The 72,089-nt window shown below is 37.0% G+C and overlaps 1 pseudogene; it reads right to left on the reverse strand.

Moving 5' to 3' along the window:
- Positions 1-25,033: 25,033 nt before the first annotated feature.
- Positions 25,034-50,777, reverse strand: LOC137228364 (elongation factor 2-like; annotated as a pseudogene).
- Between the last annotated feature and the right edge of the window lie 21,312 nt (positions 50,778-72,089).

A 72,089-nucleotide genomic window follows, 5' to 3' on the forward strand; every position in this document is an offset into this window, starting at 1 on the left:
GCTCAGCTCTGCACCTTCAGCTCCAAAGTGCTCTGAGCTCAATTCCCCCACTCTCTTCTTGCCGCCCCAGTTAACTCAGAGGAAGAATACAACTTCAATAGACTGTAAAAGAGGCTGTTCAGAGATCTCTCCTTTCCTCTTTTGGGGGGAGAATTTTATTTGACAAATTTGGCACGCATGTCATCGGTCAATTAATAGTTAATAGAATGTGGACCAGAATAAAATTAATCTTCAGAATACTGGCAGATCAGTTGCACTTCTGCTAATAAGGATTCAGTGGGCATGAGAATCTTATTGGAGACTGAATACATCTGTTCCTTGTGTAGTTAACCTGATTGTTAACTACAGCCTACCCTGCTCACTGGCATCAGTTTAACCTACAGAGCCAAGTCTGGGTAATGGGTTGGTCTTATCTTCCATAGATGCTAAAAGAAGATCACAATAACTATAGATGAGGTGATGTTGGAGATAAATTCCATCCTCCTCAGCCTCTCAAATGTCCAGAAGAGTCCTTAGCCCTCTTAGAGGTTGCCAAATTTTAATGTTAGGACAATAATGTGCAGGTGCTACTTGTTAAATATCAATTTTATTGCCTTAAGTGTAGAAGTACCTGAGAGACATTATGGAATGGCAAAAAAAAGAGGAAAAATGAAATTACTGTTACACTGCTGTTCTAACACATCTGGTATTGTTTTGATGTGAACTCTTCTAAATTATTTTTTACATGTATTTTTAATCAGTTGCATTCATAATTTCATGTACTGATTTTTCTTTGATACTATTTCATAAATACTTCTGCAATTTAGAGTTTTCAAAGTATCAATATTATATTATCTAGCTAATAGGTATGGAATAATTTCCCTAAACATGTCCTGTTGTTGGGCATTTGGGCTGCTTGCAACTCCTCGACATTTTAAATAACATTGTAATGAATAGTTTTGTGCATAGATGTTTTGATTTATTTTTCTTAAAAGAGATCCACAAAGTGATATTATTACTGCTTGACTTTTGGAAAGTTGAGCTTAATAACATTATTATTCTTCTTGAATTGCCATAGAGTCTCAATAGGAGAGAACTGTGCATTTACATAATAATTCTGTAAGAGCTTTATTCAGTTGGATAGTTTCAAATGCCCTTTCAATGGTCTTTCTTAGTTTCCCTTTCTTGGAATAAGGTGAATCAACTTCATTTGTAGAAATACCAACAACAGCAGCAACTCCATACTGAGTACGTATGCCAAGGTGCCAAGCCATTCATTTACGTTATGCTGATTGACAATCACAGCAATCCCAGGAAGTAGATATTATTATTGCACCAACTTTTTAGGTGAAGAAAGGTTCAAGATTGTTAGGTACCTTGCCTAAGGTCACACAAGGTAAATGGTAGAAACTGGGATTTGAGCTCTACTCTGGTGACATACTTCATGGCTTCATTATATGGATGCTTCAAACCATGGACACAGTTTTTCAAAGTGTCCCAAAGAAGAAGCAAAGCTTCATGCTATGCACATTTTAATGCCACTCCCACTGTTTGTTCAAGTTAATAAATACTATTTTATCAGGTGAATAAGAACTCTGCAGAAGTGGTAGTCACTTAAGGAGAAACATTGGATGCAATTAAGCAATAAGTCATATAGTTCTGGGTATCTGAATGGATAGATTGAAAACTTCATAACCAAAAATCCACGTCTCAGTGTTCACTGCTACATTTCTAATCTTAAGCCCAGTATTCAGAATGCACACTCACTATATGTTGAATGATAAGTACTAAACTCCAAAGGCTAACCAATTCTTTCAAAGCCATTTACTACCCACTGCATCTGAGCCGGTCACTGGGCCTTGACCAAGTGTATCTGTAAGTTGCTCAGAGTCCTTTTTTATACATTAAATCCCTCTCCTCATATAAAACTAAAATACATCTTTGGGGATTGCAAAAGTCTGCCACTTAGAAAAGCAAAACAAATAAAAAAAACAAACAGCATCACCAGGCCTAGGGCATACACTGGTACTTGCAATGAGGGGAAAAATACACAGCTGAAAATAATTGTAAACCTACAGAATCAAAATTAATGAATATTTAAATAGATACATAAAATGTCGCAGTGCTATGTAGTCAAATGCAATTCCACTCATTTCTTAAAGTGTTATAAATTTTATTTTTGGTGATATATGCGTGTGTTTTATCATGTTTAAAATGATGTGGGGTAGAGCCTCCAATATTAAGAGTTCCCAGAGCTGCTAAAGTTACAACACTGTATACCACTGCTACTTGGTTTGAATAAAAAACAGCTGGTTAGTCCCATACTCATTCTGCAGGCTGCTGATGGCCAGATTCCCGAAGAGCAGGTGTAAGTCTTTCTTGCTGCTAGTGGTTGGGGGTCAGGAGTTGGTGAGCCTCATTGAATAACAGACCTTCCCTCTTCAGTCAAAACCTAATATAGCCTAGTATACTCTTTTCCTTTTTTATTTTATTTGGTCAAATATATGCATGCATTTATATTTCATGAAGTTGTTTTCTGCTTAGGGATTATCTTTTAGATACTATATCAGATACTTCATGAACTTCGTGGAGACTATCCTGTTGCATTTTGATCCTTACCCTTGCCTTTGGGAAAAATTTACCTTAGTGTGGAAACTGTTAGACTTTCTGGATCCAGAAGCCATAGATTCAGCCTTGAGTCAATTCTGCTTCAGTGTTTGGTCCCGGATCTCTTAGCTGGGCTTTGCTACTCATCTTCGGTTGCTGTGGTTGGGTTTCCACCCTGAGTGGCTAGATTCCCCAGATGCTGTCTATCTGATTGATTGAATCTCTGCTTATTACCGACCATCAGTCCGTTAATGATAAACTCTTTTCACCTGCAGCTGTTGTTTACTTCTCGACCTCTTTAATGCTTAACAGCTGCCTACCTGAACTTCCTTTCCTGTCCTGGCAGTCTTCCTGTTAGTTTGCTTCTAGGCTTTTCCCAACAACTTTTCCATTTGTCGGGTTTGGCCCTGGTGGGACAGCCTAGCGTCTTTGTCCAGCCTCCTCCAGACTGGCCATTTGCGCCGCTGACAAAGTCCCTGGTCCTGAAGCAAGAAAGAATGATATACAGTTGAAATACGTAAGAAGCAGAAAACAGTGAGTAATAATATTTAAGTAAAAGCCTTTTTCTTTTTTATGTTATTTAAAGCCATCTGAAACAGAGAAGTTTTTTTCAAGACAATCCTCACCTCAACTTTTTCATTTATGTTCTATATAGAAATTTTTGGTTTTAGGCAAATGGAGTCATAATGAAAGTGAATTCTTTTTCCTTTTTTGGACTGTGGGCGGGAATGTACTGCCTTATTATTACCAAAATATATAACTTACGATTGGAAGAGAATCATACAGATTTCAACATGGGAACTTTTTTTTCAGAAATATTTTCTATCTTAGCTTGAACGTTAACAAAGTTCCTTCAGTGCTTTTTTCCCTCTGTATTGCTACTCTTGACCACAATGCCTGTCTTGCTTCCTCTCTCTTGTAAGAGAAGTTGCTTCCTCCTTTGCTCAATATCTAGTTAGCCAGTTACTAACGTTGGTTATGGCAGTTTGCTTTCTTTTCTGGAACTGAGAACTTCTGTCTTGACCCTGGCCAGTCATCCTATAAATATGTGTAGTGTATTTCAACGGGAACAGGCTAGAGAGTAGGGCTGGATTTGAACGAAATACACACGTGAATAGTGCTTCTGATGGAAGGTCAGTAATATCACCTTGGTATCAAGGAATGCTTTATTAATGAATGAAACCACTTTCATGGCTTTTTTTCCTCCTTTATTTATTTTTTGACATCCACTCATGGTAGATTTATCAGCTGGTTGATACGTTTGTGGGAGTGGAATTTTCTTTGCTCCTGTTCTTATTTGGTTGTTTGGCTTCATCTGAAAAGAGATAATGATTTTTCTCTTGGATTCATACGTGCATCTTCCTCATTTCCAGTGCTCATATGAAGGAAGAAAGCACAACCATGGTACTGTACAATATATGGTGAGCTAGTTAGCTACTTGTGGAGCCTTTTCTGCTATCTAATAACCTTCAGTATATTGTTGAGAATAGAGCCGACGTTGTGGGTCTAACTAGCTACCTCTTTTTTTTTTTTTTTTTTTTTTTTGCGGTACGCGGGCCCCTCACTGCTGTGGCCTCGCCCGCTGCGGAGCACAGGCTCCGGACGCGCAGGCTCAGCGGCCATGGCTCACGGGCCTAGCCGCTCCACGGCACGCGGGATCCTCCCGGCCCGGGGCATGGACGCGCGCCCCCTGCATCGGCAGGCCGACTCTCAACCACTGCGCCACCAGGGAAGCCCTAGCTACCTCTTTAAAGAAAAAGATTGGGAATGGAATGAGGCCAAGTAAGCTGAAGCAGAAAAATTATGCCTTTTAATCATAATCGCCTAAAACTATGGTTGCCCTTACCTTCTGGTGTCCAGGTGGTTACCTGGCGTTCTGTTATCCAAACATCAATTACGCAGCCCGAAGTGATTTAGATTTAAAGCCGAAGTCGTACCCTTCTGTAATTATGGCTATTTGATCAATGATCTTGACATTTTTACATTTTCAGTATTGTGAGGGAGAAAATCCAGTTTTAAGATGTCCCTTTAAGAAATTAGAAAATTAAAAATTAATCAGATTGAATGTTGCATGTCTGCAAAAAGAATTCCAGATGTCATTCCAGCCATTAAAGGACAGGTGTTTCCTTTTTAAGACCTGACATATGCAGTGAGTACCAGCTTTAATATTTTGATAACACCTTGGATTGAAAAGTTAAATTTTTTGTCAAGTATTTCCAAATAATCTCACATAGCTAATGGGGTTGAAAAACAAAACAACCTTTGATGAATGGGTATTGCCAATTAAAAAGCTTTCCCCAAAGTGCTCTATGCTTCATGAAACTTTCATTGGAAAATTATATATTAGACAGTGAATCCTAATTTTCTAATACTGTATTTGAATTATAATTTTTACATATGGAATGGTATGTAATTTATAGTCTTTTTTTTTTTTTTTTTTGCGGTACGCGGGCCTCTCACTGTTGTGGCCTCTCCCGTTGCGGAGCACAGGCTCCGGATGCGCAGGCTCAGCGGCCATGGCTCACGGGCCCAGCCGCTCCGCCGCTTGTGGGATCTTCCCGGACTGGGGCACGAACCCGTGTCTCCTGCATGGGCAGGCGGACTCTCAACCGCTGCGCCACCAGGGAAGCCCTATAGTCTATTTTATAAATGGCATTCAAGCTCAGATTTAGAACAAAACAATCTTCTAATTAAATGGTAATTTAGGACTCATTTGTGGACTCCTGTGATCTCATTTTCCTATTCATTATTTTGGTTCCCATCCCCCCCTCCAAAGACATTACAGTCATTCCTCTACATTGAGAGGTGAAACATAGAATGTTAGAAAATGGACAGACTTTGGAATTATAAAGATATGAGATTGAATTTTATCTTTGATTCTTACTAGGAACGTGACTGTGGGCAATTTAACAACTCTTTCAGAATAAAATTTTTCTCACAATAGTACTCTAATTTAATAGCAATAGATAATATTGCAATTAGCAGTAGCTAGATAGTATATGCTAATTCCTTTAAGGCAAGTTATAAACATTATCTAGTTTAATTTTCAAAGTACCACCACAGGATAGCTATTATTATCTACATATTACATATGAGAAAATCAAGTCTTAGGCTAAGTAAATTCTTCTAATTTCATACAGTAAGTGCCAAAGTCAGTATTCAAACTCAGACCTCTATTTCCCTTTGTGAGAAATGGTATTATATTCTCTTGCAAGGTTGTTGTGAGAATTTAATGAGATAATGTAGTACATTTCCAGGCACTATGCAAATGCTCTGTAAATTTTGGAATCATATTTGGCCTTCTTCTTTATTTTCTAGTCATTTTCTAATTCTTGCTTTTTATATCTCTTTTAGCTTTCTTTTCCTCAGTGTTACTGTCCCTAATTTATGATATGATTTTTTCTTTGCATTGTTTTCCCTGGCCCTGCTTTTTAGCATTTCATCTCCTTTCCCTTAACAACATATCCTAAGAAATATCCTAGGATAGAGTTTTGGTCATATGACAACCTCTATACCCTTCTTCTTGTAAACATTTTCAGAAACCTAGATTAACTCCTCATGACTTACAAAGCAGGTTTAATTTCTTGGCATGACTTTTAGGGCCCTCCCCAAAGTGGGCATGTGCTACTTCTCCAAGCTTTCTTACACTTCACGGTTGCAAACTTAACTAGTCTCACTTTCCCTGAGTAGGGCGTGTGTGTGTGTATGTCTACTTTTTTGCCTCTCTAGTATTGCACACAGTATGATTTCCATCTGAAAAGTCTTCCCTTCCTTCCCCTCCCTGCTCCCACTGCTGCCTGCCATTTCTACCCACAAGTCTTACACAGCCAGTTGAAAAACCACCTCTTGCATAATGCCTTTCCTGCCCTTAACCAGAATCTTCTTTCATTCCTAGAACCTCAAAATTCTGTATTACTTATAATATTTCCCTTTTACTAAAATTGTATCCACATCTTCCTCCAGTGTTAACTTTATCCTCTTTGAAAAGAGACCCCATGCGTAGTTCGTCTTTTTATGTTCTAAGTAGCACCACATACTACTTAGATCCAGTAGAACTTGGATAAATTGCATTGAATTAAACAGAAGCTCGAAAGGGAGACACTATGGAGTAGGGCAAAGAGCAAAAAGCTCTGGAAACAGGCAGAACCAATTTAAATAATACATCTGCCAATTGAGAGCTTAATTAGGCCTCAGCTTATATCTGTAAAGTGGGCTAATAGTACCTATCTCAGATGATTGTTGGAAAGATTGAAGTAGCATGTACTAATAACTAACACTTCAGCATGTGCTATGTGTCAGGCCTGGTTCTTAGCAGTTTACGTATATTGATTCATTTAATCCTTATAATAGCCCTATGAAGTGAGTGCTATTATTATCTTATTTTTAGAATGAGCAAACTGAGGCACAGAGGTATTAAGTATCTTGCCCACGGTTCCCCAGCTAGTAAGTGGAGGAGGTGGGATTTGAATCCAGGCAGTCAGGCTATAGAAAGCACGTGTTGCACTCTACCTTAGTTTATTTTCCTTCTCTATGAGTTGAAAGAGGGATTATCATATTCAGTGTTCCAGCAAGTGCTTGTACTAGATGTCAGTGTTCCCAGGCAGGATGTGGTCTCTGCTCTTAAGGCACTCCCAGTGTCACAGGGGAGGTGGACAGCAGGTAAACAGTTTGACAAGTCCTGTGGTAGCAGTATTCACAGCATGCTGTGGGAGAACAAACACATTTCCTCTTCGCTCAGGATTTTCTTTTATAAGAGTGTTCTTTTCAAGGGAAATTTCTCTTTTCTATTTATGATGTCATAATAATTAAGTGGCTTAGAGAAACCCTAATACGAGGTTTAGAGTTCTAGGCCCCAAATAGCCGATGATTCCCCAAGCCTCATATTTATACCCTTTTCTCTGTTACTTAGCTCTTTGGCTTTTGAAAATCAGATGGACTGCTTCATGGGCTGTGGTCTGTAAATCAAACAAAACCTTAGGAAAGATGGTTTTGATACTCTTCCATTCAGACCCTAGTAAATAAGTTTATGCTTGAAGCAAAATGTGGGTGAGTAAAACTTACTCTTTGTTCTTGTGTTCTAAGTTGAATATTCTCAAACAAGGTGAGAGAAATAGCTATATAGCTATGAGACTCTGTGCCACAGAACTTAATGTCTTCAATGGTTCATATTAAGATTTTTTCACCACTCTATCCCCAATACCTATCCCCAAAGTAACAAGAAGTGAATACCCACAAAAAGAAATATATTCTAATAGCACTTATCCAGTCTAATTTAAAGTAAAATCTTCCATACACATACATATACACACATGCACAATATTTCCTGGCAACTAGCCAGCTACCAAGTACCTGTTTGGCAGTATAGCTCATTTCCTTTCAGAATATGATATGTACAGAAATAAACTTTGAAGGAGGAGGTGAGAGATGGGAAAAAGACTAAAGAAAACAGGTCTCATTTAGTGTAGCTACATCCCTCAGTGCTTGTCATATGTGCTTTTCCTTTTTATACCATTAGCTTGCATACTTATCATGGCTATAGGTATATTGATTTACAATTTTCACACTCGGTCTTTTACTTTTTTCCTGTCCATAGATATTCTTGTCAGAGAGAGGGGAATTCTACCTGTTGTTTAATAGGTTTCTGAGAAATGGCAACAGACTGAGCACTTGGTGATATCCTAGGAGTAGAATTTAGACTACCCAGAATTACTGAGAAGTCAGAATTACTCCAAAAGCTACCCCAGGAAGGATGGAAATCCTTCCCGAGCAAGTAGGACCTATGTTTAAAAATGTGGTCATCATATCTAAGGCATAAAAAGAATATCAAGTAACAAAAAGGAAAAGAAAAATACATCTTTTTTTCCCTCTTAGTATGATGGCTTTTGCTCCTCATTTCCCTAACTCCAAGTTCAAGTGTTAGATATGATTAGATGAGGTGAGATGAAGGGCAGCATCACGTGTCTCAGTAGAATGGTGGTATCTAAACTAAGATGAATATTAGAACTATTTTAGGTGCTTCTGAAAAAACATTTCCAGGGACCCACCCCAAATACACTGATTTTGTTGGTCAGTGTGGAATATGTAGTTTTGAAGGACTTACCTGGTGACTTTAATGATCAGCCATTTTTAAAAACGATTATAATCATGAATTTGGTATTTTTGAAGTTTCACATGATTCTACTGTGCAGTCAGGAAGGAGAACTACTGTTACATCAATTGGGAAGTTAGATATAGGCGTAAAGTTTAGATGAGTATAGAGTATTGAAAAAAACTAGAGATACTTAAAGACAGTAGAAAGAAGGTAATATATTTGGAATCAGCGATGTCTAAAGCCCTTTCCGTCTTTAAAATTCTAAGGCACTAAGCACTGAGATCAGTAACCCTACAATACTTTATTTATCACCTGTCTCCAATCTATGATGTACATTTGCATTCTGGTATAACTAGTGTGGTTATCAGAGATGAGAAATGTGCCAGGCACTGTGCAGCTGGAAGAGAAGGCCAAGGGGTGACCATATTTGTCTAAAAATGAGGGAGAGAGGTGATGAGAAAGAAGGATGGAACTCCCTTTTACTGAGTAACTACTATGTGACAAATATTTTGCTGCCTTATATAGTGCTACTATTAGTAAAAATCATAGTAGTAACTAACACTTTTATGGTCTTTTTTATGTGCCAGGCACTGTTCTTAAGTATTTTACATGTATTAACCCTTTGAGTCCTTAAAAAAAACTTAAAAGTTGAGACTATTATGTTCCCCATTTATAGATGAAGGAACTGAGGCCCAGATAAGCTGTGCAACTTGCTCCACCTTCACAGAATTAGATAGTGGCCAAGTTTAGATTCAGCCTAGAAATGTACTTTTCCTGAGTCCCTGCTTTCAGCAGCTTTCCCTCGTAAGTTGACTGAAGTAAAGGCTCTAGAATTTGTGTATAGATGGATGAAAGAAAGATTGAACTGCTTTCTGAGGAAAACATGGAGTTCTGGACATTGATGATCACGTGACTCCTTAGTGTGCCTCTCAACTAAGTATTTTAAAGCAAGGGCGTGGGCAAAGACAATATTTGTAGTGGATAGAATTGCAAGAATCTTATTTAATTGTGATGTCAGTGCTTTAAATTTATTAGCTGCTGAATTTATTTTCCTGTAGCCTTCATTCTTACTCTATATACAAATCTCCTTTTAGACATTTGACTTTCTTGTTGAACTTCCCCCCTCCACGGGTTATTTTTCTACATATCACCTCCGGCAAAAAATACAAAAAGGTCAAACAAACAAAAATTAAACAAGCACTCTGTGACATCCAGTCAGAAAAATGTAACAGATGAGATCCATCTTTATTTATTCGTTTGTGGCACATAATATATTCACTTTTAGTATCTCTAATTTGCTTATCAGTCTTATGTCATTGTGAGCTTGCTGTGATCATCAGAGTAAGGGATAAACCTGTTTTATGTGCATTACCCAAGTATCTGCTGGCTAGATATCCTATGCCCTTTAATATTATAAACAAGCAAGCAAACCAAACCAACAAACAGAAATCCTACCACCACCATCACACACTGACTGACGTGCCATTTTTGGTGGAAATCCCATCCTTCACTCTACCCCTGAGAATTCCTGGATAGGTTAAGTTTTTCCTAGTCACCTTTGCCTTGATTTCTTATTTTCCTCTGAATTTTAAAATCTCTCCTGTGTATCTCATTTCCTGCAACTTTTCTTTTTATCTGGATCAAGCCTATCTTTGCACTTTTGCCAAAATAACATCGGCAAAGGCATTTCTATACTTTAAGATTCTGTCGAGGGTTTGGGGGCATCAGAAGTTTGTTGTGTTGCTCCCAGCACTGCCAACAAACTACATTTGCATTTTAGATGTCCCTGTTTTTAAAATCCCCAGGCATTACTGCCACAGGTATTTCTCAATGATTAACTTTATCTCAGGGTCTTCAACCTTGTGCTTGACGGACAGGCAATGTCCATTCTTAGATTACGCCACAGCTACCTAAATTCTCAGTTCTTCCTCCAATTTTTTCCATGTCCTATTTGTGGATTTTGAAAAACAGACTGTGAGTTTACAATATGGCAACGTTTCTTTCATTTACAAACAGATAGACTTGATCTACTATCATTAATGCTCCTAGAATTAGGATGGTTCCATTTCCAAAAGATAAGCTTGAATAAGTTCCAACTGAGGAGAGAGTGAAAGCACGAAGTGTCCTGGAAAATGTTTACATCTTCCTCTAGGTTATGAGAAATTATGTAGGCTTGCTGTTTTGGATTACTTTTTTAGGAAATAGAGGACGCAAGTCTCCAAGTGGCCCACATGAGAAATGAAAAGCTATAATTCAAAGATACTCCAAATAATTATCCTGGTTATAAAACAAAGTATTGAATCACTTCACCACCAGGGAAGGTTATTGTTCATGGACCTTGACTATGGAGGACCTCTGTTTGCTCATCTTAATTCAGAAGGCAGGGGTTGTCTCTATTCGAACTTTTGTAAACAAAAGGAAGAAATATTCCTAGTGTATTACTGGGACAGCTGTATAGGTAATACATGATTATTCTTTTTTTTTTTTTTTTTTTTTCTGTACGCGGGCCTCTCACTGCTGTGGCTTCTCCTGCCGCGGAGCACAGGCTCCGGACGCGCAGGCCCAGCGGCCATGGCCCACGGGCCCAGTCGCTCCGCGGCATGTGGGATCCTCCCGGACCGGGGCACGAAACTGCGTCCCCTGCATCGGCAGGCGGACTCCCAACCACTGTGCCACCAGGGAAGCCCCATGATTATTCTTTAATATTCCTCTGAGTAGAAGATTAAAAATATTTTAATGAAAAATGTTTTTGACTGGTTATCTGTGTCTTAGAATTCTAAATCTCTTAATGTCTTACAAGAGGAACCAACTAATTATATAGGGTATTGGCAAGGAGAAATATCTGATATTTGGCTAAGAATCCCTGAAACTTCCCCTTAAGCCTCAAACTCCAAGTCCAGCTTATTTTTATCTGCAAAGTAATTCAGATCTCCCTCATTTCTTCTTTACGTCCCAGTCCTTTCCCTGGGCTAATTTTTCCACATCAAAACCACCCATCAATATGTTTTGTGAAACTATAATAAATTCTCACCATTTGATTCATTATGTGGCTTTCTGTAAATAACAGTTTTACCCCTCAATGCTACAAGATCATGCTACACTGCAATGCATGCTTACATTGGAAATGGCAGTCTGCTGTGGCCCACTTTTTGTTACATTGGTTGTATACCTCCTCTTCCTTCTCCTCCTCATTCTCCTTTTGATTATTCACTTTTTAGCACTTTCCTACCCTGTTTAAGTATTCTCATCTGTAAGGTCTGAAGTCCTCATTAAAAAACATTTGCTGAACCACCCTCCCTCCCCACAAAATGCAAACATAGGAAATGTAGCTTCAATACTTGGGCTTCCGAAATGGAGTTGAGGAGAATAGCAATGCTGCCTATTCAGTGTTTCTTGGCCAACATAGTTCATTTTGTGAAATGCATTAAGTGACTTGATCTCATAACATTGTTGGGAGGAGGAGTCTTAAATAATGAAACATTCGCATTATAAATTTTGTTGAGGTGCATGAGGCTTATGATTTTGAAAAGCACTTTATTTTAATCATAGTAGGTGAAAAGCATACTCTTGATATAACCATTGAGTGAACATTTCTCTTAGAATTTGGTTAATAGGAAGTATTCCTTCAAATGAAAGGAGAAGTTTTATTATTTCTTTATTTTACCATAAAAAAGACAAACAGAATGCTCTGAAACCTCTGTTATCCTCCTGGCTCTTTGTCATAAAAGTATTAAACTTGTTTATATTTATCAGAATCATAACTGCAATACATTTTTCTCCACACTGCCTTGTTGATTACACACAGTACGTACATACCCAAAACCCATACTCAAAGCCATCCAACTTGTTGCTGGACTGTTGGCATTGGCCTGGTTAAAAAAATTTTTTTTTTCCATTTAGGGGTTTATATCTTTTTTTTTTTCCCACTCTTTTTTTCTACCAGCCGGTTCTAAGTGGGAAAAAAATACAAAGAAGTGTATAAGTAGAAAATAGTGGGGGAAGATTCCTTAAGGCCAATACACCAATCTTAATCCTAAATCTGTCCTAAAGAAATGCTAAAGATTTTACTGAATCTCCAAAATAAAGTGACAGTAGAGGAAAAGAGAGGTTTAAAATAACAGAAGGATTTGTGAAAGACACGGAAACCTGGAGAAAGGAAAGGAAATTGTGGTTAGTGAGAAGAAATAATAGCTCTATTAAGTAGGGATAAATAACTTTAGCAATTACTCATTACACATATAGGAGATAGATATATATATACACACACACACACACACACACACACACACAGACACACATAAAATCAGTGCATTCCATTTGCCACTTCTCTAAAGTACTCTGGAAAATTTAGCTTTCCAAGGTATCACTCAATGAATTATAGTTTCCGTCCTTTAAATATTTGCTTAATAGTATAAAAAAAGTAATGATCATAATGGTGGTTTTAATGATGAGAATTACTGCTGGAACTCATTTAACAAATCTTTTCTCCAAATTGATGCCAGTTAAAGGTCCAGATTAAAAAAAAAATTTAAGAGTTAACACAAATCTCTTCAAAGGAATCGCTTGTCTTGTTACAAATAAAAGCAAGTTTAAAATTCTCTGTGTTCAAAAGTCAGTTATTGACAGTTCCATGGGCTCCTCAAACATGGGATTTTCATTTAGCAGATCCAACTTTACCTGCCAAAAGCCCATAAAATGGCCCCTTTCCATCTGGTAAATATTCCACAGTGAAATTAGAACTGTTGTAAAATCATGGAAATCTATGGACATAGGTACACTGTGACTGACATGTGAAAATTTGTTAGTAATATCTGGTGTAAATTACTTAGTTAAGGACCAGTGTTAACTCTTGTAGACCAGGAAAGCTTGAGTTTCTGTGTTACAGCTGATGTAATTTCCTACCTCCAGGCAGAGGTAATTCAAACCCTTCTAGAGAAATAAGAGCCCCCAAGCTGCCAAACAGTGGTTCTTAAATATTTTTTGTGAGTGTCATGACCCTTTGGAAGATCCAATGAAAACTAGAGACACTCAACTCAGAAAAAAGATGCTATGCAAAAATTCGGAAGTAATTTGAGCAGTTAAAAAAAACAAACCAACCCTATTCCAAATAGTTTTTGAAAGAGGAGTTCTTCAGGGTCCCTTAATGCATTTAGCATTTCTCAGAAGGAAGCTTTCTTTTCTTTTTTATAAATTTATTTAATTTATTTATTTATTTTTGGCTGTGTTGGGTCTTCGTTACTGCACGTGGGCTTTCTCTGGTTGCGGCGAGCGGGGGCTACTCTTCGTTGCGGTGCACGAGCTTCTCATTGTGGTGGCTTCTCTTGTTGTGAAGCATGGGCTCTAGGTGTGCAGGCTTCAGTAGCTGTGGCACATGGGCTCAGTAGCTGTGGCACATGGGCTCAGTAGTTGTGGCTCGCGGGCTCTAGAGCGCAGGCTCAGTAGTTGCGGTGCACGGGCTTAGTTGCTCTGCGGCATGTAGGATCTTCCCGGACCAGGGTTCGAACCCCCGTCCCCTGCATTGGCAGGCGGATTCTTAACCACTGCGCCACCAGGGAAGCCCCAGAAGGAAGCTTTCTTAAGTCCAATGTATAAATTTAAATAATTTCCCATAGGTTTATTTACCCAGCTCTGTTTATATTACTGACTTTTCCCCCTTTGAAGATTTAAATGAATTTCTCATATAATTTTCTTTTACTCTGTGAATGGGCCACAAAGGTGATAGCTCAACTAGTGGAAAACAGTTTGCCTTGTTCAATGTACCAAGAAAAGAATATATATAACTTAATCTTTGTATGTGCCCCTGTGCACACCTAGGTGTAATTCAGAGAAGGTGACCTGGTATATGCATAAGTATGTAGATAAGACCCCCAAAAGACTGTGTGAATTGTTCATTTATGTGATGTAACATGTATGGGTATGCCAGCTCCCTGCCTCCTACCTCCTTCTGAAAACAATAACAACAAAGCTCTTTAACCTCTGACTCATGACAACTTTTATTATTTTATCAAATGTTCTTAATAGAAGTAAAATGACCTTCGAGGGCAGAAAGAACTTTGAGGCACACAGAGGAGGAAAAAATTCTGATAGGGTAGAAAGGGGCCAACAGGATGATCCTTGGCAGAATTAAGTTGTACTATTGTAAAACGATTAGTAACTCTTTCTAGAACAGGAAATAGGCTTTTCCAGAAGATGCTTCCAGAGATTTCAATTTAGTTTATGTTAGTTTCTCAATTCATTCCTAAGATCAGTGAATCATTTCTTAAATGACTCTGTAGTATGTTATTTTCTAACCATATGGAGGGCATTGTCAACCAAGTGGTTTCTTTTCCTCTTCGAGGCACTGTTTTTACATGGTGACAGCAGAAGTCCTTTCAGACTCAGGGAAACCACAAGTTTATCTGCGCTGGCAGTTGCGCACGAGATCGTGCTTAGCTGTAGATGGCCAACATCATTTCTCTTGATCCACAGCATAGGGAATTCCAGCTCACTTTGAAGCCTGTTCAAAATATTCTTGTCCATCTTTGTTACCCCCAAGCCAACTCATTTTTTAGACCTGCCCTTGGTTAGCTTTGATTGACAGAAAGACTTTGGAAGCCATTAACATCTTATTTTAGAAAGGATTGAAATCTTACCTCTCTGAGGTGTTCAATCTCTGTTTGGAGACCAAATGCACTATGTCAAAAGACTTGTAGAAACCTGTATTTGCAACTGGGGCTTCTGTGGCAGATTTACGACCCTTGGATTATTTGAGGTTTCCAAGTTAAGACCTGATGGAGCGAGGGATGTGGAGAGGCAGCTATAATATGGACAATGCACCTATAAATTTTTCCTAGAAATAAGAATAGCCTCTTGATCTGTCATAGTTAATACAAAAATAGAGTAATATAAATGAAGACTTAAATTGATGAGGCACATGTGTAAATTGATAAAGGAAGTTTGATGCATCATAACATTGAAATTTATCTAAATTCAATATTGTTAAACATTCTTAAAGATCAGATGAATTATACATGAAGTATATGGATTATTTGTCCCTGGCAAACAATGGTGACATTTCTGTCTGTCACTTAGTATGACAAGGTTAGCATGTTTTATTCAAAACTTTTAAACAGTAAAATGATTTGTATGCATTACTCTTTCTTTGGACTGTCAGGGAAAGCAGAAAGCAACACAGTTATTCTATGACATTGAGTCAGCATGTGCATAAAAAAACGACAGAACAGAATTGCCTCTGACATCTATAAAGCTCCTACTTTTGCTTTCTAATCATTTGGTAGAAAAACAATAAAACCATAAAGACAGAAGTATTTCCCTTTCACCCCCAAAAGAAACAAGCTATTCTATATTGAAATATAAATATAATATTTGTGATGTAATAAATATAGAATATTCATGAGTGGGAATAGGTTCCTGGAAATAGAATGATTTGGGTTTTAAGGAAATTTAATGACAGAATATTTTTTTTTTTCAATGAAGAAGAGTCAGGCTATGTTGTTCCTTTCAACGTTAAAATGCTCTGCAGTGATGGGATAGGACAGTAATTTATGAGATGTTTGGATTTTGTGCTCTCTGTGTATGTAGGATGGGCATATAGAAAGAAATGAATAGCAGAATAGAAGGTGTTATTCGACACCTGGGTAGAGACAGAGGACTTTAGTGACTTGTCTCTGGTTTCTGTCACAGCAGTCTGACACTGGAGGGTATGGAAGTCAAGTCCTGATAGAGTAGGTCATAGAGGAGAGGCAACTCCTGAGGCAGCTCTAAGATTGCCCCCCACCCCAGTGCCCCTAATCCAGGACACTAGAGGAACTTGCACTTCACTGTTGCTGTGCTCTTCCTCTCATGAGGTTCTAAAGCAGAAATGAGTTTTCGGGAGATTATGCTAGGTTGGAATAAGGTAGGACCTAGGGATCTGGTGCAGTATAAAAACCCAGGGACAGAGAATACTTGAGGCTTTTAATTAAGCCCTTTCCATTCACGGGTAGCTTAGGGACCTTGATGGTGCTGCAGTCATTCCACAAAGAACATTCCACTGACACCTCCTGAGAAGATACTATGAACCAGTGACTCTCTTGGGAATAAAATGATGACTGAGCTCCTGTCTTTCAAGTGTTTACAATAAAGGAAGAAAGACACATTAGCAAAAAAGCACAATGGTGATACAGGTGCTGTTGCAGCTAATTGCACTTGGTGAGTGGATAGGGAAGAAGATGGGTGCAAACAGGGGAAGGGGTCAGCACACCATACCAGTTTCCTGTTCCTCTACTCCATACCCTGATATTTTCTTTCATTGCATTCGGCAGTATGTTCACTACATCTTCAAAACCACTAAATTCCCTGCATCATGCATGCATTTTGTGTTTCCTCCATACCTTCCCAGGGCCTGGAGAAAAGTTGGCTCTTTAGAGTATGTATTAAGCTTTTTTGATTATTGTGACAGCTGCTAATGGCTATAATTGATTATAACCTGTCTAAGGCAAAAGATTGAAGTATGCATTTTGGTGGGGGTGATTCTTTCAAACAGACTGTTGAATGAAAGAAAAAAGAAATTTTACTGTATACTCCATTTTTCTGGACATAACACTTAACTCACGTTGACCCTGAAACTCATCAGTGTTAATACATACCACATCAGCTACAAGGTAGATACTCGTTGCAAAGGTAATTATCACTATTTCACTTTAGTTAATGCACAAAAATTATACCCAACCTTTTTTAATCCTTTACCTCAATCCACCTGCCTCCTGCCAACCTCCAGGACATTTAGCATCAATCTAAATTGTTAGATTGTATTGTATTGTTTTCAGAAAGGTTTATCCTGACTCAGTAAGCAATTTATAGAGATAGTTCACAAGCAAATTATAACAACCTATTGCCGAAAAGAGACTTCTAGGTGCTACCAGACTTTTGGGATGCTATGCAGCCTTTCTGGGCTGTCATTTTTAAGAAATGTTGTCTCCATAGAGGAAAATGTTTTCAGAAATACTCTGACCTTTCCATTTTTTAGCATGAAAGTGAGGTGATCTAAGAGGAGCCATCTTCCAAGTAAACGTGGTGAGCTGTTAGTTTGAAGTATTCATTGTGTTTCTGTTGTGAATAGCCAAACCAGTGCTAAAATTCAGTTTGCTGGTCTATTCAGCTTATTCATTTCATGCAAATCCCAATGTGCATGAACTGAACAAAGGAGATCCTTTCTCTTCATAATGCATTGTTAGTTTTCTATTCCATTTTTATTCCCAAACTTGTTTTTCTCTCTTTCAGTATTAGTACTTTATTCATTCTTTCAACAAATGTTTGTAGCATCCTTAGGCATGATGAGACCCCAAAATGAATGGTATTGTCGCAGCATGGTAGTCAGCGTGACCCACAGGTTTCATTTTTTTGTGCCTTTTTAGTTACACCATTAGACGTTGCTTGGAGATTTTCTTAAGACCACATCTGTGATGAAGGGAAAGAATGGTATGCTCAATTATGTGTCTGCTCTGAGCATGGTTTGGGGGCTCATTTCCTTAGTGACTCGGGTTTGGAAGAGTGTGTACTTGGGAGTCTGACTGATAGGGATTGCCTTTGTTGCTCTGCTCCTTGTAATCTCTAACCTGGGATGTTAGCTCTCACTCTGAGGGAGTTTCCTTATCTGTAAAAGGAGAATACCTGCCTTATACTGTTGTTAAATGAGTAACCAGAGTGTCTGCACCTAATAGGACTCCCTCAATAAGTGATCATTCTCAGTGCCTTTCCTAAAATCTATAATCTAGTGCATATGTAAATGAGTAAAAACTTTAATAATAATGTAAGAGAGGCTCAAATAAGTCCTATTAACACAGATACAAACGCAAAGTGTTCTGGTATTTCTTGGAGGATTTGGTAAATTGTAGACTGTCTGATTCCTCTTCTCTTTCCGGTTTTTATCTTAGATGTAATGGGTTCCTATCATGGGAATTTTTAACTTAAATAAATTCAACTATAAATACACAATAGGGAGTGAGAGAGAAAGGGAATGAATATGAGTTTAAAAAGTTGAAATTGCATAGCTGATTACACATGCCTTTCCATTCCAGGAGTACTTCTATCTGACTCATCTTGGGAGCATCTCCCCACACTGAGTTTGCTCCTAGTGTTTTGAAGATATATGTTTTTTATATTATATGATCCCAAATTCAAGCTCACTCAAATAAATATTGATTGGTTCCAATGCTGGAGGAAAAAACTGATTTTGTAAGACTTCTTGAGAGATGGCTTGTTTCTCTCTGATATGGTACCTTTCTAAGGCATTAGCCAGGGCATTTTCGATTATTCATGATTATTAACTTATTGGCAGCATAACTTTTAACCTCACTGTACTTCTTGGCTTTTATTCTTTGTAATTCCTTTCATCTTTTACTTGCATGTCTAGATTTTCTTTCTCTTTTTTTCCCACATAATCTCTGTTGGAAAATTGACCTGTTTCTTGTGTGGGTTACTTACTGGCTATTTTATTATTTAATTTTTCAAAAAACGTTGTAGGGCTGTGTCTAGTACTCAAATCCCTGTGTGTAATGTCTTCAGTGGGTCATGGAGCTTAAGGCATTGTTTCCTTAGGAACACCTGATAAACTTTTTATGTTCCTAGAGTGGTAGGTGACAGTTTTGCAGGTTAGAGTGAGCTCAGCAGTGTTTTTATAATGTTATCATAATATTATCATAATGTACTCTTTGCTGCCTGATGCTTGTCTGATTTTATTCTGCCAACACAAAGGATCTTTAGACTGTTAGCACAGGGATCCAAAGCTCTGATCCACAATAAAATGCAAAGACCACAGGGCAGGTAGATCCTTTATCAATTATTTACATCTCTGTGTGAATCCAGTGTGATAAGGGATAGAAGAAAAGGACTAAGGGCTCTAAGCAGGTTAGGAAGAAACAGGTCTATCTAAAAAGGCCTGGGATGGGCTATAAGGCCAGCTTTCCTACATTACACCTTTGCTACGTGCTGCTATTAACACTGTCAGGCATTCTTCCTCCACCTCTGCCCCCATTTTTATGTCTGCCCTTCTCCTTTCTTTTATTCTGTCATACATGATTTCAGTTTTTAGTTACCTTTCTTTCAGGGGAGTTGTTTTAGGCTCTTCACGCAAGTAAACATTAATACTGAATATTCTTTATTAAGAATAATAACACCAATGTTTAAGTACATAAGATTCATTAAGTATGAGGATAGAAACTTTGTAAGCATCTCTAATTTTCACAATAATTCTGTAAGGAAAGTACTTTCATGGTAAAATTGGGAAAAAAAAAAAAACAACCCTAAAAGAGAGAAAGACAGATCATTTAAACTTACCATGTTTAAATGATAGAGGCGGATGAGAATCCATGTCTTTATTGCCTGTGCCCTCTCCACTATCAAGTTCTGAGTAAGAGAGAGAAAGAGAGACAGAGGGTGGGCTTATCATCTTTCTATGTGTACATGCATTTTTTAAAACCATGGCTGCCTTCTAGAGACTTTTGCAGTGGAAAACCAGTGTTGCCCGGACTTTGAATCCAAATATGCCTCCCCACCTCTACCAAAGTGAGCTGAAATTTTACAAGTTGCAATTTATGCAATTGATGAATTGTTTTCTCTGATATAGTTTCTGCAAATGAAACAGAACTTTATACAATTTTATGTTTCAAATAAAGCATTTCCTGGGCTGGCAATTGCTTTACTTCTCACCGGCTGGTCTTTGAAGGCATAACACTATTTTCTTTAACATTATTTGCTCCTTCCTATAAGGAGCAACACCCCTTTCATATTGTGTCCAGTGAAGCAGTTTCTCATTTCTGAAATTTTAATGCCTATAAGATGGGAAATAAAAGTGGGAAGGAAAGACCCTGGGGTGATTTAAGATGATGATTCTGGATTGAAGCATCTTGCTACTTAGAGGAACACCATATTTCATAGTGTATTTGCAGAAATGCTTCATGGCACAAACTCCTATTTCATGTCCTTGAAGGCCAATGGAGTAACAGAGTTTCTGTTTCAGTGCCTATCTGATCAATAATTCTGTGACTTTTTGGAATTGCCATCTGTCTTGTGATACATTTTTACTGTGTTGATGTGCAGTGACTAACACCTACATGCATGTATTTTTGTCTCTTGCAGCTGTAAATTATTTAAAAAATATTTCTACAAGTTCTTAAAATTATTTATATAGAACATCTTTTCCTTAATTTCATTGGAGACATACATAAATCAATTTTATTTGAAAATGTATTTGGAATTTAGTATAACTTCCCTTGGGCTTGGCCTTTAATTCAACATACAGTAATAGGGCATTAACTATGTGGCAGGAAATATGCTAGGCCTTGATGAGTAGGACACGGACCCTGCCTTTCCAGAGTTCACAGGCTTTAGGCTTGAAATGGTAGTTAAGAGCATGGATTTTATCACCACTCTGCCTTAGTTTGAATTTTTTCCTTACAACTTGTTAGATGTTAGACAAATTATTTCACTTTCTATGTCTTAATGATCTCATCTGTAAAATGGTAGTGATAAATGTTACCTTAAGACTTATGTGAGTATTAAATGAGCTAATACCTGTAAGGTGCTTAGAGTGGTGCCAGGCACATACATCTCAAAAAATTATGGGTATTTTTGTCAGTTACTATGGACATTACTGCTATTATTACATGAGTTACAAACAGTTAAATATTATCCTACTCTACAATAAGTATAAAATAGAAATACGTTTAAGAGGAGGGAATACAGAATTCCGTCATGAGCCGCCAAGAAGTTTTCATGGGAGAAATGAGACTTACATGTATGTATTTTTTGTCTCTTGCAACTTGAGACTTGAACAAGGTCTTGAGGAAGATGTAGTATTTCACTAGACATATAAAGGAAGTCATAACACCTCAGGCAGCAGAAACAGCATTTGAAAAGGTAGGAAGGCTTGAGAAAGTATGCCCCACTCAGCAAACTATTGGTTGGGCCATGTATGTAATTAGGAGTGGAGTGTAAGGTAAAGGGTAAGGTCACAAAGAGCCCTGGGTGATACACTTAGTATTTAGACTTAATCATGTTGGTGTTGGAAACCATGAAAGGATTTTAAAAAAGAAAACTAATGTGATTAGATTTATATTTTAGAAATATTATCCTACTCAATGTAGAGGATAGATTAGAATGCTAGGTAGAGGAAGGTAAGATGCGAGGCTAGGTTTTTGTAATTGGTAATATGAGAACTTGATCAGATCCTTAAGACTGTGGCTACGGAAATGGAAAAGAAGGAACACATTTGAGATGATACATTTAAGAGAGTGACTTGATGGTGCTGTAGGATCATTTGTCTGGAAAGGAGAACTAGAGGGGTCCAGGGTGATGCTCAAGTTGAAGTTTTGGACATTTGGGTGGATGACAGTGCTATCAGTAGAGATAAGGAGCAGATTTGAAGGGCAGAACAGAGGCAGTCTGGTGGGTGGGGATGAAATTTGGGGCAGTCATCACCTTCTCATGGGCTGGTGGAGAAAGAAAAACTGGAAAAGAAGATATAAGAAATATACAAGAAGTAGGAGAGGAACCAGATATTACAGAATCTAGGGAAGAAATAAATGTCAAGAAAGAGGTTTGTTAATTACAATTAGTAATTTATTTATGATCTTAACGAATATATTCCAAAGTTATAAAGAATGAAATGAAGGGAAGTGACGACAAGTAAAGATTATTGTTAAGTAGCTCAGCTAAGAAGAGACGTAGTAAATGAAGAGGATTTTTTCCCCCTTAGGCAGTTAGACTCGAGAATTTTTGTATACAATGGGGGAAGAGTCACCAGAAGAAGACAGAGATAAAATAAATGGGGAAATAATTAAAGAATTCCTTTGAGATGAAAATTATTTGGAACCAGAACATAAAAGGATTAATTTTCAACAAGAGGAGGAAGTCCGATTCATATATATGGGAGGCAAGAATGGAGTGCATGAGGATAGGTTGTTTGTGTCTGTAATAGGAATTTAAGGTGATTCATTTCTATTTGTAAAATAGAAGGTGAGGTCATCTTCATGAGTAGTCAAAGTTAGCTCTCTTCTTTCCCTCATGATTATTTTCTTTTGTCTAACTCCTTCCAGAAACCAAGTAGTAAAATAAATAACATGTATTTTAAGGAATCTCTAAGTTCTGTGGGCTTCTTGGTATTTCCTAGACTTGATGTATGTGGCTCTTTTCTAATGAAGCTTTATCAAATGAAATTTAACAGTAAGACAGTTTTCACTGTTTTGACCCTATGCCTCTTTGATCACTTTTTTTTTAAATTGAGGGGGCTTTATAGATCTCTGTAAGGGCTAACCATCATGTCATTGTTTTGGTTAAGGTCACCTGTGTGCTCTCTGAGCATATTAGTGCAGAAAAAAATGACCTTTAATATTTGGGATTAGCAGAATCTCCAATCTAGATGCTTTATTTAGAGTCCTGGGAGGGCAAATCTGGTACACATCACTAAGCACTCTTCATACCTACTGGATGTTTGCTGAAGGACCACCCAAGGAACATCTCTACTTATTTAAAGTTCATGTAAAAGAATTGTATTATATCAGACAAATCCACTGAGGCTTAAAGATATGTATGTTTCTCAGCATTATGTGGGGCTGTATTTCAAACTGGATTTTTCTTACTCTAAAGTTCAAGTTTTAAACCCTATGGTATTAACCTAACTCCCCTGACCAGTCCCAAGCTTTATGCTATTTGACTCTACTTCTGTCTTTGGCAATAAAACGAAAATAATTCTACTTTTTCTTCCACAGAACATCACTACAAATCACTTAATATTACTGTAATTGTCTTTCTACCATCTTTAACTCATTTAATTTTTCCTCACAGGTAATGTTTTGAAAACCCTTCCAATATCCAAGTAGTCTCTGTAAATAAGCTTTAGTTCCCACTTTATGAGGGAACTGCTCATACAGTGGAAGTAGCATTAGACTTGAACACAGAGGTTGAGGTCTGTTTTAGCAAATTCTAGAATTTGAAATTTGGATAATTATCTTGTCTCCATTTTACTAATTTGTAAATGAGAATGGCACCTTAGTTAGCAACAAGGTTTCTTCTTTTTAAACAGTTTTACCTATGTATATTTTACATACATACCCCAAAGTTCACCCATTTAAAGTACACAAGTGAATGGTTTTTAGTATATCTATAGTACTGGGCAAGGATGACTCTAATCTAATTTTAGGACATTTTCATTACCCCGAAGAAACACCTAGCTATTAGCAGTCGCTACTCATCACCCCCATCTTTCCTCTCCTCACCCCCAACCATAGGTAAACACTAATCTGCTATCTTTCAACACAGATTTGCCTATTATGTAAATTTCATATAAATGGAATCATAGAACTTGTGGTCTTTTGTGACTGGTTTCTTTTACTTAGCCTAATGTTTTCAAGGCTCATCTTTGTTGTAACATCACCAATACTTCATTCCTTTTTATAGCCAAATAATATTCCACTGTACAGATAAACTACATTTTGTTTATACATTCATCGGTTGATGGACATTTGTATTGTTTCCACTTTATAACTATTATGAATAATTCTGTGAACATTTGTGTACCAGTTTTTATGTGGACATATGTTTTCATTTCTCTTGAGTAGAATCCTAGGAGTGGAATTGCTTCCTATGGAAATTTTGCACTGATATGGTAACTCCATTTAACATTTTGAGAAAGTGCCAAACTGTGTTCCAAAGTGGCTGTACTATTTTAAATTCCCACTTCATTTTGATGATGACTAAAAGATTAAGTTAATAGGGCAAAAAGTAAATGCTAAAGTACTACCCATGACTACTTTTATTATTCTGTTTTGTCTAACTCCTCCCCAAAACCAAGCAGTAAAGAAGTATTTAGCACACATTTAAAAAATTCCCTGGTCATCTGCGGGTTTCCTTAGGTATTTCCTACGCTTAAGGTTCGTGACTTACGAGCTCACATTTTGCTAGTAAGGCCCTAGTGAGGCCAAGAACAGCTGTGAGTCTGGCATATTCAAGTTAACTCTGTAGTTAGCTATTTGTCCCTTTTTTTGTTTTTAACCACAGTTATTATTTACATTTTATTTAAAGGTTTTAGAGGATGAGCTCACAAGAATTACCTGAATCATTAAAAACCACAAAGTGGGAGAATTTTAAAAAATAAGAGTAGATACCAAAATAGCTTTTAGGAAGATGATACCTTATTAGTTTCTAAAATTGTTGAAGAGAGCAAAAGAAAGCTTATAATCTTAAAGATAAGAGATATATTTATAATCATGCTAAAGAATACATTAAATCAAACAAGAATGAGGAAAACTACATTGTGTCCTATAGGTTATATCCTATTTCTATGGGACTCTCTTTTTTAAACCTTGTAATGTGGTTATTCTAAAATTTGAGGGGACATTTGAGTTTCCCTCTGAAGATATGGAAAAAAGTGTTGGGTGTCTCATCCCCACTTCCTCTTCCCCCCAGGCCAAATAAGTCTGTGCTGCAAGGGCATTTCTGTTGTATCTGTAGTTTTGAAATAAATATCAAAAGAAACGGCATCAAGTGTTTACGCTGAACGATGGCACAGAGTGGCCTGGAGAAACCTGTCAGGCGGAGCATCACAGCGTCTGCACAGTCACACGAGGTGTCGGGAGGGGAACACGGGGGCTCGGGGCTGTGGTCAGTCACCGGCTGGACGCCGGTGCTGCGGAAGGCCGCTTGCTTTCTGACCTGGAAGTTGTCCTGGGCTGGGATGCTGGCCTTCAGACCTTTGCGTTTGCGCATTGCCACCAAGACGCGGCTGCGGCTGTAGAAGGGGTCTGCAGGCAGGGCCTGCCAGTGGTCAGACACGCACTGGGCGGGGGAAGGCCTAGCTCCCCGCGTGGCTCTCGGGTTGGCGGTGAAGCCAAAGACTCGTTGATGTGTCTTCATGACGAACATATGGCCACTTGGGAGTCTTCTAAGACGTGGCCCGCTTCCTGTTCAGGGCTCTGTAGATGCCGCCAACCTCTTGTTGCGGGCCCTGGATCTAGGAGCCGGGCTCTGGGAGAGGGGCGGGCGGTCAGCAGCGGCATGGAGGCAGTGCCAGGAGTGGTGACGCTCTGCATGGTGTCCGCGCGCAGCGTCACATCTGAACGTCGAAGCGAACGCAGCCCGCAGTCCCCTCGCGCGGTGCCCCCTCTTTGGTGGTGCACTGCAAGCCAGCCACCTCGCTGTCCTTGATCTTGTTAAGGTACTGCACGCCCTTGGTGACTTGGGATGATGGGGTCGGTGCTGGCGGGCCCAAAGCACCACATCTTGCGGGCCTCGGCCATGTCCTCCTCGTACTTATCTTGGCCAGGGGGCGGGCCCGCTGCTCGAGGCCCTGGCGGGCAGACACCTCACCCTTGCCAGTGTCCACCACCCGGCCATCTGGGAAGCGCTGCGCCCTCAGGTACAGCCGATTGTGCTTGTTAGGGAACTTGGACAGGTAGAGCATGTTTGCCTCCTTCCTGATGGTCTCACCTTGCAAGACCACTGTTGGATTTCTTGATGGAATGTGGGCGTGGTCCCCACTCCTCGAGGATGCAGGGTGCTGTGGGGTGTGACTTGGCCGGTGCTTCAGCCCTATCTCCACCAGCTTGGTTGCGCAGGTAGGCCAGGTTGTTGGCCTCTAGGACAATCCTGACAACCCGACCCAGCTCATGCGGAATTTCATCACCTTCATGTTGTGGACGTGCTCCAAGGAGGTGATGGTTCCCGTCTTCGTGAGAAAGCAGTGAATGCCCACCAGGCCCACGATGATGTTTCAGTGAGTCACATCCTCCTTAGGCTTCACATAACAACCCATTAAAACGGTTGTTTTCTGAATTGGCTTCAGGTACCTGGTCTCCTTCCTGGACCTGTGGTTGGGGGTGTGTATTGTGGTGATCATTTTGCGATCTTGGACAGATGTCTGTCTTGGACAGACATCTCCGAGGGTCACATCAATGATTTCATAGATGTGTGGATCAGACAGCAGTGTTGGTCAGTCTCACCCCAAAAATGACTGGGAAGGTAAATTGTTATGGTTGTTCCAGTGATGGAAGGTGATTAGTGCTGTTTTACAGGTAGTATTAATTAAAATGTCAAAATTGAGGACTTCTGAGGAGTTTGTGAGAACATGACTCAGAAGGGGACAGTCTTAATATAGTATTTCATTTTACATGAGACTGCATTCTTTGGGGACAAGAATCACATCATAGCCATTTTTGTTTCTACAATGGCTATTACTTAATATATGATCATAGTATTAAGTAACCAAAACAGGAAATTCTATATCTGCTAGAAACTTATATTTCAGCCATATTTCTATAACTAAATTGTGAGAAGTGTTTTTTTTTTTTTACAGATTAATAAACTGAGACTCAAATCACTTGTCTAGTACAGATAGGCACTCAGTTTTTGAACAGTTAAAACCAAAGAACCAATCAAGAATACATAGTCACTTCAATAACAAAAATAGTTCCACTTTAATACTTTATCTAGTAGGAAATTATTCTCAGTGACAAATTTTGTTAATTATCCAAGATGGTAGTGTTATTTAGAATCATTTGACTGGATAGAATTTGAGTTTCTCTTAGGTTATTAGGGTAAAGAATTTTTGAGATTAGATATGGAAAAGTGGTTTTCTGTAAAGGGTCACTTGAGATGCTGCTCTAAATTAAGCTGGGGGAGCAGTAAGTATTTTGGATGATAGAGATGAAAACAAAAAAGACCTCAGTAAAATGATCGAGGCTAAGCATGAACATTTTTGCAGATAAACTGTAATGTAACACCTGAGCTTAAAGAGTCAACTATCTAAGCAATGTTGGATAAAACCTAGTCAGTAGCAATTCATATGAAAAAATCAGATCCTATTGTTCACTGAACAGGAATTTACAGTGGCATGGTTGTCACCATATCTGTGATAGGAATATAGTGGCCTGAACAAATGAAGTAATAGTTCTATTGAGATTTATTGATCACTGCTTGTTTTAGTTCTGTTGCTGCACTAGTTTAGCAATACTCAGAGCACCTCCTTGTCAGAGGTGTGTGTCCTAGTCTCATAAGTTCTCTCTTTCAAGCTCCTGAGGCATCAGTACCAGCAAAGACCATAATGTTCCCTTTTGCCTTTTCAGTTTTCTAATGCCTGGGTAACCATTCTTTTAATTAAATTCTATTAAAATACCTTGTGTAGTTTTTATCTTCTGACTGGACCCTGATGATTACAACCAGAGATGAGCAGATGATGAAGTATGGGTGATTAATAGAACTTTTCAAATACGAAAAACTTGTATGTGAAAAGAAAATATATTAGCTGTACTTCACAGTGCTGGTTTCTTTATATTTCCTTCTTGGAGATTGTCTCACCCTATACTCTACCACCATAAATAGTCATGTTCTGGAGCACATGACCTAATTGCATGGCCACAGCTGATTGGACCAGGGTGGGTCCTTAGGGACAACAGATTCTAGGCTGGTCAGTTGGCTATGACAAGGTTTGGCTTTAAGTGTTCTGCCCAAAGATAGATGAACTGAGACAAATGGATTCTTTATGATTTTTCATCAAAAGTCTCAGTTCAAAGCTGCACCAAAAGAAGCAAGTGACACAGTTGAATCGATTAATAGAAGAGCCTAAGTGGCTCATGAACTCCTGCCATGGAGTTTTCCAGAGACATTTAACCTATGAATCACTTTCTTCTGCCCTCAGCAAAAACATTTCCATAATTAAGACTGGGTTTACTTTGTGAGGTAGCTATATCCCTATCAAGTGAATGTTCAAGCAGAGAATAGATAACTGTCATATTTGTTTTAGAGGGGATTTCTTCAAAGAAAGCCTTTTCGTGTTAGACTAAGATGTGCTTGTATTTCTAGACTCTGTTCTAGACCCATTGAATAAGAATATCTGAAGAATGGAGGCAAATCATACACATTAAAAATAGCAGCAGTAACAATGGGAACAACTCCCTCTGCCATGTTATGCTGAAGTAGCTGGTCTGTAGTTCAGTCAGATATGGGAAGAAAAGGGCTGTATGGTTGTTCTGGCTGTCTATTGCTGAATGACAAACTATCCCAACAGTTACTGGCTGACCATTTTTATTATCTCTCATGACTCTGTGGGTCAAGAATTCAAGCAGTCTCTGCTGGGCATTCTTTTGCACCATCTAGATTGATGAGGGCTACCTAGTGATACTTAACTGGAGACTAGTTTCATCTGTAGTATACAAGATGGCTTCATTCATGCCTGGCATCTTGGTGGGGACAACTAAACTCCTCTCTTTCTTCATATAGTTTCAGGACTTTTCCCTGTAGTCTTTCCAGCAAGGCAGTTGAACATCTCACGTGGTGGCTCATTGTCATGTGGAGGCTCAGGGCTCTCATACTCAAGGCAGAAACTGACAGTCCTTTTAAATGGTAGGCCTGGATCTGGCATATGCTACTTCCACTGTTCTCTATTGGTTAAAGTAGACACAAGGCAGCACAAATTCCAGGGGAGGGAAAATAAACCTTCTCTGTACGTGAGAGAAGAGTTAAAGGATTTGTGGCCATATTTTTGGATTGGAAATACATAATATTTGCTGAATTTTCATGAGAAGTATGCCAGTAAATGCTATCAATTACCAGTAATAATGATAGTAACTATTATTTTACTGAATTCAATTTGCTTTTTAAGCTAATATGAATATATGCATTCTTTCCATTGAAACAGTCTTTGTCTTTTTACTGAGAGGGAGAGAGAGAGGAGAAATGTTTAGTTAGGATTCCTTTAGATTTTTAGAAGATATCATGAAACATAATAAATAGGATCACTATTATTTTTCTTGGAGAGCTGAACTGATTTCATAAGCTGTTGGTGTTATTTACACTTGAGAGCAGATTAACATTTTTTATATTAATTATGAAACAGGAATTTGGGATTACTATTTGGTTTTGTTTTTCTTTCTTTTTATTTATTTAACTTTTCCTCTTGGTAGGGGTTGGTTATTACTTTGCTCAAGCTGCTGGGTGACTCAGAAATGAAATTGACATAGACTGTTCAATATCAAGTATGTTGATTTAAATTAAGAGCACAAAAGAGAGTTTCAATGAAAATGCAATGCCATTTAATAAATTAACATGTGGGACCTACTCAGGCTGGAGGTTGGTTTAATAAAGTTGCTTAAAGTTTTCTTTTATTGAGTTAAAGACTAGGGAACTAAATTTATTTTACTGATGTTCTCCCAAAATGGTAATGCTAAAATTCCAAGAGCTAAGGATTATGTCTTAACATGCACCCCCGACCCCCAGACAACCTCCTCAGTTACAGAACTCTCCAAACATAACACTCTTTCTGACTTGACAGATTGAAAAAGTAATTCTCTTATGGGAAAGTCATGTATTTCCTCTATGGAAGATGATTAATATGAATGCCTTTCATGCATCATTTTAAATCCTCTGGCCATACTTTCCATTCCAACCACTGCTGTAGCAATCCGTTTGTAGGCTTTTAACGTCTTCATGCAGGTGAACCTAATAGCACCTTGCCAGGATATCTCAGAGCCTGTGACCTGAACTGAGTGTCTCTAACTTCCTGGTGCAGATCTTCTCTGATACCACATCATTGGAGACCTATGGGAACTCCTTTGTACTCATGCGTGCACAACCTAGAAGTAGGAGGGGTAGAAGCAGATAGATAAATGCATCCTTTCCCCCACCCCTGCCACTGGACAGGTGGCTCCTAGGCACACTTCTTCATCTTCTCAGATGACCATTGAGGGGTGGAGTTGTTTTCCATAGTAGTGAACAACTATATACTTGTATCGTCTCTCTTTCTTTTCTTCCCTGTTTCATTCCCCCTTTCCCTCACTCTTGTTACTTGTGATCACATTCCCAAATAAATTGCTCACACATAAACCTTTGTGGTAGATCTGCTTTTTTGGGGGAAACCAGAGCTAAGACAGGCCCTATAAAATGTGTTTCTTCCACTTAAATGATCAGTAATGTGTTGGGATTTAATTAGGGTATGTTTCCTCAAAATTGAAAGCAAGAATATCCCAGTTTATGAGACTCTGTGTTCAGCACACTGTACTATCCATCTTTATCTTGTTTCAGTATTCTCTCTGCTGTTACATCTATGACCTTTGTTCTCTTGGCACACAGACAAGAACTTTGGGACAAGCACTGTCTGCTTATGAAGTTAAATGTTGGAAAAGGATATTTTGAATTTCAGAGGTCTGGAAGTTTTCATGAATATTTTAATTAATTTTAATTTCTTCTCCCAAACAGTATAATGGCATCAAGTCTGGTAAAAGTCATACCATGATTTCTCCTCTGTTTAATCCTAAATATTATATAGAGGGGAAATAAACTTTAATTGAGCCACAGTTTAAGTTGGAGATTGCCCAGTTCCCAACTTTGTAAATCACCACAAATTCCTTCTCAGACCCTGTCTTTGATTTGTTGAGATTAGATCTATGTTTTATAATTTCATTTTTTTCTCAAGTGTTATGTAGAAGGTATCATTCTAAGATTAAAAATAGTTCTGGGTGTATAAACTGGAAGACATACATGCATTTCACTGAAATAAAGCTTTTTAGCCTCCTAAACTATACTATTTAAAAACTATATAGTCTTTTGAAACTATGTAGTGGTCACTGTAATGAAATCTGAGTAGTATAGCATTTTATTTTACTTATTCATTTTTGCAATATCATATTCATGTTGGTGGATATATTTTAGAAGATTTGAAAGATGGTTTAAGGTAATTATACATTTTCTAATTAAAAGATATAAAGGATTTCAAAGTTTAGGGCTAAAATCCAACATTTCATTTACCTAGAACATCTCAGTTTATTGGTTGGAAGTTTTGTGGCTGTTTTAGAAACTTAAAGCATTATAGAATCCATAAAAAAACAGCATAGTTGGTAGTTTATGTTTGAAGTTAAGTATTAAAATTATTGGGAATATTAGACATTTTATGAACTAGGCACTGAGATAACTGTCTTACATGTATTTGACTCAGTCTTAAAAATAGCCTTATGGGATATGTGTTATTATTAATCCCTTTTTTAAACATGAAGAAAAATGAAACATTAAAGAAGTTAATCAATTTGATTAATTTTATCTAGCTATTAAGTTACAGAACTGAAGTGACCATTTCTTTTCTAATTCCAATTCTGGTGTTCTGTATGGTTGCTTCCCTTTTCGGGAAGACTGAAACCTGATAACCACTCCCAGAAAAACCTGATTGGTTTCCTGACCAAATTGACTATTGCTGGCTGTGAAATCACTCACTTGAAACAAAAGTATGGGACTATAAGAGAAAATTTAGAGAATGAAAAGGTGTTATAGGAACTAGGGTTCAAAAGGGGAAGAAATTTAGAAGAAAAGTAGAAAGAAAATGGAAGGAAGAATAGTAGAAAGAAGATAAGTGTCTGGCCAATAGTATAAATGGTAGCAGAGTGACCACGGCATTGGTGATTGAAAAATGATCATCACATCAGTGGGACGGAGGAAGAGTTGTACTGAGCAGTGGTAAATGGACCTATTATTATCTTACTGACTAATAGATGCAAATTAGTAATGGGTTCTAAATTCCATACATTGCCCTCTATTTAAGAAAGCAGAGAGTAATATAGTATGTATTAGTCGTATTCCAATGCCTGTTATCATTAAAACAGAAAATTTTGTTATGTGGAGAGTTATCTTTCAGGTATCTGGAAATTTGTATCACAAAGAAGAGCACTTCAGTGATTCTGATCTTTGAGTGTCATGATTATTTATAGTTCTTGGCATAGAAAAGATCAGGAAAAGTTTGATTCGTGTTATACTTCAAGACATCATATATTTCCTGTTTATTATCATTTACTTCTTAAATGACTGTGACTCCTAGATGTAATTTGACTTTCCATTAAAGTTTTTTTTTTTTGTTTTTTTTAAATAGGAAACTTTATATTTTAGATACAGTAAATGTTGCCTGAATACTGAAATTTTATTTATTTATTTTTCTATTCAGTGAATTGATCAAGAGATTTCAGATGATTATTTCAAGTCACAGAATCATAATTGGTCTAGGCAAGAATACTCTATACAGTTTTACCATTGTTTCCTTTCATATTTTGTCACCACGCCTATTCCTCTTGTCTTTCTTCTGTATATCTTTTTTTTTTTTTTTTTTTTTGCGGTACGCGGGCCTCTCACTGCTGTGGCCTCTCCCGCTGCGGAGCACAGGCTCCGGACGCGCAGGCTCAGCGGCCATGGCACACAGGCCCAGCCGCTCCGCGGCACGTGGGATCCTCCCGGACCAGGGCACGAACCCGCGTCCCCCGCATCAGCAGGCAGACTCCCAACCACTGTGCCACCAGGGAAGCCCCTCTTCTGTATATCTTATCCCTTATTTATTTAATGTATGCTCTTTTAGTTTTCTATTCCATATATGTATATATGTCTATCTGTGAAATATGGATAAAACTGTTCCTTGTATATGTTTAATCTTCATAATGATTAAACTTCATTCTCTCAAAAAGATATTCCTAAAATATTAGTTACTATATGCAGATCTAGTTCATTCCCTTTGATTATTTCATTGCTTTCTATTTTATGCATATTTCACATATTAATACCTTCACATTATTTCCTTCCTCCTTGGGCATCTGTGTGTTTCTCTGGTACATAACCCAAAGACCAGATTGCTGTGTAATAGGTTATATGCATGCTCTATTTTACTAAGTACTAATAGATTATGTGTACTGCAACATGTCTGCACACATGTGTACTCCCATTGACAAGGTTTCATAGATACTCACAAAATTAAGATGCTATTTTATGTGCTATTTCTACCTATTTAGGGATGTAAAATTATACCACAATGTTATCTTTAATTTACATTGCTCTTAATAGTGAGATGGAATATTGCTTTATGTAATTATTTTTGGCCACTAGCCTGTACTTCTGTTTCCTTGAATGCCTCCTTAGCATCTCCCTGAATTGTAAATATTGGTGTGTCAGAAGGCTGAGTATTTGAACATCTTCTCTTCTCACTCTTTTGGTTTTTAAAACCATCAGTCTGGATGAGATCACCATCTATGTCCTGATGACTTCCAAATTTAAACCTTCAGACAGGACTTCCTTATATCTAACTGTCTCCTTAATGTGTCCTCTTGGATATTCAGTAAGTATCTTAAAATTTACATATCCAAAAGTGCACTTTTGATCGCTACCCTTTCTCTCCAAAAACGCCCTACTCCTGACTAGTCTTCCCTCATTTCACTAAATGCACTAAAAAATCTTGGAGTTTTCCTCGAATAGTAGCATTCTCTCACATCTTATCACCTACCCATCAGTCAGTCTTCTGGGCTTTATTGTCATGTATATCCAGAATCTGGATGCCTTCTTTATACTTCAACCATTATTCCTCTGGTCCAAGCCACCATCATCTCTGGCTTGGATTACTGCCGTAGCCTCTTAACACACCCATCTGCTTTGACACTGTTTTTTTCATCTGGCTTAAAAGATTCATGTCTTTTCATCTCATTCACAGTTAAAACCCCAGTTCTTGTAATGACAAAAAAAAGTCCTATATGGTTGTTCTAATCTCACTTAACCATCTGTACTTGCCAGTTGCATTCCAGCCACACTGACCTATTTGATGTTGCTGAATATGTGTCACTCTTCCATCCCAGGGTCTTTGTAATTACCATCTCTTCTCTGGAATCCTACTCCCTAGGATAGCTTCATGTTTGTTTACCTCTCTCCCTCTGGGTCCTGCTCAAATGCCACCTTGGTTAATAATTCCTAGTATCTCAATTTACTTTTCTTGTGATATCATGTGGTAATGAGTATTTTATCTGTTTTCTTTTATAGTGTGTGATTTTCCTTAATTTGTATCCTTTTAGAATGTAAACTGCATGAGGGCAAGAAAAATTTTGATTTGTCCCTTGCTCTAGCCCCACTGTTTAGAATAGTGCTTGACATTGAATAAATATTAGTAGAATGAATAAATGATTTTGCTTTTATCTAAAGTTATATATTTTGGCTTATATTAAAATTAATTTCTAGCTTTCTTTTGGTTCATATTCTTTTGGTTCAAAAGGTATATGTATATTCTTTTAAATCTTGCTTTTCCCCCAATAATTCTATGCCCTTGCCCTTTTAAAAAAAATGTGTCACTTCTGGAGAACATTGTGTGTGTGTGTGTGTGTGTGTGTGTGTGTGTTAAGGGCAGTTTTAGGTTCACAGCAAAGTTGAGAGGAAGGTATAGAGATTTCCTGTGTACCCCCTACCCCTACACATGCATAGCCTCCCCCAAAATCAACATCACTCAACAGAAGGGTACTGTTTTTTTTTTTACCAAGAATGAATCTACATTGACACATAATAATCAACCAAAGTCCTTAATTTACCTTAGAGTTCACTTTTGGTGTTGTACAGTCTATGGGTTTGGACAAATGTGTAATGACATGTATCCACCATTATAGTATCATCCAGAGTATTTTCACTACCCTAAAAATCCTGTGTTCTGCCTATTCATCCCTCTCCCCAGTCTAACCCCTGGAAATATAACTGATCTTTTTTACCCTCCATTAGTGAGTTTTGCCTTTTCCAGAATGTCATATATTTGTCATAATTATGCAGTATGTAGCCTTTTCAGATTGACTTCTTTCACTTAGGAATGCTCATTTAAGTTTCATCCATGTCTTTCCAGAGTTGATTTGTTTATGTTTTTTAAAAACTCAAACTGAGAATCTTCATCTTCTATTGTTTGTTTAGCTTATTTACTGTAATTTCAGTTTTGCTATGACTTGTTTCTGTAATTTTTGATGAATTTTATTTACCATGCTTCTGGTTTTTAAATTTTTCTACCATTAACTAAAACAAATATCTCTCCCAGCCAGAAAGTTACCTGTTATTTTTGAGACCTGTAATTATGTTTTTCTCTACCATAGCTGTTATTTCACCCAAAGGAATTCCTTTGCCCATGTTGATATTGAAAGGAGTTTTAGGATTGTACTGTCATCCCTTTTTTAGTTACAATGTAAATTATTTTTATTTGCAATATAACTTTTTTTTTCTATTTGTTTTTATTCTTGTGGGATTATATCTTTAAAAAAAAAAACTTGTGGGGCTTCCCTGGTGGCACAGGGGTTGAGAGTCTGCCTGCCGATGCAGGGGACACGGGTGCGTGCCCCGGTCCAGGAAGATCCCACATGCCGCGGAGCGGCTGGGCCCGTGAGCCATGGCCGCTGGGCCTGCGCGTCCAGAGCCTGTGCTCTGCAATGGGAGAGGCCACAACAGTGAGAGGCCCGCGTACCACCAAAAAAAAAAAAAAAAAAACTTTCAAAGAGGATACATGTATGATAAAAATTTCTGAGAATTTTTTATGTTGAAACCTTATTGTACTAATATATGTATTTATTAACTCAGATAAATATTAAAATGATGGTTCAATTTTATTTTCCTTCAATATTTGCATATTGTGCTATTGAAGAGATATGTTACTATGACTTTTTCAAAATTCCTTTGTTCATGATCTGATTTTGGCATTTTCTTTGTGTCTAGGTGTGATTTTTGATTCTGTATCCCAGTACACTATGACTCTGAGTCAGACTAGGCTAACAGCTATAAAAAACAACTCCAAAATCTAGGCATTTAAAAATCAGTAAAGGTATGTTTTTCACTCTCACCACAGTCCAGCTAACTGTTTGGCAGGTAATTGTTCAACATGGTCATTTGTACCCTGGCTCCTTTGATCCGGAATTAGTCATTTAGCTCCACCTAGATACAAGGGGACAGAAGGAAAATGTATCCTTCTTGTGTGCCCAGGAGGTCAGTGAAACAATTTGGTACAAACAGAGATTTGTCTCTGCTATAGAATGCTATCAAACTGAAGCTTAATATAAAGCCTTTTTTAGTTTTGGAAAGGTTCTTGGTTATAATTTTTTATCACTATTTTATCCCTTGCCTGCAGTCTTTATTTTCTCTTTTGGTTTTCCAACCCACTGGACTTTGACACCTCTATTTCTGTTCTACAATATTCTTGTCTTTTTTTCTCATTTTTTCCCCTCCTATTTCTCTGTCTTTTTCTCATGCCTTTTGGGAGAGTTTTGTGACCCAGTCTTCCAGTTAAGTAATGCAATTTTGAATGTATTCATTCTGCTACTTCACAGGATTATTTATTTCACAAATCTTATCTTTCATGTCCAATATTTCTATTTTAGTAATATCTGATTGTCTTGCCACCTGTTGCAAATATGTTCCTTTTTCTGTTTGAGTATATTCTATCTTTTTAAACTTGTTTTCAGTCTCTGTCTGTCCCTTCCCTTTAGTTCATTTTCCTCCACTAAATTTTTCTCTTTGTTGTCTTCTAAGATAGTTCTCCTGTTCCTTAAATGTCTCTTAATTTTTCTCTCTATGGCAATCTTTATTTCCTGAAAAGAAAGGAAACAACAGGTGGCTGGCCTGCTATCTGTTGGGTGGGTTAAATTGACAATACTAGTGAGTTTCGGGCTTATGCCCACCACTACCTTTTTTCCTTTGTCATAGAGTGCTTTCTAATCTCTGTACTCAGCCTTAGCTCTTGTCCTCAGATAGCAACCTTCTTTTCTAATTCACCAGTCCTAGGAAATGTGAGGAGGACTTTAAGGGGGCATTGGCTGCTCCAATCCTTGTTCTGGCTCTCTATACCAGCAAGACATTGTTGATAACCTTGATGTTATCCTATAGCCTCTAGTCGGAGATCTAGCCTTCCTGCCCTGTGTTATTACAGGGTGGGCAATGAGTGGGGAATAAGGATTTCAAGGTGATAGGTAGAGTGAGATTGCCATTTTTGTTTTTTAATTTTCATTTTTTTGGTCTTTTAAAATAATTTTTATTGGAGTATAGTTGATCTACAATGTGTTAGTTTCAGGTGTACAGTAAAGTGAAGAAGTTATACATACATATATATATATCCACTCTTTTTTAGATTCTTTTCTCATATAGGTCATTACAGAGTATTGAATAGAGTTCCCTGTGCTATACAATAGGTCCTTATTTTATATATAGTAGTGTCTTTGAAATTATGAAGCAGTTTGAAATAATAAAAAACCCTGGGATTGAAGGAAAGAGGAATCTGTGTGGTTTGCCCATTTTTTTCATCCATCAAACATTCTTCATGCACCTATTTTTTATTTAATGAACATTATCAGGGACCTATGATGGGCCAAAAATTGTTAAATGAACTATAAATTCAGTAGTAAACAAAATAGAAAAAAATATTGCTCTAACAGTCTGGGAATGGAGGAGACAAACCTATGTTTGATTTGTTAGGAGAAGATAAATGCTGTAAATGAAAACAACACTGTTCCTGGTTAGAGAATGTCAGAGGCTAGGAGGGCAAGATTTGAGCAGAGACCTAAATGAAGGGAGAATGTGAGTGGAATGCGTTCACTTAGTCTCTTAGTCACTTATAAGCCATGTGATTGTGGGCAGGGTTTGTTGCGGAGATTGAGTGGGGCAGTGACCCATTACATGTCATTGAGTAGGGACTCAAGAATGGGAACTCCTACTACTAATAATGCACATTATTAATAAACCTCAATTAATAATTAAAATTCTGCTTTAATGTATCTGACTTTACTGTTACTAAAATTGCCTTTAATTTGTTGAAAATTCCTGTGGGATTGGCAGCAAAGTCATATAGCAAATTTTAATCACTTTGTTTTTACATCTGAGAGTCATTAGTCATGGTCTTGACCACAATACAGTGAAGTTAAAAGATTCCATTGGCAGGAAGCAGTGGATTTTAAGGACCATTCAAGGAAGAGTATGAATTAGTGAGGGGATAGCTAACAAACATTTGCTAAATTCTTTCTGGTTCTTTAGAAGGAAATAGGAACATCCTTCCCTCTTCATCTCTCTCTCTCTCTTTCATACACACAGGCACATACACGTTAAGCCAGCAGAAGATTTAGAATAATTTGCTCTTGTAAACGTTATAACTAAACTCTCCCATCCAGGATTTTCATCTGCATAAATATATGAGCAATGCTGAATGACACCCTTTCCATCTTCCAGCACCTCTCTGGCCCTCATCCACATGGGAACTGAACATCTCATTGCTTTATAGTCACATTTGATCAAACATGATATTAATTATCCAGCTTAAACTCTTACCTTGAACATCAGAACTGGTCTGAATAAATTGCCTGCTTTGTAAGACTGTCAGCATTTAAGAGTTGAATATTTTCCATCAAAGAAGAAGCTAAAAGGTTTGGACCGTCTTGTCTAAAGGCACTTTCCAGAGAAGTGTCCAAAATGTTTTGAATGGCTGTAACACTGCAATAAATGTATAATTGTTCAATTTCACTACCTTAAAGGAAACAGAACTCATTTAGATAAGTGATCTCCAATGTTTAGTACCCCATTTTTTGTTCCAAAGATCATTTTATTTAGATTGTTATGTATAAAATATGAAAACCACATTTTTTTTCTTGTTGAAATTTGATGGAGGGGATGGTAATGGTGAGAAGCCCAGATGCCGTTTAACCTGACAGCCCCCCAAGGGTCCATGGAACACTGGAAACTGCTGATTTAGAAGTCTCAGTTGTCCAACTCTTATTTGCAGGTAAATAAGAAAAGATGGATGTGTACCGCCCTGACTCTTTCTCCATAACATGGACTTAAAACTTGCTATTTCCTATTATGTATTTTGATTTGGGGAGAAAAAAGACAATATTACTCGGCCATTATAATGAAATATTCCACTAACACGTCCAGGTTCCTTAGCCATTCAGAAATCTCTTATTGAGGAGTGGGTGGGAATTAAGAAACAATCATCCCATCTCTGCACTAGATGCTGACCCAAGCATAACAGTTTTGCAATGTTTAAGTATTTTAACTTTGCATAATCAGTTGTGTCTATCTATTGTGTTATTTCTACCTTTATTCATTTATTCAACAAATAATTTTTAAAACCTATTTACACTCAAGGACTAGAGTGAGGGCTTGAAGACAATTAAAAAAAAAGAAAAGGCAGGGTCTAGGTTTTTGGCACTCACAGAAACTGTACAACTTATTTTACACTGAAATATTTACAGTTATAAAGGACAAGTACCTTTTGGCAGTGAACATCATTCTCATTTTCAAGTTTGCTAGAATTATCAGAAAAAAATGCTGTGTTACAATATGACTGATTTTAATAATCCTCATTGCTTTAATGATGTATATTTTTAAACATGTGGTAGTTCCTACTTAGAGATTTTCAGGGACTGATTGTTGGTAAGAAAATAATTTGTTCCCCCCCAAAACAAATATTCTATATTATTTATTGGTGTCCTTCATCTGTCTCACTTAATACTGGCTAGTGGTCTTAAATACAAAAAGAAAATTAGGTTAAATTCGGAGAAGCCTATGTGAGAGATGTTTTATGGGTACTTCTCAAGGAAATGCTGGACATTTATTCACTAGTCATACTAAGTGAAATTCAGCCTACCCAGTTACATATTGGAAAACTTTTGATGATTAGGATGAGCTGTTTGTGGAAAGTAATCATGTCCTTTACTTTGCCAGTGACACCAGTACCATGGTAAATAATTGGTATTCCGTACTTTATGCACTGGCTAATGTGTTGAAACCTGAAACTATTGGCCGTGAAGATCCTACTAAGAGGGTATTATTCTAAGAAGCATAGCCTGAGGGTCATTAAGTTGTACAGCTTTCTCTGTTACTTTAAAAACCAGATATTATGCAACTACATTTTGTACAATTTTATTTCCTGAACTTTTGCCAAAAAACTGATTTTTAAAAAATCAAACACTATCAGTTCCAGTAAATGACAGTTCACTGCTACTTTTTCAGCCCCACTTGCACCCAGGTTTTCAGGAGGGCACACAATTACCCTTAGACTTGCTTCTGAGTTTTGTTAGGCATGTTGTGATTTGTTAGCTGCGATGACTCAGATGAAACCCCCTTTTAAAGAGATGACTCAGTGGTATTTAAATAAATTCTGTTATGTAAACTGGAAAAAACCTTTCTAGGCAATAATATCCTTTCTCTGAACTGTTTTATGACATCCGTTGACAGTATTGCTATCTGTGACCCATTCTTATATCTGTTCTGGTGCTGTTGGTGCTTTAAGTGATGGTTGCAAATGCAGTAATGTTTCATTAGCTCAGACTTGCTGATTTGTGATTTGGGATAATTTCCAAAGGGAACTGGCTGAAGTTTAGTTACTCTTGTAACCCAAGAAATAGCTGACTAAGAAAAGTAAGTCTTAATAAGATTTCTGGAGTGATTTTGATTGAGAAAGAAAATATGTTATACAGGCTGTTTAAACATTTGTTAGACTGAACATCATTATTATCATATCATATCTGTCTCTTTTCAGTTATTGGCTGTGTGATCTTAATTTCCTTGTCTGTAAAACTGTGAGGATAATAGCATCTACTTTGTGGTGTTCCAGCTCCTTCATCCATTAAGTGGTGCTACTGATGGGTCCTACATCGTGGACTTGTGAATGATAATGGGTTAATACACAAAGTGATTAAGGAATACCTGGCATATGCAATTCTTCCAATGTTTTAGCTGTTTTTGAAAATTATTATTGGCAGGGTGCTCACAACTGTTTGTTAGTAATACTGCATTAAACATCATTTCTGGGCCACATTTAACCATCAGATGAGAAAATTAGTCTAAATCTCTATTAATTATGATTATTTGAATCAATTTTATACATTTAACAGTAACATATGCTAAAACAGACATTTCATTAAGGTAGACTTTCCTGGAATAATGAAGCTTCTCACTGTTGTTCTAGTTCTTTTTTGGTTTTTTTAACATCTTTATTGGAGTATAATTGCTTTACAATGGTGTGTTAGTTTCTACTTTATAACAAAGTGAATCAGCTATACATATACATATATCCCCATACCTCCTCCCTCTTGCGTCTCCCTCCCACCCTCCCTATCCCACCCCTCTAGGTGGTCACAAAGCACCGAGCTGATCTCCCTGTGCTATGCGGCTGATTCCCACTAGCTATCTATTTTACATTTGGTAGTGTATATATGTCCATGCCACTCTGTCACTTCGTCCCAGCTTACCCTTCCCCCTCCCCGTGTCCTCAAGTCCATTCTCTACATCTGCATCTTTATTCCTGTCCTGCCCCAGGTTCTTCCGAACCATTTCTTTCTTTTCTTTTTTTTTTTTTAGATTCCATATATTTGTGTTAGCATACAGTATTTGTTTTTCTCTTTCTGACTTACTTTACTCTGTATGACAGACTCTAGGTCCATCCACCTCACTACAAATAACTCAATTTTGTTTCTTTTTATGGCTGAGTAATATTCCACTGTATATATGTGCCACATCTTCTTTATCCATTCATCTGTCGATGGATACTTAGGTTGCTTCCTTGTCCTGACTATTGAAAATAGGGGTGCAATGAACATTGTGGTACATGACGCTTTTTGAATTATGTTTTTTTCAGGGTATATGCTCAGTAGTGGGATTGCTGGGTCGTATGGTAGTTCCATTTGTTGTTCTAGTTCTTATGCTAAGAATCTGAATTGCACTCACAATGTGTACAAAGCAGTATTATAATATACGGAAGCACCAGTTTTTGCTGAGAATCACATCAAAATGAAAATTGCCATAACTCTGTTTTATTCCTGATTTTCTATTTCTTAACTCCTTTCCCCTCAGTGTCCTTACCCTTAACTTTAGTAATAACTATCTTGAGTACTCTATGGAGGTGGTGTGAGATGAATTGTTATGCTTGATTTAGACAAATGTTCTTTTAACTGAAGCAGCATACATTCCTCCTTCTTCTGGTATGAGCACCTGTTTTCTTCATTTGGTCCTAACATCTTTATTGTGAGATACAGTTGTGATGCCAATTGTAAAAAGATGTGCCCCACACATTTTTAAAAGCAAATTTCAAGAAATGGATCCCTGGAATTATAAACTTGAACACAAGTGCAAAGACTAAATCTGATGGGGATCTTTCATCACCAGGCAAGCATCTGAAGAGATACTGTTATAAGGTTCTATTACCCAGTCACTGGCACTACTTTTGTTTCTTCCCTTTATTTACCTAGTCCTTTGGCTCTTCCTTTGTTGCTTTGTTTCTGCCAGCTATGCCATATTCTTCCAATAAACTCATTTGTTTATTTAAGTTAGCCAGGGCTGGGTTTTGTTTTTTGCAGTTAAAAATCCCTAAATGATGTAGTGTCCCGAAATAAACTGTGAGTTGGTGAGAAAGGTGTGGTTCCAGGAATTTGTTGAATTAGCCTTGTAAAAGTCACTGAGCTGGTCATAGCTGAGTTTCTTCTGAAAATGGAAATGTTTGGCCTTCTTGGTTTTGGAATTTAATTTTACCTCTAATACCACAAAAACATTTCTGGGATAAAATAGAATATTAAAGATGGAAACCCTCTGAGCAAGCTACAGGTATTTACATATAGGGGACACCCTACCAGGTCCATGTCAATGATTAAAATACTCTCTTGTGCTATCTTGTTAGATCAAGACAACACAGAGGAAATATGTTTGAGGAAATGGCTTGAAACAAATGAAAGCATGGCCAAATTAGATTGAATGGAGAAGATGGATAACTTTCCCTCCTGAGGGGGAAAATGCATCAGGAAATATTACTGGAAGAACAAATAAAACTTCACTGCTTCTGAGATTTTTTTCTGTTTCTCTAACCTCCAACTTAAGCAGTAAAAGAGTAATGAGGACTCCTACTCATGAGCTGTCAATTCAGAGCAAGTACAAAGATAGGAAACCACCCCTGAGCTGCACGTAACATTGGCCCCCAAATCTTATTATTCCATCAAATTGTTTTTTGTTTTCATATCTTTTAAAGTGCTAACCTATTTTATTTCATTTTTATTTTTAAACCATTTTTGAGGTATGATTAACAGATAAAAAGCTTTAGATATTTAACGTATAAATGATGAGTTTGGGGATAAGTGTAAACCTGGGAAACTATCAACATCAAACCAAAGTTTCCTCCTGCCTCTTTTATTACTCTGTGTGTGTGTCTGTGTGTGTGTGTGTGTGAATAATATAAAATCACTTAATATAAGATCTACACTCTTAGCAAATTTTAAGTGTATGATACAGTATTGTTAGCTCTAGAGATGATGCTGTATTGTAGAACTTCCAGAAAGTCTTTATTTTACATAACTGAAACTTTGTATCCTTTAAGAATCAGCTCTTCATTTTCCTCTCCCCCCAAACCCTAGCAACTACCATTCTAATTTCTACTTCTGTGAGTGACTGCTTAGAGTCCACATATAAGTGAAATCACGCGTATTTGTCTTTCTGTGTATGGCTTATTTCAGTTAGCATAATGACCATACCTGTTGCCACAAATGCAAGATTTTCTTCTTTTTAAAGGTTGACTGATATTCCATTGTAGGTGTATACCACATATTTTTATCTACTTATCCAATGATGGACATTTAGGTTGTTGCCATATCTTGGCTGTGGATAATGCTGAATACTGTAAATCATACTTCAGTGAACATGGGAATGCAGATATCCCTTTGAGGTACTGATTACAATTCCTTTGGATGAGTATCCAGAAGTGGGATTGCTAGTTAATAATGTAGTTTTATTTTTAATTTTTTTGGGACCCTCCGTACAATTTTCTGTAATGGCTATACCAATTTATATTCCTACCAACATGTATTGGTATACCAGGGTTCTCTTTTCTCCTCCTCCTCACCAAGATTTGTTCTTTTTTTTCTTTTTAAATGATAGACATCCTCATGTTAGAGAGGATATCTCATTTTGGTTTTTTGGGGGGTTTTTTTTGCGGTACGCGGACCTCTCACTGTTGTGGCCTCTCCCGTTGCGGAGCACAGACTCCAGACGCGCAGGCTCAGTGGCCATGGCTCACGGGCCCAGCCGCTCCGTGGCATGTGGGATCTTCCCGGACCGGGGCATGAACCCGTGTCCCCTGCATCGGCAGGCAGACTCTCAACCACTGCGCCACCAGGGAAGCCCTCATTGTGGTTTTGATTTGCATTTCTGTGATGATTAGTGATGTTGAGTACTTTTTCATGGCGCTTGTTGGAAAAATGTCTGTTCAAGTCCCTTTGCCCATTTTTTAATCAGGTTATTTTTAATTTTTATTTTATTTTCACTATTGAGTTGTATGAGTTCCTTATGTATTTTGGATATTAACCTCTTATCAGCTATATGGTTTGCCATATGCATGTATCAGTTGATGTATAAATATATTTTCTACCATTGTGTAGCATGCTTTTCCATTTTGTTCATGAATTTCTTTGCTGCATAAAAGATACTTAGTTTGATGTAATCCCACTTGTTTGTTTTTCCTTTTGTTGCCTAGGCTTTTGGTGTCATATCTAAAAAATTGTTGCCCAGATCAGTGTCAAGGAATTTTCCCGTATCTTTTCTTCTAGGAGCTTTACAGCTTCAGGTCCAAAATTTAAGCCTTTATTTTGATTTGATTCTGTGTGTGGTGTAAGATAAGGGTCCAGTTTTATTCTTTCACAAGTGGATATCCAGTTTTCCCAAGACCAATTATTTAAGAAGATATGCTTGTCTGAAGGAGGTTGCCAAAATCAGTGTTGCTACATGGTGGTAAGGGCTGGAACCTCTTATTCCAACATCTTGCTGATGTCACTCCTCAAGTTGGTGATAAAAGCATATTATCAGTCTTGGATTTGATAGTTATTGATATCTATTATGAGAGAAGAAATTGTTCCTTTTTAGGGACTGATTTATTACTTAAAGTTTTTAAATGAGACTCATTTATAGATTACTACTCTCTTCCACCATTGTTTCAGAAATAAATTGTTGCAAGCATGGAGGTAGGGTGGGAAGGCATAAACCTGTACCATATGTTCTTTTCCTAAGATTCACTTAAAAAGGTATTTTAAAGGATGTTAAAAGGAAAGTTTTAAAAGGATCTTAAGATTGGAGATTGTGTGTGTGTGTGTGTGTGTGTGTGTATACACACACACACACATATATATATATATTTTTTTACCATGGCTGTTATTGATGTACATCTAAAAATCAGTCATGTCTTAGGAAATGTCCAGCAAATATGGGACAGAAATATATACATATAGAGGTATAGCTATAAAATATATATAAATATATGTACCAGTATGCACAGAGCAAACTACTGAGTTAACACATGCTTTTAGAAATGGGAAATTAGAACTTTTATGAAGTAGAACAAAACTTCTAAAAATATTCAGAGCTAATGGAAGTTCTATGTCAATGAATCCTATTGAGTTTATTTGAGGCAGTATCTTAAAAGTGAAGTCATAGTTTGTGGAACGCATGATATCTTGAATGATATCAAGGGCTCAGTAGGTGTTTAGTCATCTAAGTTGATGATGATGATTCAGCCACATTGGTACTTAGTCACATTACCTATAGTTTGGAAATGATGATACCATTATTTTTCATTTTCATTTTGCTGAGATATGCTAAATTGTTTCTAAAACAGTATTCATCTTATACTGTAATTAATCTGAAACAGATGCATCTTATACCTTATTTATGTTTTGTAAGTAAAATAAGAAGAGGACTTAATTTTAAGTCTGTCTTTTCTATAGGTAAGTCCCATAGTGAAAGCATGGAGGGCAAAATTTTAATAAGGAATCAGTATTTAAAATAAGTGTATTCATGCTTATTTTAAATACTATTTATTGACTAAATTATATATTTTGAGAAAATATTTTCCCATCGTTCTGATATCATCCAGTTTGAAGAAGTGGCAGATCAATGATGAATGATTTGACGATATGAAAGATTTAGTCAGTGTTCTAATTCTCTGACCTGATGATCCAAGACCAGCATTAATAAAGGGCACCAGGAAGCCTCCCAAGGGTTTATTGAGGGGAGGAAAAGTGCTTTCCTCTTCTTTTGCACAGAAAAGTTTGCACAGTTTTTGGAGAGCATAGTTTTGGAATTCTTCACAGTTTATCAAGTCTTATATTCTGCCCTGCTCTATATACTATTTTATCCTGTCCTACCCAACCTGACTCTCCTTAACTATGAGTGGAGTTAGGGAAGAGAAGTTATTTCTGAATCTGCATCCCTTGAAGCTACCAGCCTAGGTATTTCCACAACTGGTTCACTAAGAAGCACAGGAAATGATGGGCATGTGTGCAAGAATAATTGTTCCACTTCTAGAAGAATGCTGAAATGTTCCCACAACTGGCTTCATTTTGAGGAAGGCAGAGCAGAAGGGCTATGTGCTTTTATGTGCAAAAGAAGAGGAAAGCTCTTTTCCTCCCCTCAGTAAACCCTTGGGAGGCTTCCTGATGCCCTTTATTGATGCTGGTCTTGGATCATCAGGTCAGAGAATTAGAACAGTGACTCAATCTTTCATATCTTCAAATCATTCATCATTGATCTGTCACTTCCTCAAACTGGACGATATTAGAACCATGGCAAAATCAAAATAAAAATACATTAAAAATCCCAATCAGAATTATTTTCTGTGCTTGACATCTTATTTAACACAAAGATGGACATCTAAAGAAAAGAGCTCATATCTTTCTTTTAGAAGCAAAATAACTACATGAACATAAAACTGATCAGCTTAGCATTGTCCAAGAAATGATCTGGGGCAATAATAAAAAATCTAGCTTAACTTTATAAACTCAAAATCTAGTCACAGAACCATTTTATGAAGGTATCAAGATCTTCCAGATCAAAAATAATCCAGAATTCATTAAGTAGTATTCAGTTGAATCTTTTCAATAAGGCAAGGAAGGAAACAAATATATTTTAGGAAGATTTGGTAGTTAAAATTGAAACAGAAAGGATATTCTGATTAACTTTCAGTTAACCAAATTGCCTTAATCTATCTGCATTTAGTTTTTAGATTGAAATTTGAGAATTTACTTAAGTGTTAGTGTAAAGGGCAAATCTGAAGTAGGACAAAAGTAGAAATTTCAGTTAGACAACTTAAAATCTCAGCTCTGTTTCCTAGTTATTGAGTGATCCTGGGTTTCATATCTCAGAGTTTCCATTTTCTTATCTGTGAAACAAGGGGTTTAGACTAGTAGTCACTTCCAAGTTTAAAAATTATATGATTTTAGAGTACCTCTGACATTCTTTTGCTTTTTGTTTTACAAAACCTCTCTGCTTTGTAGACTGGATCCTTTTTAAGAACAGACATGAGGGAGTCTTCAGTATTTAGTGTAGAGAGCAATGCTAACGTACCAAAAATGTAGAGTAGTTCTTTTTGTCATTAATTTAAAGTAGCAAGACTATAGATAAGATTTTTGATTTTATACACTCTGGACATATTAAGCTTTTTACTTTCTTTTACCCAAAATTCAGAACTTTGTAAATAAAATATTATTAAAACCACTGAAAATACTCATGGTCCATTTAGCCAACAGAAGAAATCAGTTTAGTATGTACAAGAATAGCTTTTCTCTTGCTTGTGCAATTAAGCCTTCTTACTTTCATATGTTATTTGTAAGCGTAATCAATCACAATCAATCTAAATATCCAAAAGACAAAATATTTTACACAGGGAAATTGCAGTACTATTAATATAGAAACTCAACATGAGACAAAATACTACCTTTAGTCAGGTTTGTATAAAAGACAAGTCAGCTTAGAAAAGTCGAGTGGGAGAAATGAGAGGGAGAAGAGAAAATGCCAAGTGTGAGCAATCTATCCAGAAGAAGAGAGTGACGTTGTTGGTTACCACTTATCTCCCTCTGTCCTTGTTGGCAGAGCTTGAGTTTAGAATGCACTTAGGGTATGGACGTGTGACCTACCCTTGAATAATGAAACTTGAGGAAAAGTCTTTTGGAGGGCTTCTGGGAAATGTTTATCTCCCAAAAAGGGAGAAGGAGAAGTAGAAGAGAGAAATTTCCCGTAAGCTGTATTTTATCTACATGAGATCTCTGAAATTGTGGCAACTGTCTTTCAACATGAGTAGGGAAGTCAAAGGATGAAGGCAATAATCCAGTGGGATGGCAGAGTAGGAAAATAGAAGTCCTGGGTGCCTTTGGATTTGTGTTGAGGGAGATAATTTTACTTATTGTTTAAAGTATTCTGGTTGACTCCTTTGGTGCTTGTGGCAGAAAGGGTTGTATCTCTTCCATCCCTAGCTACCCTCTCACCTTTGGCATTGTTTTATTTTTGTCCTAGAGACCGCTCCAAGATGCTTGCAATTGCTTATGTAAGGTTGTTTTGGGTTGAGGGACCTGGGTGGTGGGTACGGGCAGGTACCTTTTAGTTCCAAGTTTTATTTTCTGTTATAGATTGGAGCAGTAGTCTTGTCTACTCAGAATATGCATTAACGCAGATCACTTAATTGAATATGCTGTAAAAGAAACAGGAAACTGAAGAAGTACAATGACTGTAATCATAGCACTAGAGTTATTATCTCTAATGTTTTGTAGAGGAGAAAAGGAGAGTGGGATGATACTGTGGTGGTTAGTAACCAGTGCTTTAAAGAAAGTGACTAAAAATGATTTACTGAGGGCTTACCATTAATTCATAATATATTATCATGAATGAGTAATTTATATTGTTGCTTTCACATGGCACTGTTTTGCCCTTGTCGATGCTGATTTTGTTTGTTGTCACGTTAGTCACTTGTTAAGTTATTTTTGGCTCTCTTGTATTTTCTAATAATCCTTAATAGAGTTTAGTGAGCTAAATACTTTTGTTGGATAATATATGCATGAATGCATCTAAGGGTTGGACAGAGGATTTTTATTTCTGCTAATTAGTGTGAAACTATACTTCAGTTTTTCCCAGATCAGTTAATATTTATTTTTGCATTTTAGTTGATTCTTTCCCCAGAATCCATCATCTCCATTTTGCAAACTGTATAATGGAAATATCAGATAATTTTAGCTTTTGCCTCAGGTACTCTATTCATTAATCCATCCATTCATTCACTCAAAAATGTATTTTGAGTGTCTAATTTGTGCCAGTCATAATGTTTATTACAAAGATGGAGAAGCTAAATTCATTCCATGCCCTCATAGAGCTTATATTTATAAAGTCACATCAGGATTTCAGCATGGCTTGGCATGTCTAACTGATGACAAATGTACATTTTTTTGGAGAAATAATTACTTAGTGCCTAAGCCCATGATCACTCCTTTTAAGTTGGTTGTAGAATAGGCATTACTAAAAACCAATTTTAATTGGTAGAAAGTAAGACCGCTACTAAGGAAGAGGAAGCATGCAAATAATCCACTTGAAGTTAAAAACAACAACAACAAATTTTTCTGACTAGAAAGGGCATAGGTATAGATTTCAAGGTATGAGAAGAGAGAGAGTGTTATGTGTTAGACTAAGCAAACAGAGACTCCTCAGTGTCTTTTCATTTGACCTTCCAGCAGTACATGGCACAACTGAACACTCTGTCCTTGATAAACTTTCCTTGGCTTCCTTTCTACCACATTCTTGAATTTTCTTCCCTCTCTGGCTACTCCTTCTTAATTATTTTGAGGGTCCTCTTCCTTGGTTTGTTTTGTTTCTATCATATATCATTTACAAACTAAAACTGGGCAATATTGTTAACTTCCATGACTTCCATTACTGTCTATAGGTTAATGTTTCCCAAACCTGTATCTGCAGCTTGTTCTCCCTCCTGAACTTCAATCTAGATCCACACATCCCGCTACTGATATGATACCTGATTTGGATGTCTGCTTGGTCACTGAAAAGTCAAAATATCCAAAATATTTTCTCTAACCTCTTCTTCCTCTTAAGTTTTTATCTAAAACCATCACCTTGCCCTGTTTTTACACTCAAATCCAAAACATCACCAAGTCCCTTCTGTGCTACCTCTTTAACCTCTTGCTCAGTTTCAACCACTTTATTACATTTTCCTATTCATTATCCAAGCCACACCCTTCATCATGTCACCTGAATTATTTGATTGGCTTCCTAACTGATCAGATTCCCTAGTGCTAGTCTTGATTCTCTCTAAATTTGATTCTTTCTCAACTGGAAGGCTGAGTGAACTTACTGAAATACAAACCTGATTTAGAGTCTTCACGGTTAAAATCTTCTTGGTGCTTCTTATTAAGATATAATCCACATTCTTAACATGACTGCACGATTTAAAATCTGGCCCTTCTAGTTTGCACATCTCTCCATAACGTACTCTGCTATGAACTATTTGGCAGTTGCCCGAATGTATCATATTACCTTACCTTCAAAACTGTGCATGCACTTTTCTGAGAGAATTTGTTGTTTATTTTCCAACTGGATAGCTCCTATATGTACTTCAGGCCTTACTTTGGCTGCTAAATTCCAGAAATTCTCTGCTGGCTGCCACCCTCATGAAGCTGGCTTTGTGTGTCCTTGTAATGATCCTATTTTCTGCTTCTATCAGTTTATGATGTAATTTCCATGGTGGTCTTTATCCGTTACTGGAAAGTGTTATCCAAGAGAGCAAGGACTTGGCCTGCAATATTTTATCCCCAGAAAAATACCTGGCACATGGTTAATACTTATTCATTATTTGTTTAATGAAGAAATGAAAATGAAATCAAATATTAAATACAGAGTAATCATGCTAGCATTGAGATATCTCTCTTCCTATTTTTGTAATGCTCAATATTCAGTATAGAGAGATGCTTATAGAGAGATGCTCAAAAGTATTTGTTGAATTATTGAATTTTTTAAAAAATCTAGAACTCATGGATGATGATGCTGATATTTTCCCCTTAATCAGTTAACCAGTCCCTCTGTCTCCCTCCACCTGCCTCACTTGTTTAAGGCTTAATAAGTCCATGTTTTTCCAAGTGAAGTTAGTGGAAGGTATAGAATAATCTCTCTATTTTTTCCCAGTGAATTTCTATAGTCAGTGTTTTCACCTGAGGGAGATTTCTTTGTGTATCAGAAATAACGTTAACCTGTATGGCCGTTCTGTTCCTTTAATTCTAGATGAAGTGGGGCTCTCGGATCTCCCACAGGAGAAGAGAAGACAAATAGAAGAGGCACAGAAGGTGGACTAGAAGCAGTAGGGAGAGAGTTGAGTGAGAGAATTTAGATGATGATGTGCAAAGATATCCTTTCTTTCCCTGTGATTCCTGATCCTCTCTAACCCCAAAACCAGTCCCTCTTCTAGTAGTGACTCTTGGCTCTTGGCAAAATTTAGATGTTCCCTATGGCCTAGGCCAGTGGTTTGCAAAGTGGTTCACAGAGTGACTATAACAAGAGCCAGGTATCTGTAATTTTTTAAAGTTTCCTAAACAGCTCTGATTTGCAGCCACATTTGGGAACCATTGACTGTACAGTCTTCCCTGCATACTGCAGACTGAGTTCTTAGGCAGTGACAGAGATACTCCTGAGATTTTGCACTCAGATCATTTAGCCTACACAATTTATGAATTATTGTAAGTTTATGCCTCTATAAATTTATGGAAGAGAGAATTATATCTTTATCAATCCATATAGAAAATTCAATTAAATAAAACAAACATTATGTGGGAAGTCCTTTAGATTTGTAGTCTTTCTAGTTGCATAGTAGTGTGTATATCTTCTACCTGTCTCCATTTTCTGTTACACAATAAGTGGATTGATATTAGGGGTAATATATCATTCCTTTTTATCCTCATATCTAGCAGAATGCATGGCACTTAGTAGGTTTCCAACTAAAATTATTTTTAAATGAATGGATTGATAATTTTTCTCCTTATGATCTTTTCCTTCTTTTATACAAGGACTTTAACATGTGTTAGGCTATTTGGACCTTCAGGCAATTGGCAAGTATATAGGAAGGGTTTTTCTGAATTAATTACTCACTCTTCTGAACTTCCACAATGTTCCCTTAACTGAAGTTATTTAAGAATATGGTCCTATCCTCCACTCTGTTTTAAATTTTCAAGGGCAGAAATACATCTTTGTACCCCCCAAAGCACAATGCCTCCTTAATAGGAGAGACTCTATTGAATTGATTCATAATTATTAAAAAATAAGGCAAAAGTGTTTTTGGTGTCAGTCCATACAGTATAATTGTAATCGTTGGTCTCCTATAGACCTGCCATTAGAACAGTTCTTTGTACTCATTATATGCCCTTCCTTCATATTCATGATTATACAGCATTAGTCCTTGGATGGATCACTGAATGCTATAATCATAAATTGGCAATGCGTTTTGCACTCAGTTCTTCATTATGCTTTGATATTGGAAAGAGAGTTTCTTTTAAGTCTGAATGAATTATAGCTGGTGTTTCTCTTTCGCCAAGTCCCACCAACACTCAATTACCCAGGAACTGATTCTATAGTTTTCAGGTTATACAGGCCATTACCTCTTCCCTTCTTACTTCTTGATGTCTATGTTTGCACCATTTCACTGCTCATTAGAGTGTCTGGAAGAAAAAAAAAGTACCTTGAGAAGGCAACGAAGGTGAAACTCAGGTTGGTCATTTTGTACTTGTTAGTAGTCCTGATAGAAAGTTTCATGGGAAATGTGATAAGTAAAAACTAATGGGGTAGAGTCTGGGCTATGCTCTCTATATGTGGGTTTTACTACTTGTTTCTTCTATCATATATCTTGCAACATTTAGAGTTTTCTCAGAGATAAAGTTGTTCAAGGAAACAAAATCTGTCTTCTATTTTTCTCTCATAAAAATAACTTTAAAACATGTAGATGTGCTTTCTTTAGTATCAGGCACAGCTGAGTTCATGCTTTTGCTAAGTTACAAAGTACTGTATTTGTGGTAGGAACTACCTGGTTGGTGAGGAGGGGAAGGGCATGGTGAGATAAATAGAGCTACCATTCTTGAAATTTTTATCCAAATATCTGTCTTTTGCTTCAAGAAATTTTATTCCACCTTTGGCTGTCCCTATTGTAACTTAGTCTTCATGTCCCGTTGCAATTACTGTACATAAAATATGTTCTGAAATTTGATTTTGTATACACATAAACAGTATGCTTAAATAGTAGTTTAAAAAATCTATGTACCTTTGTTTTTGTGTTCTGATTGGGGGGAAGGACTTCCTGTATCTCTTTCTCATATTCTGATGTAAATGATCGGCGAGGTGGTAAATTTCTACATGTAGTGAAAATGGGAATTGAACACTGATGGAAGGTATAATTTATGATTCATGGGATGATTTAAGAAGAAATAGTGTGGAAGGTAGTACCTACATTTTTTCTACATAAGATGTGGGAAACAAAAACATGGGGCAAATATTTTTCTTGGTGTTTAGATGCTGGATCACGAAATTGGCTGCTATGCTGTGAAGAAGATTTTCTTTGAATTGTCTTTGCTGTTTAAGTTCATTTTTTCATAATTATACATTATGGTATAAAATTCTTATCGAAAAAGGGAAGTGATCAGAGATCAGAGATCCTAGAAGGCCATCCAACTCATTACTCTAGAAGGGCCACTGGAATTTTACAAGGCCCATACTTCTTGTTAAAAGTCCATATATATTTTTGTTGTCGCAGATATGCAGGATTGAAACAACAAAATTCTCAAATTATTTTTCAACAACATTTTGGTAATGTACTGCTTAAGTAAAAAGTGGTTTTGCTCTTCTTATCTTTTCCTTTCAAATATTTCAAAACAAGGTCCTCCCAAGACCAAGTTTCTTTTTTATTTTCCTGTTTTTAATTCTGTATTATAATTTGCTATCTGCAGTGCTTATCCTCTTTAAAGATGTGTATTGCATTGCTATTCCTGTTTTAAAAAAAATGTATGCTTGTGTTCCAGTTAGTTTGGGATAATCTGGGTGTGGTCAAACTAGTTATAAGGTAATGAACATGAGGGCTAGAAATTATACAAATGGGTAAGTCATAAAACCAAGTGTCAAACTATTTAAGCCAGGAAACAAAACTCTTGACTTTCTTTTCCTGAGTACCAGGTACTTAGGTGGTACTTGGAGATCTCTTTTAACTCTCTTCCCCTTCCATCATTGGGTCAATGATTTTGCACATCTTAAGCTCCTCCATATCATCCAGTTCTACTCCCATTTGCCTTACCTTGTTTCTGTCCAACAATATTTCCTTTACTACATAATTCACATGAGATTCCCCCACTTAATACCCACAGAGCAATTCAAGCTCTGTTTGATATATTCTCTTGACTACTTCAACCCCAGCTTCTTCAGACCTCCATTTTCTCCTTAAATGATTAAGGCAGTATTCCCAAAGCTGTCCTATAGAGCAGTTGTTCTATGATGCACTCTGATAATGAAAAGGTTCAAGGCTCAGTAAGTTTGTAAATTGCTACATACTTTATATGTCTGACATTTATAACAAATATTAGCATGTTATAAGTTCTGAGATACCCCACAACAATCCCATTAACGTTGTAAACCTTTGTATAATGTTTTTCGAACCATTTTCTCTCTTTTTTCAAAGCATCTGATGATGTCTTTTGTAGACTTTGGAATCTACTAGTTTTGACTTCTGTGAAGAAATTTGGTCAATCATCAAATTGAAGACTTCACATATATATTTTCAAAGATAATGTTTTCCCCTTCTATTAACATAAAAAACGATATCCTTACTACATAGTTAAAAACATAGCAGCTTCAGTTTTCTCCCACTGTTCCTTTTTGGAGAGATAGAAGAACTAGAGCACACATAGGTTGGTACTTCTTGTTAAAGAGTGTGGTAATTATTTTGAGAGGAATAAAAAAAAATCAAAGAATATAATTCATCAGCAAGGGCATGATTCAATCATTTAAACAAAATTCCAAACAAATTTATTAGATGGAGTGAGGAGAATGGACTAGCGTGCAAGTGAAGGAATATGATAGTGATTAACAACAAGGCTATTTTAATAATCCAGGAGAAATGTTTAGGTGGCACGGACTAGGTGATAAGTTGATGTAAATTGAAATAAGTGGACATTTACTAGAGATAAAAGGAACAGGGCAAGGCAGTTAAAGGGGTGATTGAATAAGAGTAAGAGAGATAAAGGTAGGAGAGCTACTATATTTCTGGCTTGAAAAATTAGTTATTATAATTAGAGAAGGACCAGAATTGGAGGAGGTAAGGGATGCAGAAAACCATGGATTAAGTTTTGTCCAGGTTGAATCAGAGTTACCTTGGAGAATTTAGGAGTGGAGTTGTCAAACAGGCAATCGAGTATACTGACCAAAAGAGTGATCTTTGGTAGAGAAAACAGTGAAAACAAGTTGAATTCATGAGACTATAGATTGGCAAATGAAATCAGGGCCAAGTGTGAGGTTATTTAATATTTAGAAGTAAACAAATCTGTTAGTTTTTTCATTTTGTATCTTCATTTTCATTTCAACATTTCAACAACATAAAATTATTGAGCTACACTAACAAACATTTCTCGCTATTAGTGAATAACCTGTGAAGATTTGTATTCAGCTAAGTAGTAATTATCTCCTAAAATATACCAAAATTTTTCTAACTCGGTGATTTTAATGTTTTAATATTTGTTATCAGTACACTCAGCAGAGATGATTGTCATTTCCTGGAAATAAGTTTTCATAAACCCAAACACCTTTGTTCTGTTCTAAATGTATAATGCCCTCTAGCCTATTCAAGGACATAGCTACAGATCTACTCCTCTTGGTTGCCTACATCATCAGTTTTTTCCCTCTCTACTGGATCAGCATATGTGTAGTTTTGCCCTGGGCCAATTTGGCTAACCTGTAACTAAGTTTCCCAGAAACCTCTTCTTGTATAGCTCCAGGTTAGAGTTGGCCAAAAGAGAAATTTGCAGGGGATTTGGAAGGTTTCCCAAACCTTTTTTCTCTGAAGCAGACATTTTTCTCTGAAGGTCATTGGGAACAAATGTGGTGTACTACAGGTGCATAGGTACCAATAGGTTCTAGATTTTCTTTGCTCTCTCTTGTGGTGTGAAACAGACGAAGAGTTTCTGGCAGATTCCAGCTTTCTTCCCTCTCTTCTTGGCATGTTTTCCTGGCTGTCATCCCTACAGACCAATAGTAACGTCAGGCCCAAAATTATTGCATAAGCTGCAAATTTCATGGTGTCCTCCATTAGCTTTATAATGGTCCCACTCTGACACCTGATCATGCTTGGTTTTCCAGATGTCCTCTCAAGCTTCAAATATCTAACCACCTCAGTGTTTCAGGACGTCTGGTTAGTAATTTAATTTCATTTATCTGACCTTCCAACTCTGCCTTGTGGTTTTTATAGTTACTTCCTGAGCTTCTTCCACAAATGTGTAAAGTGGTATCAGGTTTCTCCAGAGAAACAGAACCAATATAATAGGATATATATTATACATATATAATATATATATATAATGTATATTAAAATATTATCTATCCTATTAGTTACATTTTATGTAAATATGATATTTATAATATGTACATGCGAGTATAATTATACATAGATAAATACGTATCCTATTAGTTTTGCTTCTCTGCCACACATACACGTATATATACACTCACACATATTATATATATAAATTATTGGAATTGGCTCACATGATTATGGAGGCTGAGAAGTCCCATGATCTGCCTTCTGCAAGCTGGAGAACCAGGAAAGTCAGTGATGTAGTTCAGCCTGAGTTCCAAGGCCTGGCAGCCAGGAGCACTGATGTCTGAGAGCAGGAGAATATGGATGTCTCAGCTGAAACAAAGAGAGCAAATTCATTCTTCCTCCACCTTATTGTTCTACTCAGGCGTTCAGCAGATTGGATGATGCCCACCTGCATTGGTGAGGGAAATCTTCTTTACTTAGTCTATCAATCCAAATGCCAATCTCTTGTGGAAATACTCTCATAGACACACCCAGAAATGTTTTACCAGCTGTCTAGGTATCCCTTAGCTCAGTCAAGTTGACACATAAATGGTCGGTGGTCTTATTCTTAAAATCACTTATTCTATAATACTCTTAATGATTTTTGCTTCCCTGTTTGAATCTTGACCGATGCAACATATGATTATTTTGCTCTAATATTAAGGTGGAAAAAACCTCATTCTATCAGTTACCACCACATATCAGTGCTTTCCTTTGGATCACAATTCCTTGAAAGACTTGTCTATAATTGCTTTCTCCAAAATCTTGTTTCTTAACCCACTCCAAACTTTCATCTGTATCTCCACAGAATAACTGAGTAAAGGTACAAAATGGTATCCACATTTATATATCAAATGGTCAATTTGCAGCCCTAGTATTGCTTGAACTGTCAGCAGCATTTGGTAAAGTTGATTACTCCCTCCTCCTTGGGACCCTTTCTTCACTTATTTGCTAGGATATCACACCTTTTTTTTTTTTTTTCTCTTACCTTACTGGTTGCTACCCTATGTCTCCTTTGCTGGGTTCTTCTCTTCTCTATACCCTCTTAATATTTGGTATCTTAAGGCTCAATCTTTGGTCCTCTTCTCTGTGGACAGTCATTCCTTTAGTGATCTAATCTTGTCTCATTACTATCTACTTATTGATATGCCCAAATTTGTATATCCAACCAAGAATATCTTAAAATCAAGACTATTATATCTAAGTGCATATTTAACATATTCACTGAGATATTTAATAATATTTTCAAAATCAACATATCCTAAGCTCCTGTTTGTAACTTATTTGTAACCTTTCCCCAAATTCAGCTTTATCTACAGCCTTCCCCATTTCATGTGATGGCAACACCATCCTTCCTGTCATTCTGTCCAAAAACTTGTAGTCCTCCTTATTAATCTCTTTCTCTTACGTTCCAAATTACCAGCAAATTGTGTTGACTAAACCATCAAAATATGTGTGGAATCTGAACACAAACTACATAGGTACTGTCTCTCTGAACCATTATCCATTCACACAAGATCACCAGTACTCCTTCACCTTCTTCAAATATTTACTCAAGTCCAATTTTTTCTCAATAAAACATACTCTGACAAACGTATCTAATATTGTAACCTACCCCTGCCTCCACCCTGACACTCTAAACCTCCCCCGACAACTACTCTACTTTTTCTTTTTATGTAGCATTTATCACTGCTAATACAAAATATAATTTACCTAGTTATTATACTTATTAAGTTCCATTTAAGCAAACTTCATCTGTTTTGGTCATTGGTGTATGATGCCAAGTGCCTAGGATGGTGCCTGGCTTCTGGTAGGCATTCAACAAAAGTGTGCCATGAGATTTTGTTAAAGCCATTCTCAATTACAGCAGCCTATGGATACTAGCCCAAATATTATTTTCCTGGTATGTAAGAGAATACAATCTTTTTTCTAGGATCTTTTGCTTTATGAGTCATCATAAAGCAATCTTCTGTGTAATTTAGGAATGCTTTGATACTGCTTGTTTGCCACTATTATTTATCTTCACCCCAGAAAAATATAGGAGAGTTGAAAATCCCCTCTGAATATGAGAGAGAGCAATTTAGAATGTACAAAGTGTTGAGTTACAGTTTTTCAATGTCACTCATCTTTCATGCTAATGTCTGTTGCAGGTAACCATCATAATTTTTTCTTTAGTTTTTATTCCTTTCATTTTTAAGCTAAAGTACTTTACCATTCCACTCTTCATTGTCAAATTGTGTCTCTCTGGCATTGTAAATACTTTTGATATATAATACACTTTCTTGCCATTCTCTTGCTTGACATTCCAGTAATGGAATGAACCCTCTAGGTTCTGGTTAGCCCACCAGGTTATGACCTCCTCTCAGTGTAAGCACTCTTAATTTTCTTAACCGTATGCCATATACCACATATTTGTGCTTTACCACTTCAGTCAATGCATAACATGTCTCCCAATGTAGAGAAAATTGTGATCTGTGCTATATTAGATCTAGAAAATATATAGCTGTATATTTGAGTTAAATATCTGTGACCTATTTTACCTAAAGCAAAACTAGCTAGGCCATTTTAATGTTTCTAGATTTTTGTATGATAAGAGAAGGGCAATGTAAAAGAGGGAATTGTAGTCATTCAAACTGAAATGACAAAGTGGGAATATTTAGAATGTTTCATAAACATGATTTACATGGCAAGTACTTCCTAAATGATAATTATAAAAATGGGGGTAGAAACTATTACAACAGACCAATCTTGGAGGGTAAGTGTAAAAAAAAAAAAAAAAAACTAATTGTACTAGACACAGGCCATAATAATTATATATTGGGCTTTTCTTATAGTTTCACGTTTTTAGTGTACCACTTTTTTTCTTTTTTGTCTTAACAATGGCTGGGTTTTTCGTACATTGTATAATTCAGCCATGCCAAGTTACTCTTGGTTCATCCAGTATACCAGGCAGTTTCATGCCAGACATTGTTCTTACTCCCTGAAATATCCTCTCTGACTCTGACCACAGTTGCCCCCACTGTGATATTTTTAAGCACTTATTACTCTTTTTAAACTTAGCTCAAGTGTTGCCTCTCTTTCCTAAATCTTACCTGGATAAATTGACTGCTTTTTCTTTTGAAAACCCAGCGTAATGAATTATACCATAACAGCCACACAAGAGCATGCAACTTATTTATATACACGTTCTTTCCTCCTACTAGACTAAGTCTTTTAAAAAAAATGATACGTTCTTAGCCATCCTAATATGTCTAGAATATCACATACTGAGGATATGTGGTAGTTATGTAATTAATTTTTCAGGCTACTGTAATAATGGCTAAATGGGGAAACTGAAATAATAAGATAAGGAATTAGTTGAACAATTCTGGGTGGCATAGACCAGACTAGATGTGATCAATATAATTATCTCTGACTTTCATTAAATTATATAAACAAGCAAAAAACGGTAGCAGCGAATTAAACTAAATCAAATGATCTATTTAAAAAGAAGATAGGGGAACCATGTTGTTTCATCACTATGTTCTGAGGTCTGGAAAAACCCAAGGTGCAGAGGAACTATACCTGATAAACTAGGCAAACTTTTAAGTCAATGGAAACTAACTTTGGTTAGAACCAAGATTTCTAGTCCATTATCATTATCATCGGCAGCTCATCTCTTTCTGTATCCATTCAGAGACCAACTTTCCAGAACATAAAGTATAGAAAAGGGCATAGGTGAAAGCTTGTTGGGCATTTGGATGCTTAATCACATGTGGAAAAGCTTCAGAAACAGATGGGACAGAAGAGGCCTGGGATTACGTGTGCTCCGAAAGGTCTTCGTGCTTTCTACTGCGGAGAAATGAAGCAACTGTACCTTACTCTTTAACTTAGTCAGAGAAACTGCCATTTTGAGCAAGAAAAGATCTTATTTTAGTCCTGTGGACCCAGAGTTGATGAATGTTTGTTAGGTTTCACAAACTGCAATAAATTCAGTGTAGAACACCCTGATGTCCCGATGAGAAATGAGATGGGGAAGCTGTTGGAATGTCTCCCACATGGAGAATAAAGTGGACAAATGACACTTCGTGCACGCTGTTGCCATCAGACCTCAGACTGATAAAGATTTTGCCCATTCAGAAGGGTGGGGTCAGAGCCCAGGAAAGGAATAGGAAAAAAAATACAGTAACAAGGGAAAGAGAACATTTCCCTGAAGACATAGAGGAAAAAAAAAAGCAAATATCTGAAAATGACTTTTTATGAGAAGCAGATGGAGACTTTAGGAGACATCTGCCTGGTGACATCTAAAATATGGAGTAGACAGGAATCATGGATGAGAAGTGACTTGAGCATCAGTATATAAATCTTCACTCTCTTTTCCAGATCACCATCAAATGAACAGAAGAATATAAAAACAGAAGGAAAATTTAGCATTTTTGATGGAAAATATGGGAGGATGCCATCCATATGCCAGAAAAATCAAGGATAGAACATTAAATGAAGGCAGTGGGGAATTCCTTACAAACGTCTTCCAGAGAAAGTAGTATGGGTTTATAAGAACTAAACAAAGATGATCAAGAAAGAAACAAATACTTCCTTAGTCTGTTATATCAAGGCTATAATTGAAGACATTTGGAGAGCAACATGTAAGAAATGATTTACTGATACAGAAAAATTGAATTCAGAATCAGGTTGCTTAGGAAAATCAAGAGTAGCCATGTCTGTTTTAAACAGAATGATTGCAGGGTATTTTCATATTTGGAAGGAGTAGTAGTGGGAGACAGCAGTCCCAGAAAGATGGATGGTAACACCATGTGGAATATGGAAAATAGACCCCAGAAAAATAATTTTAAAAGTTAGCTTCTCTCACAGGAGATTCAATAGTGACAATATGACTATTATGGCTCTAAATTAGGCAGGCAGTTAGATTGCAAAAGAGATAATATAAACTTTCATGAAACCAGTTTTCAGCCTGAGATCTAAGAGTTTTAAATAGTTTCCAAGAAAACTCTAAGATGATAAAAGTAAAAGTAGTTTGTAACTACTGGTCTAAAATGTGCCGCCTTTTCAATTACGTGTAAAAGTAAAACAAACCCTAAAAAGAATCTTCCATATAAAAGAAGATAAATGTAACACTGAAGGTAGGGAAAGACAGTAATTTTAAGAAAAGAAATACTGGAGTGAAATATTTTTAAAAATTCATGTAAAGCCCTTATAAAAGTCAAAGGAATATGGGCTCTGAAGAACTCAGACCCAGTAGTTCATTCTGCTACTGTGGGAAAAACACAGTAGCAGAATGAACTACTGAAATAGAAACAATAAAGAACAGAAATTCTGATGAGTTTCATGTGGAAAAGCTTAAGCAACTTTGATAAGATGCTTATGGAAAGGAATGAAATAAACAGAGGAGAGATTGGAAAAGGACAGTCAATAAAGACCCAAAATATGAATTATTATTTTGAAGAGCAGGCCAAAACAAAATTAACAGAAATAATATAGAAAGATGTACTAAAAGAAAACTTTTCAGAGATTAAAACAAACAAAGCATAAAACCCTTGGCCCTGAATTTGAAAGCAGTCATCATAGGGCAAGCAATATTAATTTTTAAAAAGATACTTAAACTTTGACCTATTTTGCTGAAAAGGGTAGATTTCTGGCTATTAAAAAATCATATTCATCCGGGCAGGAAAAAAAAAAATCAACCAAGGAAGGAAAATCAGAGTTGCAGATTTGGTCTAATAACAATTTTGAGCTGTGAGTGGTAACAATAATATGTACATAACTAAAGGAATAGGACTATCAACAGCAACAAAAATATATAATTAAATTGTTATTTACATGTTAAAACATAAGGACATTTATAAACCATCTAAGCCACTTTCTTTAAATGTTTATAGGTACATCATTACCTACTGAAAAACTAAATGAAGATAAAGAATTAGGTTGAATTGTTGCAATTATGGTTTATCTAACCTGTTGCCCATATTACAAATAATTATAATGGAAGAGGAAGATATTATAAAAATAAAATAATACTAATAGTAAATGGTTTAAAAATTCAGTTTATATTCTCTCTTTCTTCCAAAAAAGGAAGGCATAACAGTAGAGAGTAGGGTGGGCAGAATTTAAATATGTGCCCTTCATCTTTTGGTTATATTCTGGTAAATCTGAAGTGGGTGCTTTATTGTTGATGGTGACAATTGGAAATGTACACAGTCAAGTATTTTAAAATATTGTTGGTAGATATTTTTAGAATTAAGGATAAGATATATACATTTTATATTAGTAGAGTGAAATGTGGGGCACCCTCCATAATCCTGTGTAGCAGATACTGTATGCCCCGTATTCCCCTGCCCTACTGCTGGGTTCACCTTGTCTGCAGTGGGTAGTCCCCACACATACAGCTTTCCACCCCAATTACCCCTGTGGTGTCTCTTCAGTGGAACAATTCTGAGGTCCTTCTGTATGTTCCTCAGAGGATTTTCAGTGGCATTGAGCCTCATTTGCTGACACAGGTACTGCCTGAATTCATGTAACTCTTATTGCCTTAAAAAAAAAATTGTCCCCAGTCTCACTTTCTCACTTGTACTTCCTTTGATCACCTCTCAAATAAACTCAACTCAGGGATACCTAGGAGGAATCTAAACTAAAACACGGGAAATAAAAGATATAAATCAAGAATGCACTAAAAGAAAAGAAAAGAAAATATGATGAAAGAAAAATACATGTACTTACCTTGACAAAGAATATGAATATGTTAAATTCTCCAACTGAAAATAAGACTTTCAGATTGGATCGAATTGTATACTGTCTGCGAGATACAGAACTAAAACCAATTGACCAAGTTAGCTTAAAGATAAAAGAATGGGAAAATTATTGGTCAAATACAAGGCAAAATAAAAAATATGATAATATCAACAATAGGGTGTTCAGGTAAAACATAAAATGGATCATCTTATATAAAGGTTATCTTTTTAATGTAAAAGTTTTATATCAAACACTAATTCATCACTTTTAACAGTTTACTACTATCATGAGAAAAACAACTATTAATTATACAATATTAATCAACACAGTGAAGGAGAGAATAATTAGTATAAGAGCAGGACAAAAAAATTAAAAAGGAAAACAATAGAAATTTAACCTAAGCGTGAGTTCTTGGGAAGAAAAGAAACTCTCCCTAATCATTTCAAGAATATAGATAAAACACATATATGTAATATTAGGGAAGAGGAAAAGAAAAGGAATTTTACTACAGATACAGGGGTGATTTAAAAATATATATGAGGTCATTAGCACACAATTCAAAAATCTTACTATAATAGGCTATAATTTTATAGGAAATACAAGTAACCAAACTTCTCTCAAAAAGAAGGTGTGAAGCCTTAGCAGAATAATAAGGTAAATAAAAAATTAAGAAATTATCAGGAAAATATCTCCAAGCAAGTTCTAGGTCAACATCTTTCTTTTGCTGATATTTTTTATTTAACTGCCTGGATGAGTACCATATTCTTTTAAATCTAGATATTTTAAAAACATAAAGTTCTTTCAAATTTAACAGTAACTGGCAATGCCTCAGTCTATCTGAACTGTTTGACAGGAAAGTAAAAAATCATGTAAAGCTTTAAAGTTAATTGAAAGAAACTACCATGATCATAATCCCAAAATTTTTTTTTTTTTTTTTAAAGCTTGTGTTTCCTTATTTATTTTCATTTTGGATGATCTGTCCATTGGTGAAAGTGGGGTGTTAAAGTCCCCTACTATGAATGTGTTACTGTCGATTTCCCCTTTTATGGTTGTCAGTATTTGCCTTATGTATTGAGGTGCACCTATGTTGGGTGCATAAATATTTACAATTGTTATATCTTCCTCTTGGATCGATCCCTTGATCATTATGTAGTGTCCTTCTTTGTCTCTTCTAATAGTCTTTGTTTTAAAGTCTATTTTGTCTGATATGAGAATTGCTACTCCAGCTTTCTTTTGGTTTCCATTTGCATGAAATACCTTTTTCCATCCCCTTACTTTCAGTCTGTATGTGTCTCTAGGTCTGAAGTGGGTCTCTTGTAGACAGCAAATATATGGGTCTTGTTTTTGTATCCATTCAGCCAATCTGTGTCTTTTGGTGGGAGCATTTAGTCCATTTACATTTAAGGTAATTATCGATATGTGTGGTCCCATTCCCATTTTCTTAATTGTTTTGGGTTTGTTATTGTAGGTCTTTTCCTTCTTTTGTGTTTCTTGCCTAGAGAAGTTCCTTTAGCAGTTGTTGTAGAGCTGGTTTGGTGGTGCTGAACTCTCTCAGCTTTTGCTTGTCTCTAAAGGTTTTAATTTCTCCATCAAATCTGAATGAGATCCTTGCTGGGTAGAGTAATCTTGGTTGCAGGTTTTTCTCCTTCAACACTTTCAATATGTCCTGCCACTCCCTTCTGGCTTGCAGAGTTTCTGCTGAAAGATCAGCTGTTAACCTTATGGGGATTCCCTTGTGTGTTATTTGTTGTTTTTCCCTTGCTGCTTTTAATATGTTTTCTTTGTATTTAATTTTTGACAGTTTGATTAATATGTGTCTTGGCGTATTTCTCCTTGGATTTATCCTGTATGGGACTCTCTGTGCTTCCTGGACTTGATTAACTATTTCCTTTCCCATATTAGGGAAGTTTTCAACTATAATCTCTTCAAATATTTTCTCAGTCCCTTTCTTTTTCTCTTCTTCTTCTGGAACCCCTATAATTCGAATGTTGGTACGTTTAATGTTGTCCCAGAGGTCTCTGAGACTGTCCTCAGTTCTTTTCATTCTTTTTTCTTTATTCTGCTCTGCAGTAGTTATTTCCACTATTTTATCTTCCAGGTCACTTATCCGTTCTTCTGCCTCAGTTATTCTGCTATTGATCCCATCTAGAGTACTTTTAATTTCATTTATTGTGTTGTTCATCGTTGCTTGTTTCATCTTTAGTTCTTCTAGGTCCTTGTTAACTGATTCTTGCATTTTGTCCATTCTATTGTCCATTCTATCTCCAAGATTTCGGATCAACCTTACTATCATTATTCTGAATTCTTTTTCAGGTAGACTGCCTATTTCCTCTTCATTTGTTAGGTCTGATGGGTTTTTATCTTGCTCCTTCATCTGCGGTGTGTTTTTCTGTCTTTTCATTTTGCTTATCTTACTGTGTTTGGGGTCTCCTTTTTTGCAGGCTGAGGGTTCGTAGTTCCTGTTGTTTTTTGTGTCTGTCCCCAGTGGCTAAGGTTGGTTCAGTGGATTGTGTAGGCTTCCTGGTGGAGGGTACTAGTGCCTGTGTTCTGGTGGATGAGGCTAGATCTTGTCTTTCTGGTGGGCAGGTCCACGTCTGGTGGTGTGTTTTGGGGTGTCTGTAGACTTATTATGATTTTGGGCCGCCTCTCTGCTAATGGGTGGGGTTGTGTTCCTGTCTTGCTAGTTGTTTGGCATAGGATGTCCAGCACTGTAGCTTGCTGGTCGTTGAGTGAAGCTGGGTGCTGGCGTTGAGATGGAGATCTCTCGGAGATTTTTGCTGTTTGATATTATGTGCAGCTGGGAGGTCTCTTGTGGATCAGTGTCCTGAAGTTGGCTCTCCCACCTCAGAGGCACAGCCTCCCGGTGGCGGCAGCAGCGGCCCTAGCGTCTCATGTCTGTCTCTGGGCTCCGCACTTTTAGCCGCGGCTCGCGCCCGTCCCTGGAGCTCTCTCAAGCAGCGTTCTTAATCCCCTCTCCTCGTGCACCAGGAAACAAAGAGGGACGTAAAAGTCTCTTGCCTCTTCGGCAGTTCCAGACTTCTCCCCGGACTCTCTCCCGGCCAGCCGCGGTGCACTAACGCCCTGCAGGCTGTGTTCACGCCGCCAACCTCAGTCCTCTCCCGGCGCTCCGACAAAAGCCGGAGCCTCAGCTCCCAGTCCCGCCCGCCCCGGCGGGCGAGCAGACAAGCCTCTCGGCTGGCGAGTTCCGGTCGGCCCGATCCTCTGCGCTGGAATCTGTCCGCTTTGCCCTCCGCACCCCTGTTGCTGTGCTCTCCTCCGCGGCTCCCAAGCTCCCCCACTCCGCCTCCCGAAGCCTCCACCCGCGAAGGGGCTTCCTAGTGTGTGGACACTTTTCCTCCTTCACAGCTCTCTCTAATCCCAAAATTTGACAAGAGAAATTAAAAGTAAAAATTACCGACTCATTTGACACGTTTTGTAACACATTGATCAACAGCATTTTGACCTTTGAATGTTTTAAGAATATAATAATAGTCTTATATCCATCAATCTATTAAGCTTTAATAACATTAAAAGGTAAAAGGAGAAATATTTATCATTACTTAAGAGTCCAAAGGACATTTAGGAAAATTCAATATTTATCTCACTAAACATAAAATCTCTTAAGAAACTAGGGATACAAGGATATTTTCTCAATATGACACATCATCTCTTTGTCAAACCTTCAGCCAAGAGATATTTAATAATGAAACACTAAGACCACTAAATCAAGTTTATGACAAAGATTCCTGCTATTACAATTATTGTATAATATTGTTTAACTTAATAAAATAGGAAAAGCATGAGTAAATATTGGGAAAATGAAGGTAAAATTACCATTATTAGAAGATAATTTGATTATTATCTGGAAACTGGAAAAAATTGAACAGTTAGTACAAAAAAGGTTTTTAGAGTTTCCTGAGAATAAAATGAATATATAAGAATTCATAACTTTTCCACATAGCATACTGTGATCCGACAAATAAGAATTTGAACTTCAATTCTAGGATAATTTGTGAACAGTAACTTCATTCTTTAAACTTGTATTTTTTCCCTGCTAAAAATTATAGCAATGATGCTTAGCAAGGATTGTGAGATGAATAAATTAGTGTCTGTTATGCACATAGCAAAATGTAAATGCTCAATTAATAGTACCTATATTATAGATTGAGTAATATAATTTTAGGTATATATCTGATAAAAGATACATGGGAGTAGGACAAAAGCATGATTTATCTCATCTAAATCACTGTAGATCACTAAAACAAAAAAGTACAGAATTTAATCATAGCAGAAAAAAGCAGATAGACTAAAAATCAACAATAAAAATACAACCAAGATACTAACAAATGTGTTCAATTGTCCCAAGATACTGTGTACTTATGGCACTTACCTTCTAGTCCCCCTTCAAAAGACAGTATTACCTGAATTGTGAAACACTACAGTATTTGCCATTAACGTCAGAAACAAGTTAAACATTCTTACCTATATACCCTTTGTTAAATGTTACTCTGGAAATTCTAGCAATCCATATGGAAATACGACATAAACTTAGGATGGTACCACATGTTGCTTAATGTGTATGGTATAATTGCATACAATAAAATAAAAGAAAATAAAGAGAGGGACTATTAGAACAAAAGTAACTAGAAGGAATAAATTTATAAACACTCTAAAAATACAATAATAATAAACTCCTGTTCATAATAACATAAAGATTTATTTGTTACTTATGTGAGGAAAATTACAAACTAAAATCATTAATGAAGGACTACAAACAAGACTTGAGTACGTAGAAAAACGTCATCTTTTGAATAGAAAGACTGAGTTGAACAATGTGAGCACTTCCTAAATTAAGAGGTTAACATATTCAAATAAAAATCCAAACGTAATTTATTTTGGAACCTGATAAAGGTTCCTATTGTTTATTTAGAAGTACAGAAAGTTGAAAACAGCTAAAAAGTTTGGGGAGAAGTAGCATAATAGATAAATTTTGCTAATAATTTAAAGTATAATAATTAAAGACAGGATAGTACAATTCTAAGAAAAAACTCAGACTGTTTAATATATGAATATAAATGCCATCAAAGTAATGAGAATATCTGAAAATATGTAGTTAGGTCATCACCTTAGAATATAAACAGGAGTATATTTCAGATAAAGAGAGAAAAACATGAAAAAAGAATACAAGGACCCCAGATGGTGGTACTCTTTGGTACCAGGAAGGGTGGTACTATGAACCAGTGATATGTGGTTGCCTGCAAACTTGTCTCCACCTTCCCAGAGCTCTTGGTAGCCAGTGGGGCCAAGGCCCAGAAGACCTTGAAGGGAGGCCATTAGGAAGGATTCACTTGGGTTTCACGTGCATTTGCTGTCCATCAGCACAAAGTCAGGCATGTTGTATTGATAGTACCGAGTGGTAGACATCTCAATCTTTTAGGCAGGGGGGAAATGTGGAGTTCTTGTGTGTTGGAGCTTATTGCTTCTTCTCAACAGGGTGAGCCATGGACAGAGTGGGAATTCATTTTCCAGCATTGTGTACATAAAGATTTGGCTTAGAATAAAATGCAGTCAAACTAATGATAAAGATTGCATTAAATCCCAAATAAAAACATAAGCTAAAACAAAAATAGAAAACACTTCCCAGAACTGAAGGGCATCCTTGCGTTTCTAGGACTTGAAGGGCCAGCCAAATGCCTAGCACAGTGAAGATCCAAACAAGTTTCATCGTTGTGAATTCTTAGAAAACCAGAAATAAACAGAAGGTCCCAAAAGATTCTAGAGAAAAATCTATCTAGCAATCAGACAAACAAAATAGAGTTTCATATAAAGGATTAAAGTCACGGTGACATTGGGCTTCTCAATGGTAAAATTGGAAACTGGAAGACAATGAACCAATGTCTTTAAAAACTGAAAATTTTAATGTGAATTCCCTGGAACTGGCCCAAGAAATAGGGGTCTAACAAAGGAGAAGGGAAGGGAATTTGTAATATCCTGAGGGCGACTCCCAGGATAATGGCTGGAAAGAAAGCAGTTCTGACTGGATGTGGGAAGACTCCAGGGTGGATGCTTCAAGAAGGGAAAAATATTCCCAAGGTATGTGACTAAATGTAAATAAGTCTCAGTGTTCTGTTTGAGAGTTTGGGGATAAATTGGAGACAAGTACATAGAAAACTAAGGAAACAGAAAACAAGACAGGTATTTCCAAGAGAAATAGGAACTTTATAAGAAGATGAATATGCACCTAGTGTACCTTGTAGCTCACCAATAAATTTTATTCCCATAGTTATATTAGTGTGGATATCAAATACTGATTTAAAAAAAACATGAAAAAGCCATATAACTCTACTGGGAAGGTGGGGATGGGAAGTGTGTATGTTAGGGGAGGTATAAGAGAGTTGGGAATATCTTTTTCAATCCATCTCCCAGAGTAATGGAAAGAAAAACAAAAATTAAAAAATGGGAGCTAATTAAACTCAAAAGCTTTTGCACAGCAAAGGAAACCATAAATAAAATGAAAAGACAATCCACAGATTGGGAGAAAATATTTGCAAATGATGTGTCCGACAAGGGATTAGTCTCCAAAATTTACAAACAACTCATGTGGCTTAATATCATCAGAACAAACAACCCAATCAAGAAATGGGCAGGAGACCTAACTAGACATTTCTCCAAAGAAGACATACAGATGGCCAAGAGGCACATGAGAAGATGCTCAACATCACTAATTATTAGAGAAATGCAAATCAAAACTACCATGAGATATCATCTCACACCAGTCAAAATAGCTATCATCAAAAAATACACAAACAATAAATGCTGGAGAGGCTGTGGAGAGAAGGGAGCCCTCCTACACTCTTGGTGGGAATGTAAATTGGTATAGCCACTATGGAGAACAGTATGGAGCTTCCTTAAAAAACTAAAAATAGAGCTACGATATGACCCTGCAATCCCACTCCTGGGCATATATCTGGAGAAAATCATGGTCCGAAAGGATGTATGTATTGCAATGTTCATTGCAGCACTGTTTACAATAGGCAAGACATGGAAGCAGCCTAAATGTCCATCGACAGAGGAATGGATAAAGAAGATGTGGTACATATATATACAATGGAATATTACTCAGCCATTAAAAAGAATGAAATAATGCCATTTGCAGCCACGTGGATGGACCTAGAGATTGTCATACTGAGTAAAGTATGAGTGAAGTAAGTCAGAGAAAGACAAATATCATATGATATCACTTATGTTCAGAATCTAAAAAGGATTGATACAAATGAACTTATTTACAAAATAGAAACGGACTCACAGACTTAGAGAACAAACTTATGGTTACCAGGCGGGAAGGGTGCGGGGAAGGGATAGTTAGGGAGTTTGGGATTGACATGTACACACTGCTATATTTAAAGTGGATAACCAACAGGGACCTACTGTGTAGCACAGGGAACTCTGCTCAATGTTATGTGGCAGCCTGGATGGGAGCGGGGGTTTAGGGGAGAATGGATACATGTATATGTATGGCTTAGTCGCTTTGCTGTGCGCCTGAAACTGTTACAACTTTGTTAATTGGCTATACTCCAATGTAAAATAAAAAGTTAAAAAATAAAACAGCAAAAACAAAAAAAAAATCCTAAGGTGTGAGTTAGTACACAATATTTAAAAAATATTCTCAAAAAAGGAATGGCTCCTTCTTTCTTCTCTTCTTTTTTCCCTTCTTTTATCTCTCTCTCCTCTCTGCCTCTGTTTTTCTTACTCTCTCCCTAGGAAGCAACAGATGAAAGACCTCATCCTTTGAGATTGGGTGATACAGAGATAGGGTATAAAATGCAAAGCAATAGTGATAGATACAGGGTAATTTATGGAATGCAGTCTTTTGGAGAATAGTAGTGATAATCTTGTTTATTCAAGGAGAAGCAACAGCAACTCAAATGTCTGAGGCAAGAATAAGTTTTTCCAAATTTAAGGAGCAGCCGGAAGGCTAGAGGTACGCTAAGGACCCCGTTGCTGTAGGAGAATTAGGTGGGCGAGGTAGAATCAGACTTGATCACATAGGGCTTTATAGAACATAGTAATGTTTGGCTCCTGTATGTGTGGAGAAAAGACTGTGAGAGACAAAACAGAATCTGGAAAGCACACTGGCCCAAGAAGGAGATCCTGAAGGCTTGGGCAGGGCTGGCAACCATGGAGGTGGTCAAAATGTAGATCTATTGGCATGACATTAACATTTTCTCAGCTAGCTGAGAGGAATCCAGTGTTCTTAGCTCTTGTGGGTATCCTAAGAATGGTTCTTTATCTGGAAATGCCATCTGCTACGTGCCTGAAGGTTCTGGAAGAATGGTCCTGGAGCTCTGAGGTTGGAGAGAAGATTAGAGAAGGAACCCTGGGGAGGCTGTGTCAGAGAATATAGTCTGAGCATCCTTGCACTCAGCCCCTTTCAAAGAAAAGCGTATTGAACTAAGGGATAACATCATCAACAACAAATTAGTATATTAGAATTACCTGAAACAACTTCTCAACATTTCA

This window comes from Pseudorca crassidens, chromosome 7 (genome assembly GCF_039906515.1).
Source record: "Pseudorca crassidens isolate mPseCra1 chromosome 7, mPseCra1.hap1, whole genome shotgun sequence".
NCBI classification, from domain to species: Eukaryota; Metazoa; Chordata; class Mammalia; order Artiodactyla; family Delphinidae; genus Pseudorca; species Pseudorca crassidens.